At 32.7% G+C, this 72,089-nt stretch overlaps 4 protein-coding genes, 1 long non-coding RNA gene and 1 other non-coding gene across 7 annotated transcripts; 2 read left to right on the top strand and 4 right to left on the bottom strand.

The window, feature by feature from the left end:
- The first annotated feature begins 3,682 nt into the window (after window positions 1–3,682).
- Window positions 3,683–6,675, top strand: LOC105782342 (protein CLMP1). Of its 2 annotated transcripts, XM_012607038.2 has the most exons (2): window positions 3,684–3,882; window positions 4,206–6,675. In XM_012607038.2, exon 2 carries the CDS (start codon window positions 4,356–4,358, stop codon window positions 6,378–6,380), a length of 2,025 nt encoding a protein of 674 aa, XP_012462492.1. In that variant the 5' UTR covers window positions 3,684–3,882; window positions 4,206–4,355; the 3' UTR covers window positions 6,381–6,675. The 2 variants fall into 2 exon arrangements, with proteins under 2 accessions (XP_012462484.1, XP_012462492.1); XM_012607030.2 differs by having other exon boundaries at window positions 3,683–6,675.
- A 1,078-nt stretch (window positions 6,676–7,753) lies between these two features.
- Window positions 7,754–9,547, bottom strand: LOC105782357 (BTB/POZ domain-containing protein At1g55760). The gene is made up of 4 exons (XM_012607049.2): window positions 9,404–9,547; window positions 8,958–9,103; window positions 8,663–8,781; window positions 7,754–8,575 (listed from the first exon to the last, which is right to left on the bottom strand). The coding sequence occupies exons 1-4, from the start codon at window positions 9,520–9,522 to the stop codon at window positions 7,973–7,975; spliced, it is 987 nt and encodes a 328-aa protein (XP_012462503.1). The 5' UTR covers window positions 9,523–9,547; the 3' UTR covers window positions 7,754–7,972.
- LOC128041384 (uncharacterized) lies at window positions 8,467–11,009 on the top strand. Its single transcript, XR_008196392.1, has 3 exons — window positions 8,467–8,606; window positions 8,947–10,408; window positions 10,995–11,009. It is a non-coding gene; the product is annotated as an uncharacterized LOC128041384 (long non-coding RNA).
- A 22,054-nt stretch (window positions 11,010–33,063) lies between these two features.
- LOC105786782 (serine/threonine-protein phosphatase 7 long form homolog) lies at window positions 33,064–34,875 on the bottom strand. Its single transcript, XM_052627775.1, has 3 exons — window positions 34,179–34,875; window positions 34,012–34,093; window positions 33,064–33,914 (listed from the first exon to the last, which is right to left on the bottom strand). The coding sequence occupies exons 1-3, from the start codon at window positions 34,451–34,453 to the stop codon at window positions 33,669–33,671; spliced, it is 603 nt and encodes a 200-aa protein (XP_052483735.1). The 5' UTR covers window positions 34,454–34,875; the 3' UTR covers window positions 33,064–33,668.
- A 2,337-nt stretch (window positions 34,876–37,212) lies between these two features.
- Window positions 37,213–44,015, bottom strand: LOC105782322 (uridine kinase-like protein 3). The gene is made up of 14 exons (XM_012607009.2): window positions 43,119–44,015; window positions 42,621–42,712; window positions 42,028–42,097; window positions 41,509–41,627; window positions 41,048–41,144; window positions 40,492–40,571; window positions 40,029–40,223; window positions 39,815–39,898; window positions 39,639–39,699; window positions 39,254–39,314; window positions 38,490–38,583; window positions 38,331–38,403; window positions 37,931–38,013; window positions 37,213–37,824 (listed from the first exon to the last, which is right to left on the bottom strand). The coding sequence occupies exons 1-14, from the start codon at window positions 43,267–43,269 to the stop codon at window positions 37,627–37,629; spliced, it is 1,458 nt and encodes a 485-aa protein (XP_012462463.1). The 5' UTR covers window positions 43,270–44,015; the 3' UTR covers window positions 37,213–37,626.
- Window positions 44,016–65,865: 21,850 nt separating this feature from the next.
- Window positions 65,866–65,939, bottom strand: TRNAI-AAU (transfer RNA isoleucine (anticodon AAU)). The gene has a single exon. It is a non-coding gene; the product is annotated as a tRNA-Ile (tRNA).
- Between the last annotated feature and the right edge of the window lie 6,150 nt (window positions 65,940–72,089).

Raw genomic sequence — 72,089 nt, 5'->3', positions numbered from 1 at the left:
CGTTAATTAATCAACTAGGTACCAATTTTTGGGCGTTACGAGGGTGCTAACCTTTCCTCGTACTTAACCGACTCTCGAATCCATTTTTTCTGACTTTCGTAGACCAAGAAGCGTTGTTTTAATAAATTAAATCGTTTATTAAAATAACAACTTTTCGAGGTCATCAAAAAAGATTGGTGGCGACTCTCATATTCGTTTTTTTTCTTTCATTTTCAAAATCCTAGTCGACCTCGTTTTCACAAAAAAAAAAAAAGGTGTCAACACATACGTATTCCAATTCTTCCATAACAACCAAGACATTATAGGAAAAGAAACTACACCATTCAACATCTTGACTACCACAATCCCCAACATTCTGTAAATTTTATAAAATCCATTCATTCTTTGTAATTAATTTAGTAATATATTTACAAGAATATATAATAAAAATATATATTTAAGGTTTTTATGCGCAGATGTTAGTATTATTTTAGGGTTTGATGAAATTAATAACGTTGAATTTATAGTATCCAATATTTCCAATTAATGTCGTAAAATATGTACAAGATTATATAGTCGAGAGTATATATCAAGAATTGGAAAATATATCTTTTACTATTTTTAAGCAAATATTTATTAACACACTTTTAATCCCTGCATCTTATGAAATAAAAGTTAATTTAAATATATAACATTTTTTAAATATTATGCAATTATATTTATTTTATATGATAAAAAATAAATAGAGAAGAATAAGCAAGAGAAATTCATATGGAATTCTCCAATTTGAAAACTTACATCTGTTGTACTTCATTCATATTATTAATTTTTACTATTGATGTTTTCTTTTGTTTTTATTAGTGATTAGTTTAATGTAATAAACCATAAATTAACTAAATTAAAATGCTTTCTTATGATAAGATATATTGTTTGCATATTTTTATTTATATAGACTATATCTTACTTTTTCATTGATAATTTAACTATTAAAAGGAAAAAAAGAAAACATGTTTATACAATTATATACATATTTGTAAACTAATGGCATAAAAAAGAAATATTTTTGTTGATTGAGCCTTAGTTCGATTAGTATCGGTATCCTTGCCAATGTAGGAGGGAGTGGATTCGAGTGTGTTGAAACGCATTATCCTCTTATTTAAGGGTTGAGGAGGAACTATAAATAGTTCTAAATATTATATAAAAATTAAAATATTAAGAAGTAAATAAAAATATATATATACACCACATCATCTATAAAAACAGTCTTGCACATATAACCATTCAATGCATCCTCTCAACATAATCTAACTGAAATGGAAGCTTTTGTGTATTCAATATTTTTTCATCTATAATTTGTTTTGTGTAAACTATAAAAATAGTCATTTTTGTTTGTCTCATATTACATTTTAGTCACTTATGTTTGAAATGTTACGTTTTAGTCACTTATGTTATCGTTTTGTTACGAAGTGGTCATTTTGTTGTTAAGCTCTATTACCTTCCTAACGACAGCCCAAATGGGTTTTAAATGCCAACCTGGATGTTCAACTGGGACAAGAATAGGTTTTTAATTAAATAAATTTAATTAATTAAAAATTTTAAATTAATTACACATTGAACTGGAAAAGAAAAGCTATTTGCCTCCTTTTTCTTTTAGTTTTCTTTTCTATTTTGATTTAAAAAACTATTTTCATCCCTTGGACATCCAAGTTGACATTTAAAACTCATTTGGACTACCACGTTGGAATGTCGTTAGGGACTACTTCGTAACAAAACGATAACGTAAGTGACTAAAACGTAATATTTCAAACATAAGTGACTAAAATATAACTTGAGGCAAACAAAAGTGACTTGTTTTTGTAGTTTACCCATTTATTTCTATTCATGTTTAAATCTGCATATTTTTAAAATTTTCATATATCGTTTTCAATGTATTTTCAGATTATGGTTTTAATCTTTAAATTACGTTTTTAATTTGTTTTCAGAAAAAAAATTAGCAATTAACATTTTATCAAAACAAGCATACTTTACATTTAAACATAAATAAATGTGTATATTTTGAAATTTTAAGTTTAAGTATTGATGGTTAGTTACTTATTTTCTAAATTACATTTGTTTAGCATAACATTCTTGTAAATTTTGCTCTGATTCTAATTTAATATTTATTAATATTTTTAAATATTTTAATTAATGTATGTTTATATTTTTAGGGTTAAATTAATAAATTATGGTCATTATTACAAAAATAGTAAGCATGTATTAAAAAATTGTTCAAAGTGTTTTTTTTTGTTTTGTTTTTATAAAGCTATGTTCATCATTTTTATAAAGACATTATACTTTTAAAAATATAATTTTGTGAAATATAGTATTTTTTAACAAAATACAAAACATTTAAAAAAACTGATCTGAAAAAATTTAAAAGAAAAATAAAGAATGAAGCTTTTTAAAATTCTTGGATATGATTCAGTTTTTTACAAATAGATTGTTTTTCTAAAAAATATAATTATAAAATATATTAAATAATTTCATAAAAAATATAATTTATATATGGTAATCATATTGTTATGCTAAAGTATGGCCAAACTCCCTTTACTATTTTTACATTTGGAAATAAATTCATCTATTTTTAATTTTGAAGTTTAGGTTTAATTGTTAAGGTGTTAAATTTTTTTCCTTTCGTTAAATTTACTAATGTGATATTTGAAAATAGAAAAACTGCTCACTTGATAGTCATGCAACAAAAGATAACCTTATAAACCTCTGCTTTAATAGAAAAATTTTAATGAGATTAACAATTGAACTTACATTTTAAATTATTAAAATAAAAGTAAGAGGATTAAGTTTCAAAAGTACGGATATTACATGGACTTTTAGCATATATTAACTCGTTATTAAATCTTACAAATTTTGCAACAAAAATTAAAGAAATAAATATAATATATTTTAATTGATGTATGGAATTAAGCTCGTACATCGTAAGAGATAAAAATTAGTTATAAAATAGAAAATTAAATTATGGTGAATTGAAATAGAAGAATTCCTAAAAGAAAAAAGAATTAAATTTTAAATTTTAACATAATAGGAGATTAAAATTATAATTAGACTTTAATGACATGTTTGATTACAAGTAGTGTTTGGAATTACTTAGCTAATAATTTTAAATATCATTTTGTAAAGAAATAACTTAAGGTAGTGTTTAGAAAGTTACTTAATAATTGGATTTTGGTGTAATTATTTATAATATTATCTGCGATTGATATGTTTGGGTAATCATTAGAATTGATGGGTTCCACTAAATTGGATGTAATTGGAGCATCTTAATTACGCGAGTAATTACACTCAAATTCAAATTTAAAATTATTTTTACACAGGTAATATAATACATATCATGATTTAGTTTTAACTTTTGTTACTTTTTAGAAAATAAAATACTAAATATAATTACAGTTTATACTACTAAACATGATTTAAAGAATTATAATATAATTATACTCTGTCAACTTCATGTACGTAAGAACCATGGTCCAATTGGATAGACCGGAACAGATACTAGTTAATATTTAAAAAAAAATTAATCTTGAATTACTATTTATTTAATTAAAACTTTATCCGGTTAAATTATGAAATACATAATCAACTCAAATCTGAGAAGGTTGACAATAGTATATTAATCTAACGGCTGGGAAAGAAATGAACAACTGACCCTACCTTGTCTTGGATGAGTATCTTCTACCTCGACCTTTTTACCTCTAGGGTTTCATGTTCCAACATCCCAATACCCGAACCAAAAACGCTTTCATTTCTTAACCTCCATCTCTATCCTTCCATTTCCGCAAATCCCACTTCTCCAATTCAATTATCCAAACCAAGAAGCACCAAAGCTCTCTGCTTTTATAACTATTTTCTGTAAGTATATTTTTCTCTCTCTTTATGTCTCATATATAATCTCTGGGTTCTCATTGCTTGTATGCTCAAGTTATAGTTTCAAAGGTTCCTACTTTTACTTTTATTGTATAAGAATAAGAATACAATTCCTTCAATCTTTTTTTTCTGTGTGAGAGTGAGTGTGTGTGAGAGAGAGAGAGACTTATAGCGATTACATGGGGAAGTCAGGTGGGAGAAAAAAGAAGGGTGGGTCGAACCAGGTTTCCGTTGATAATCATTCCAATAATAGCGCTGCTGCACATACTAATGGTGGTGTTGATTTGGACTCTTCTATATTTTTGAAGAGAGCCCATGAGCTCAAAGAAGAAGGCAATAAGAAGTTTCAGAACAAGGATTATGTGGCTGCCCTTCAACACTATGATGATGCTCTTAGGCTTATCCCCAAAACCCACACTGATCGAGCCGTCTTTCACAGCAACCGGGCTGCTTGCTTGATGCAAATGAAACCCATTGATTATGACACCGTAATTGCTGAGTGTACTATGGGGCTTCAGGTTCAGCCTCGCTTTGTTAGAGCTCTTCTTAGGAGGGCTCGAGCTTTTGAGGCTATCAAAAAGTATGAAATGGCAATGCAGGATGTGCAGCTTTTGTTGGGGGCTGATCCTAATCACAAGGATGCTTTGGAGATTGCAAGGAGATTAAGGACTGCATTGGGTCCTCGCCAGGAGGCTCAGCAAGACCTCCAGAGCCGTCCATCCCCAGCTGCACTTGGGGCTTCTGCTGTTCGTGGTGCCCCAATTGCTGGCCTTGGGCCTTGCTTACCTGCTCGACCAGTGTCTAAGAAGACAACATCACCTCCAGGAGGATCAGTTGGATCACCCAGTAATAAGCTGGAGAAGATCCAAATGAATGTAGCAACTGAAAACGGTCCTGAGAACAGGGCCCAGATGCCAAGACTTGTGCTGAAGCCGTCAAGTGGTTCTCTGAAGACAACTGGTAATCTGAATAAGGGTGGCCCCAGAGCACAGTCAATTTCTGGTTTTGTTCAAGAGCAGGTGGCAATTGAATGGAGACCTTTGAAACTTGTTTACGATCATGACATAAGGCTTTCCCAGATGCCAGTTAATTGCAGCTTCAAAGTGTTGAGAGAGATTGTGAGCAAGCGATTTCCTTCATCCAAGTCTGTATTGATCAAATATAAGGATAATGATGGAGATTTGGTTACTATTACCTGCACGACAGAACTCAGGTTGGCAGAGTCTTCTGTAGATGCTCTAATTCCTATAGAGCCAGAAGCAGATAAAGCCAGTGGATTGGGGATGTTGAGATTGCACATTGTTGAGGTGAACCCAGAGCAGGAACCTCCATTACCAGATGAAGAGGAGGAGAAGCCTTTGGAAACTGAGGGAGCCAAGGCTGATGAGAGTGGGTCTCACTCGTCTCCTGGTGATAATGGGTCAGAAGGTGTTGACACTGAGATTGAAAAGACAGAGAAAGAAGCTTCAAAGGAAAAAGCAGGAGCTACAGAAGATCCAGAGTGCAAGGAAGTAGAGATGGATGATTGGCTGTTTGAGTTTGCTCAACTTTTCCGCACTCATGTGGGTATTGATCCTGATGCTCATATTGACTTGCACGAGCTTGGAATGGAGCTCTGTTCAGAGGCTCTTGAGGAGACAGTTACTAGTGATGAAGCTCAAATCCTCTTTGACAAAGCTGCTGCCAAGTTCCAAGAGGTGGCTGCATTGGCTTTCTTTAATTGGGGAAATGTTCATATGTGTGCTGCAAGGAAACGTATTCCTCTAGATGAGTCTGCTAGCAAGGAGGTAATGTCAGCACAACTTCAAGTGGCTTATGACTGGGTTAGGGAAAAGTATTCTTTGGCCCGGGAGAAGTATTCCGAAGCACTCTTAATCAAGCCGGACTTCTACGAAGGTCTGCTTGCACTGGGACAGCAGCAATTTGAAATGGCCAAACTTAATTGGTCTTTTGCACTTGCAAAGAAAATAGATCTCTCAAGCTGGGATCCTGCTGAGACATTTCAACTTTTTGGCAGCGCTGAGGAGAAGATGAAAGCTGCTACAGAAATGTGGGAGAAGTTGGAAGAGCAGAGAGCGAATGAGTTGAAAGATCCAAATTCGATCAAGAAGGATGATTTGTTAAAGAGGAGGAAGAAACCTGGAAGTGTTGCAGAAAGTGAGCTCCTAGGAACTGGTAATCAGGGTGAGCTTTCGCCTGAGGAAGCAGCCGAACAAGCAGCTGTGATGAGATCACAAATACATCTTTTCTGGGGCAACATGCTCTTTGAACGATCCCAAGTTGAATGCAAATTAGGAATGGATGGTTGGAAAAGAAATCTAGATACTGCTGTTGAGCGCTTCAAGCTTGCTGGAGCTTCTGAATCCGACATTTCTACAGTTTTGAAGAACCATTGCTCAAATGGAGATGCCGTGGAAGGAGACGAAAAGAAAGTTGGTGGTGAAGCAGAGAGCAGTGATGTCAATCAAACATCTGACAAGTGATATAGGGAATTGAATTTTTTTAATGTCTTTGATGCTCTTAGTGAATGAGAGTGCATTTTAGACTCTTCCCTGCAAATGGGATATTCGGGTCTGATATTGATGAGTGGTACCTGAAAGTTTTTGGGTTTTAAGGTTTCTGTTTTAACCTTAAATTAACTTCTTTTTCTTTTTGTCATAAATAGACATATTTGAATACCAATGAGTTTTTCACCATGTAACTTTGTGTGATACAATACAGTTCCCACTTAAGTTTGTCAAATTTGGCATGAATGAACTACGAAATTTTAATTGTGAACTGTACTTCAATTATTACTATGATATGGGCTTTTCAGTTTGAGTCTCAGACTGAGTCAAGGGTTGGCCTGTCTCAATTTCGTAATTATCTACAACATAAAAGACCAGAAACCAAAAAAAGATCCTAATAATATTCCCTCCATATTCCCATTCCAACCAACTTAAATTCTTATTCCCTCCACGGCTATCCTCTCACTCCATCTTCATCTTCAGAGGTTCCAAGCAATGATGGGGAGAATATTCGACTGTTGCCGCAAGTGAGTATATATACACCTCTACCGTTGAAACTCTACTTTCTGCTTTGCATGTGATGATTGTGCTTAGTTTTAAGCTCCTCCTTTTTCCCTTCATACGCATATGATGTTTCTTGATATATGGAATCCTCTCATTGACTCGTCTAAGCCGGTATGTCAGCTTTTTTACTTGGTTTGTGTTTGTTATATTGTTTCATTGTTTCATATGGGCATTTCTATCTTTTTATTGCGTCCTAATTGTTTTCAACTCTGTTAAATTTGTGGTACCTCTTGATCTTTTTCATAAATAAATCTTATATCTCGACTTGGGAACTATAACAGTTTTAGCATATAAAATCCTTCTATTCTATTAGCAATTATATATTTACATCTTTTCTGTGTTGATTATGGTTTGTTGATTTTTATCAGTTTAGGTGTAGGCCTTATTGCCTTGTATGGTAGATAAAGACGGACTGATTCTTTCATCTGTATTAATATTTATGTTGAAGGACAGGTAGAAACAATCTAATATCAGTTTGTCTCTTATCTGCCTTGGCATTGATTCAAAAGCTCAAATTATTAGTAGCAATTTTAGTCAACCTCGGTTTGATCAGCCTTTCAAGTGGTCCTTGATTAGATAGTCGAGAAAATAGAAACCAATGGTTAAATTCAAGCTCCAGTGCTCAACCAATTCAAATCAGATCGACTCTATGGCCTATATCCATGCTTATATGATTTTGAGTGTTATTTGTGTTGTGTGGCAGCATGCGATAATGTATAGCGCCGTATCATATCCCAAATTACATAGTCCTTTTAAAATCTAAATCTCAGTATAAATCTAACAACTTTAGTCAAATTATGTTGCATTTCTGAAACTCTGATAACAAGGATAGAATGTTTTTGTCAAAGGGAACCAATACATACATGTGTATGTACATGGAGAAATGAATATCATCTGAACAAAAGAATCATCTTTACAAATACGATCTTGCACGCTACAATCTTTATCGCTGCTACAAGTACCACTGACTTAAAAACACATTGGTGTTTATCATTGGTGGCATCTTAGAATCCTTTCCAGGTATTTAGAACTTCATGGAATATATCAGTTATCAGCTCCCTGTCTGCACATTGCAGGAAAGCATTAAAATCATCTCGAATATCATATATCTTGCCAAATCTCACAAGATATCGCATGCAACTGGACTTGAGTTTTGGCAATTGGTATAAAGCTGCATTTTGGAGTCTCTCAAGGACATTCTTTGTATCAATATCTTCTAGGAGACTCTCGTGGCAGGCCTCTTTCAAATCCGATATATCATACTTATCAGCTGCCCGGAGAAGTGCCAGCCGGTGAGCCAGGAATTCTTCATGTTTGATGTTTCCATAAATGTAACATAGCAAAGCCTGACAAGCTTCAATTGACATGTCAGATATGTTTATGGTTGACAGTTCTTTTTCTTGCAGGTTATGTGAAAACATGCTGTGAAAAACAGGCGATCGTGCAGAAAGAACAGCACGATGAGCTCCAATGCTTCCATTAGAAGCATTAATAATGATATCTGTGTGGATGCTTTGTGTTAACATCCGACCAAGGCATGCAAGAGCTGTGGCATTTGATTGCTTTTGTGTGAGTCCTTCAGCCCAAATGGAGCAAGGTTCCCCACCCTGTGAGTCAACACCAAACTTATTAACCTAGGTATGATATTATTAACTCCTACTCCTATTATTATCTTTTGGATGGTTGAGTCTTACGTTTGGAGATGCGGTTTTTAGATCAAGAAATTCAACGTCGATTATGAATTTCCCCGTCAAAGGAACCTCGATCGGCCAGACAAAATCTTCGTTGCTCTTCAGCTGTTTGTCTTTTATTTCTACAATCAGAGACAATAGAATTGGAAATTAGGTTCTCTAAATAGTAACAAGAAGGGACATGACTTTGCACCATCATGTGGATCATCTGAATTGTCATACAGATGAAAAACAAATATACAGGCTTAATCAAAATATTAACTAGTGATTGTTCTGTTTTGAAGCAGGCAGGATGTACCTGGATGAGTGAAAGCCTTTCGATCCCCTGCTGAGCATACAACTCGGATGATGAAGGATGCAATTGGGGGATTGTCTCTTGTTAGATTCGAAATTTCTGGGTATAATTTAACATACAATACCCTGTTCTTCTCCATTGACAAATGCCTTCAATCCACATAAAAAGCAAGGTATAAGAACAGTGTTCCAATAAACTTATATTCATCCAGATTTATCATGATAAACAACAAAAAATTCTAGCAACTCAAGAGAAACAATAACAAACCAAAGTTTAAAGCCCCATAAAGGATTTCATCCATGATGGATGGACGTTTATCCAAATTCCAAGGATAAGAAACGAAACTAATGGATGATCAAAACATGGTATATAGTCATTTAGTTTTGTTATTTATTATTAACTTTGACTCTTTGTAAGAAAAAGATGAAGAGAAATCAAAGGAGACAGACCAATTCCAGTTGCCGATCTTGAAAGGATCGGATTTGCGGTAAGTGCAAAAGGCAAGATTATCTATCCTCCATTGAGCAAGACGAGCGGTGGTTTCGACTCTGTAAGCAGACTCGGTCATCCTAAACAAAGCCAGGGACGCAGTGATCTCATGGATGCAATCAAATATACCTTCGAAAAAATGGTCTCTTGACTTTCCCAGGTTTACTGTTACTATATCCCTCTCTCCACATTAAATACTTGAATCAGCCAAAAACAAAACACAACACCCACTTTCTCCCTTCTGCCTGTAAACAAAAAACACTGCTGGTGGTGTCCGGTCTGGAAATATTAGAGACAGAGATGAGAGAAGTGGCGAAGTGTAGTTTAAATATGGCAAGGGTTGGTGTTAATTTAATATGGTGTTGAGCAGAGAGAGAGAGAGAGAGAGAGAGAGGAAGGGAAGATTTGGTGAAATGTTTGTTTCGATTTGAGCTGATATTCAGGTGGGTGCGTGGGGTTATTTATTGGAGAATTTGGAGTGGAGGGTCGTCCATAGATCGAGTCATACACACAAAAACAAAAAGCTTTTCCCTAAGGTTTTTTTTTTTTTTTTTAGCACTGCTCTTCCTATTTGTATTTCATTAAGGGGTTTGTGTTTAATGGTTGGACTAAATTTATGGAGCTTTGATTTCAAGCAAAGTATCTAATTCTAATCTCTAATACTTTGCCTTGTTTGAATTTATTGGGGTGAAGTAAAATCTCGAACTCAAGTTTGTGTATCAAAAAATAAATAAAACTCTTATTCTTATTTAAATGTTTGATTCGATTCATTTAGATCTAGTGAGAGAATTTGTAAGTCATTCTAATTAATTCCTATTCCACACTCATTGGGCCATTCATGGATTTGCTTGCACCCAAGTCAACTGCTTCTGTTGGCTTGCTTGCTTCTCTTTCAGGTTCTTTCCTTTTAATGTAAATGAAGCCATCAGGCTATGGAGAAAGAAGAAAAGAAAGGAAAAGGACAGGTAAACCAATAAAGCCTTTCTTTAGCTTCAACACACTAAAGATTCTGATGCTTTCTCTCAATATTTTTTTTCTTTTTATTAATCAAAGTTAAATCATGAATGTAAAAGAGGAAGAAAACTTCAACACCAAATTTCAAGTCATATAGCAAACAGAAAAAAGAAGGCAAGTGGGATCCTTAACCAATAAAGGTGGAAGCAGTGAGTGGCAATCAAGGATTGGAATCTTTGATTCCTTTGTTTATTTTCAATTAATTAAATGATATTTAGTGCAACACACAAACAAATATCTCCTTATTTCACTGGGGGAGATGTGGGACACGCATGACATTAGATTCTTTCAAGGCATCCCAAACTTGCAAGAAAAACATGCATCATCTACGTATGAAACAAACACGTCTCCAATGAAATGATTGCAACCATACACTTTGCCTCCACAATTACATGTATACTCCTTAATTTTTAACAATATAAATAAATAATTTTTTTAATAAAAATAACCATTTTACTCTTTAATCTCATGTATAATAATTAATTTATTAATTTTTTCGGAGGTGTGGCTATAATATAAGTTTCTTCGGTTTTATAGGGTTTGATTGCTTTTAATTCCAAGATTAATAGGAGTGGATTTGATGGAATGAAGTATGGGACCCCTGCCCACTGAAATAACACAAACGACCTTTGATGTTGGAGCAAATCACTAATGCACAATTAATGATTTGTCATCAATGACTAAAATTTGATTAATTTATTTATAATTGGAAGAGAAAAGGATGATTATTGTTGTTAATTTTTGGTTTATGGATGTCGCTCTCAGAAAAATCAATAGATATATATATATTTATATGGTTTTGTTTTTCTGCAAATACGCAACTATATATGTACATATATAAATATTTTACAACATCCTTGAATGGTTAAGATTTACCTATGTATAATGCTTTTGTCTTAAGTTGATAATTAGTCTCTGACTCTTCCATATAATATTAGCTCACTAATCTCTACCAATGTTAGAGGAATCTGTAAATATCTTCCTACTTTTCTTTCTTTTAAAAGAAAGAAAAAAAAACCACACTCTACCTGCCTTTAAATCATCACTAGACAATTAAAAAGACAAAAATATGTTACATTGCATCAGAAAAAAAGAGAGACAATTGCGTCATGGGATTTAATTATGCTTTATATATCATTTGTTGATAAAGAATAAGAGCCAATTCTTTATTGCTTTTGAAAAGTATTTTTGAAAAGTACTTTTGAGAAGTGCTTTTGTAAAATTTGAGTGCTTGGTATTGCTGTCAAAAAGTGCTTTTGAAGAATAAAATGTTCATTTTAGACATGATATTATAAAGTAACAAATATGTATTTAAATAATGTTCAAATTAGTTAATATTATGATATTTTAGCAAAAATATAAAAAAGAATTTATTATAACTTATTGTTAATATTTTAATAATAATATTAATTTTAAATATTTCTAAGTAACTAATATTAATTATTTATTAAATTTAATTAGAATATATAAACTATATTTAAATATTTAAATATAATATTAAATATTTATAATTAGATATTGATGTAATTGTATTATTATAAAAATTATTTTTATTTTTAATTAATGCTTTTAACACATTTATATTATTTTATTTTAAAATGTATTTGAATATATAACTCATATTAGATATTAACATAACATAGAAAACATAAACCTAACAAATTAAAATATTACGTATATTTGGATTAATGTTTTAAAAGGGATAATATTTATATACCAAATATAAATTCACAATAGACATGTACTAAGCATATACATAGAGCTGCTCTAATCTTGTTCTCAATTATATTATTTCTCTATAATTAATTTAACTTGTTCAAAACCATTAAGAACATATATTATATAAATATGTGGTTTCCAACTAGGAAGCTCTCAAATTTTCAACTACAATTTCATTGAGCAAATTGAATAAAAATTGCATCCAGAATGGCAAAAATGTCATCAATCTCCAAAGTCTAGTTTGCAACTAAATACTTCATATCTGTCCAGGAAATTTTTCTTATAGAAAGAAAACACTTCAAACCATCTTAAATTAGTAATATGGGGAAAAGACTATTAGATGGACAAATGTCGACACGGAAAGACTCAAATGAAGTCAATTTCATAATATAAGATTCTAGGAAGAGGGAAGAGTGTATTGCATTTCATTTAAAGGTTCACTAAAATCTTTAAATGAATCAAACTTATAGTAATAAAACTAGTACATACCATGATGTAAAAAGTACAAGAGAAGCAGAAGAGCAAATTTCATCCACTCAGATATTCAACATATTTTGAATAGACCAACAAAATCAACTATCCATTGTAACATACTTGAGAACTCTATAGGAGTTGATACACATAAAGCATGAAAATGTCAAGCTCGCATAAACCGGAGAGTCTTCCACAACCTTGACAAAAAGAAACAGAACATAAGCTATCGAAAACATTAACCAATGATAAAATCAAATTCATTGACAAAGAAAATGAAATAGAACAATGTACAAAGAGTCAAGAAGCAATCACCTGAATAGTCCTAGAAAATTGCTAGTCAAAGACCAATCCACTAGCCTAATACAGCTTCAAATGAAAAATGGCAGAGAAATCCATGAGGGATGGCTAATTCCCACAACCAGTTGAATAGCAGGTAGAAGCAAACAGGAAGCAACTTTAAGAAGGGAACCTTTCATGAAATAAACAACGCGATCATTTCAGTTGGCTAACCAGCGAAATAGCAAACTATCAAGCATACATATTATATGTTATTAATGCAGTTTGTGCATACATTGGATATTACTAAGTTGGCAAGGATACAACTCAATACTGCTTGAAACACAAAGCAGTTGTTCGCAGAGGAAACTCGTTTGTTCTGTTACCACATGAAAACCTTTGACTAGATTGACAAGAACTCTAAATTGAATATAAGTCAAAATAATGCTTTAGAAGTTCTAGTAGCTAACTTATAAGCTTTAAGTAGGCTACAGAGATCAATAATTTCACCTCCAATCCACAAGGCCCCAAAGATCACAAGAGAAATATTCCACTAGTAAAACATGTGCTACCATTGACACAAAATAAGAAGAGAATAATAAGGCTTCACTGCTGCTTTAGAAGAGAGACAATTGGGGGAAGAGTGTTGAACTTGATTTAATTCATTTAACAAAGTGAATAAAATCAGCTCTAGTTCATATCCTCTGCATGCAATGAGTTAATCCTAAAACATGCATATAGGATTGCTAAATGGATCCTGTTTTGGGTGGGGAGAGTACATAGTGCAACAATATCACTACATAAACTGGATTTTGCAAAAGCATAGCCAAAGGGACAAACTGTCAAAATATGCAGAGACTAAAGGAACAGAAGAATTAAAGAACACAAAATATATCCTCACATCATAAAACCAATCTTGAGCCACCAAGCATCTCCTACACTCTATTTATAGCCTCCAACAGCCCATATAACAAGATATGCAACTTGTGAAAGCAAAACAAGTAGGGAAAAGATGATAACAGGCCACAGTAACAAATATTTCCTCCTGAAACGAAATCAAACAATTAATTTTAAGGAGAAAGAATTTCTGTAAAATTAGTCAATTAATTTCTGTAAAATTTCTATAAAAATCAAACAATCAGAAAACAACTAAAAACTAAAGCATAATGAATAATTAAATAGAAGAAGAAGAAGAAGAAAAGAAACTCACTGGCGGAAGAGGAACAAAGTACCAGAGGAAAGAACTTTGAAAGAGAAAATGTGAAAAAAATGGGTATAGCCAAAGAACCAGAGGAAAGAACGTTTTTTGGGGAGAATACAGGTTAAAAATAGAAATTATCAGCCAAAAGCACTTTTGGCTGAAGAAAAGTTAAAATTTTCAACTTCTCCATCTGCCAAAAAGTACTTTTTTTAAGCTGAAAATTATTCTGAAATGGTGTTTGTTCTTCATTGCTTTTAAAGAAAAAAGACTTTTTCTTGCAAAAGTTCATCTCAGATGGACTGGAGAACGGAGCCTAAATAATGGAGGTTGCGGTTGATTCCCATAATTATACTAAAAATTATTAGTAGTATTTAAGAAGGTTATAGTGAGATTTGGAGGACTACGGAGAAAGTTGAAGTCTCTTTAGTAATAGAAGTTTATTAGAGGAGGAGGAGCTTGACATAGATCCCACAACATAAGTACCCTACTACATAGGTCCAGGGGTAAAGTGGTGGATGGTCTGATTTAAGGCATGTCTAAGTTAACCTGACTAACTATAGTGGGGCTCAATTTTGGGAAGTTGAAGCTAGGAAGTGATGGAATAATAGGTCTTTTTACTTTTGGAAGATTTTTTCTGGATTTTGTGGATTCAATTCTGATGATTTGTTGGCGAGGTGGTCTTATGCACGGGATTTTCGAGACAAGGTGAAGTATTTTCGAGGCAAGCTCTTTTAGGAAAATCTTCATATGTGTAATAATTGGCATCTATTTGACATTCCCATAAAGAGAGATGTTTGGGAATGCACTACCACGATAAAGAAGATGGCGACTATTTTAGCACTTTGAGAAATGAAATTGCCTACCTAGAAGTATAATTTCAGTGTAGTATTTAAGTTTCATAGGATGATCAATACTCCTAAAAATGGAAAAGGCTTTTATCTTCCTCTATATATCTTTGAAGTAGGATTTCATTTTCTATTGCACCCATGGTTTGCGATTGTGCTGATAGATTATGGAATTACTCTTAGCCAATTGAAGGAATATTCTTGGTGTCTTTTATTTATTGAAGAAAGCGGTTTAGAATACATTTTGTTTAAATAAAGAAAAATTGATTTTTCTTTTAAAATCGAGCATTTGTATTATTTATAGTAATAAATTTTATCAATTTAGTACTTGTGTTTTTTACTACGCAAGCCTAACCGTTTCTCAGCTTTCAACCAACACGATTTTCTCCACTATTCTCTAACATTTGGTTTGCTTATAGAGTGAGCTTCAATTAAACGAACCGGAAACACTAAAAATTTTTAATTTCTCATTGGAGAAAGTTGAATCTCTATAGGCAAGAAACCTCACTCAAGTTCTTAAGAGAGTAGAATTATTCAGGGACAATAAATCTCACTATTTTCTGGCAGAAAATCTACACTCAATATCTATTATGTCTAGCTTACCCCACAGTCCTTTTTACGAGAAAAATTAAAAGAGTTCTACTTAAACAAGAGGAAGCAAAATAGTAATATTTTAATAAAAGACACTAACTCCCACTAAGAGTCGTTGAAGTGCATGGTACACCCTTCAGGGATACCTAGAGGTGTCGCCCATCATATATAGATGGGTTTTATCAAGCCTTTTATATATTTGGTACAATTATGTGTTGTTTGCTCTTTAAATCAACTTATTTAATTTACTCAATCCAATAACTAGTTTTCTATTTTCAAAATATTATTTATTTAAAATAAATTTAAGTAATTCACTCAATTAAATTATTTTCTCAACCCAAATCTAATTCTATTAAAGTTATGGCGATCACTTTACCATACTAGAATATATGAGTAAATAAATTTAATTGTCTTGTTCGTAAAATTGTGATAACTAATTAATTTAATTTCCAATTTGAACTTCAATGATTTAATTAAAATCAATTAAATAAATAATAATTAAATTAACCACTAAGTCATCTTTTCAGTTAAATTGCCATGAGAAAAGCATTAATAATATCCAACTGATGCATATCCTAATGATACATCACAGCAAGAGAAATCAACAAATGAAGGGAAGCAATTTTAGTAATAGGGGAAAAAGTCTTTCCGTAATCGAGACTAGGAATTTGTGTATACCTTTGTGTAACGAAACGAGCCTTTAGTCGTTCGGTCTTGCAATCAAAACCAGTTTTCACTGTGCATACCCATCGACAACCAACCACAATTTTTCTTGGCAATAGTGCAACAAGATCCCATGTATGACTAGCATGAAGGGAATTCATCCCATCAACTATAGCTTGTTGTCATCTTGGATTTGCCTTTGCTACACTAACAGTTTTAGGAATAAATAAATTGGACAAAGATGAAGTGAAGGCATAATACGAGGGTGATAAATGGTGATAGCTTAAAAAATTATAAATAGGATAAGGGTTATGAGAAGAACGAATACCTTTTCAAAGGGTAACATGTTCATCAATTTGACACACAACCGGAGATGAAGAATATGGTAGTTTAAGAGATGAGTCAATTGGAACATATTCTTATTCTATAATTGTAAGAGGATTGTTTGAAGGGTGTAAGGTTGATCTTCTAGAGTGAACTTGTAGGGTTTTTGAAGAATGTGCTATATTTGGGATGGGAAAAGTAGGAATTGGAAGAGTTTCTTTTACCTCTTTTTGATCAAGAAATTGAAAGAGAAATAAGAAGAGGCTTCAAATAAAATGACATCAGCATAAACAAAGTATTTATTAGTAGTAGGACCATAATATTTGTATCCTTTTTAGTTTGTCGACTACATAAATCTTTGGTAGAAATACCAAATTGATTACGAATTTTAGCATAAGAAACAACTAAGTGAAATGAGAATAATCATCAACAAAAGTAACAAAGTAATAGAATCTCAACGTTAAACTAACACAATTAAGACCCAAAATATTTGAATGAATAATGCTAAAAAAAGTTCTAGAATTTATTTTCTTTGGAAAAGAAGCCAAGCTTACATGACCCAAACTCGAAAGAAGACATTTTTGAATACCAAGAATTATCTTTTGAAGCTTGGAAAAACTCAGATGACCCAGACGACTATGAAGAAGATCAACGAAAGAAGCAAAAGTAAAGGTAGTAGCAGGGCAAAAGAGGTAGTGTAATCCATTTAACTCATCATTCGCCAATCATCTTCCCCGAACTCCGATCCTACGCAAAAACAGTTTGGGAATAAAAAATGACTTGGAAGTTAAGTTGTTTAGAAAGTTTACTAATGGAAATCAAGTTATAAAGGCACTTTTAAGCATATAAAGTAACAAAGTGATAGAATCTCAACGTTAAACTAACACAACTAGGACCCAAAATATTTGAATGAATAATGCTAAAAAAAAAAGTTCTATAATTTATTTTCTTTGGAAAAGAAGCCAAGCGTACATGACCCAAACTCGAAAGAAGACATTTTTGAATACCAAGAACTATCTTTTGAAGCTTGGAAAAACTTAGATGACCCAGACAACTATGAAGAAGATCAACGAAAGAAGCAAAAGTAAAGGTAATAGCAAGACAAGAGAGGTAGTATAATCCATTTGATTCATCATTCACCAATCATCTTCCCCGAACTCCGGTCCTACACAAAAACAGTTTAGGAGTATAAAATGACTTGGAAGTTAAGTTGCTTAGAAAGTTTACTAATGGAAATCAAGTTATAAAGGCACTCTTAAGCATATAAACCTGATATTAAAGGAAAAATAGGAGATAGGATATATTTTTCCAACACATTTAATCAATGTTTGAGATCCATTAGTTAAGTAATGGTAGTGGAAGAAACAAAAGAAGAGGTAAAGGTAGAAAATATATTTTTGTTACCAGAGATATGATTGGAAGTGTAACACTTCGATATCTGACTCGATCATCGAATCTGAGATATGATATGTCAAATTCATTGTCAGAGCAACCAAAGTCATATCACAAACAAATAATGTAATTTAATTATTTAAATCAACCAATATATGCATCCCAATTGCTCAATTCTATTCATCATTTCCCTACCAATTCAAGCACTAATCATTTATTCATACCAATTCAAATTCCATTCAAACATATTTACAAGTTACTATCATTTACCTATTCAACCTTCGATAACATAACAAACATAATCAACCATACCATTTTAAAATAAACATCAACAATTCACAACATGCATCAATGCTAACTTTGCACACACTTTATAGGCCTTCCAACCATTTTTCAAATCATACCTATAGCATCAAGGTACCAACCATTATCACATATATCAAAATTTGCACAAGGTACAATTATCCTTCCCATTATCAACACTTCAATCTATAAAACATACTTACTAAATTCACACATCAAGATCATTATTACATATATATTTATACATGATTCACACCATTATCAAATCGCATTATATATAAACAAAGTCTATCACATATCAATTCATCCTTCAATTTATTAAGACATAGATAAAATACTCTCTTAGGTACATGCCCTTAACTGACAAAAAGAAATTCATCGAGATTGTTGAGTTCAGGATTCTTGATGGATGCTAAAAGTCGATGCTCAATATTTCGAATAACTCCTAAACTGCGCACGGAAAACAAAACTGTACATTGAGTAAAAACTCAGTTGTATTTCTATAACTAATATTATAATATAACATAAATTATGCAAAGACATAAATAAAAAATCAAAGGTTCATATGCAAATTAATATGCCAAATTATACGATTTCTTCATATTCATTAACTCAATCATATTCAATTTGCTATCATAAGAACATAAATCATTTCACATCGCATTTGAAGTCACACCGAATGGTTGTCACATTTTCATTTCAAATTCCTGACCTTGTAAGTCCAATAAACATAGTCAATTGTCATTTCAATTCAATGCTACCATTTCATCAATCAATCATCAATTCATAAATTTAACATCAAGATTCATCTCAATACGAATTTAATTTCACATTTATAACAATACACAATATTTCTAAATCTATTCAATTTAATCTTTATCACAAACAACCAATCAAATTGAATCAATTTCACTCAGTTTATCATTTCTAACTCACCTGATGATATTATCATGCAAATTAGTTCATAAATGCATCAATTGAAGTGATTAAAGTTATAGAAATACAAATTGTAAACTCTGAGCTACTCGTTGACGACTTTATCTATTCCCTTCTTTTTTGAAGAATCTGGGTTAACGTTAGCTACGGGTTAACATAAATACACAAAATCATCAATACATAATCAATTTCACACTCAATTTCAAATTTATACGGATTTTACATTTTATTCAATTTAGTCCCTAAAACCGAGACTAACATAACTATCAATTTAGAACACAAATTTTCAATTTGATTTCATTATAGTCTATTTAGGACCTCTTATTTCTCATTTCTATAACAAGTTTCACAATTTATGCATTTTAGTCCCTAATGTAAAAAATCATCAATTAACTTCACAATTTAGTCTTTTTTTTTCCACCTATAAGCTTAAAATATATCAATTTAATACCTAAAATTTCAAGAAATTATCAATGATAACTTTTTAAAACTTTAACAGTTTAATGAATTGAGACATGGGTTAGCTAGATTAAGATCCCACAATTTCAAAAACATAAAAATTATAAGAAAATGACTAAATTGCACTAACCAATTAAAGCTTCAAAATTCAAAACCCCATGGCCGAAAGTTCCTTCTCCCTCACTTGTATTTTTGGTGGAAAATGAAAAAGATGGAGCTTCTTTCTCTTTCTCCCCACTTTTATTTGTTTTCATTTCAATTGTTTAATTTATTTTTTGTTTTATTTTGTTTTATTAAAGTTTTAATGAGATAAGCCAACTTATCTTCCACCATACATGTTAAATGGTATAATTTTCATTTAATCCTTGATCCATGTTTCTAATTTAAAAATCTATAGTAAATGAAATTTTAGCGCTTTTAAAATTTAATCCTTGTACCTTAATTAATCACTAATTAGAAAAATTACATATCCAAAATTCAATTCGCTTATAATACAACTCCGTAAATAATATTTAATAAAAATATTTACAGTCTCAGTTTATATAAATAAGGTCCCAAAACTGTATTTTTCGACATCATTGACTTTTGAGCCGTTACAGGAAGCACCTAAGTCAAATATTTAAGGTCCATTTGAAGAAGACTAAGTTAGACCAACAAAAGAATTACTTGGTTGAGCAACAGAAGCAACGGTAGATGATGTTGACGAGAAGCCTAAAACTGTAAATACTCATCATAATTCAATCAGACAACATAGTAAATTTAACACATTGAGTATTAGTAGGTGGAAGAGTAAGAAACTCATCTCCTTAATCTTGGCTAAATGTGAGTTGGTCGATTGTTGTGAGAGGGTTTCCCATGTAGAGCCCAACAAGTGTCACGTATGTGACACTTTTCTCACAGTAAGTACAATGAGTTTTATAGACCCTTTTCCTCAACCTTTTTTATTATCACCTTACGAGTCATTTTTTGAGCCACTAATAAAGATTATTCTTCCTCTAATTTAGCCTAATTTGAAGATATGCAAAGTAGTCAAGCAGTCACTCGTCAAGAGTAGGAATGGTTGGGCTGGTAAGAATATGATCTCTCATTAGAGCTAAATTCTTTCGCGGTCCAATCAAAGAAAGCACCATAAAGAATTTCTCCATTTGTTTCTCCTAATCCGTAAAGTTCTCAGTAAGAGGCATAAAAATATTAAACTCATCCTTCCAATATTCAACCTAAACCAAATGACTGGTCATATCTTGCTGATTTTGCCATAGATGGACAAGACTGGAAACAGCTTTGTAGATGCGTGGAATATTATTAGGATATAGGTTCTTGGCCTTAGCCCAAACTTCGTAACAAGTTTTGCAAGACTGAAACAAAGTAAGTAACTTTGGCTTGAACGAATGCCACAGCATGCTGCATAATTGGGCATCAAGTTTAGCCCAATAATCTTTGCCCATTTCATCAACGACAATAACTTCTTTTTCAAAATAGTCTTTATAGCCTTGCCCTATAAACCACAATTCCACAAAAGCAATCTAAGTAACATAATTATTGCTACCTTAGGGTTTGACGGTAGTAATAGTAGAGAATGTCGCCGAAACAGGGTTACGGGACATTACTAAAATTTACAAATCAAACATAGACAGTTCATAACATTTAACATTCATATCAAAAATCTATCATATTGTCCCTTTATGAGCCATCGAGGCTGTAACAGCCCGATTTTAGCTAAATCAGAATAGTGATTACGAAACCACAAATCTAAAGTCGTAAAAATTATTTTAATATTATTTCTGGTGTTTACAGTATGTGAATTAAAATGTGTAAAAATTTCGTGTGAAAATTTTATCGTTTGTGTGCTCAATTTGATAAAAGGGTTTAATCGCATAAAATGCAAAAGTTGCATGCTATTTGTTAAAGTGCTTAAATGATGATGATTGAGTAATATGAAATCCTCATTATGCAATAAGACCTTTCTTGATGATGATGGACAATAATAACCTTATAATAAGATTTTTGCATGTTATTTCATTAATGGCATTTAGGTAATTTGGGAATTAAATTAATAAAACAAAACAAAACAAATTTTTCATCACCATTGCCGAAAAACAAAAGAAAAAGAAATGTTTGAAGCTTCATTAAGTTCGGCACTTGTATAGCTAGATTAAGGTACGTTCTTTGCTCGGTTTTTTTATAATTTTTACGTTTTTGAGATCGTTGCTTTGAATACTAGCTGGCCCATGTTTGAATTTTTGAATTTGTTGTGGATTTTGTGATTTACCATTGATGAGAGCTTGTTTTTTGATGATGAAAAATAAATTCTTGTTGATAGATTATTATGTTTAATTAAGTGATTTTTAGTAAAAATGTGTATTAATGATTAAATTGCAAATTTTGTAAATTCAAGGGTCAAAATGTAAAATAAATTAAATATATGGGCTTATATGAACCAATGGAATATTCTGCCAAGCTTAGGTGTGGTAAAATTCTGAATATTTTGTGTTTTGTGAATTAGGGACTAAATTGTAAAAAATGTGAAATGTTAGGGGCTAAAATGCAATTTTCCCATTTATGTATTTTTGAATGAATTTGAATAAATATATGATTAAATAAATTAAATTTGTATTGAATTAGATCAAGAAAAGAAGATATCGGATTTAGATCGGGGGAAATCAAAACTTGTCGAATAGTCATCCCGTTCCATTCGTCTTCGTCCGAGGTAAGTTTGTAAGTGAATAAATGATGCTAAATTGAATGTATTTATTGTATACATAGTTGAATTGAATTGTATATAGGTATAACTATATTGCCGAATTAAATTTAGCATAGATTAATTAGTTACGAGCTTAATTCGATTGATTTACGACATCCAAAAGCTGTTCGAACCACAGGAAATCAGATATGTGATATCATGTAAGACCACGTCTGGGACGTTGGCATCTATTTTAGATTTACGTGTAAGACAATGTCGGAGACATTAGCATCGTATATGATTACGTGTAAGACCCTATCTGGGACAATGGCATCGTTATTTGATTACATGTAAGACCACATCTAGGACGTTGGCATTGTACGAGCTTTTTGAACTATCCGAGTATCCTTTTTGATTTTGAATGGTACAAAGGGAAATGATACTGCAAAAACTGAATGTGAATTCAAATTAAATGGTTAATGTATGTTTGAGTTATATGAAATTGGGAAGTAAAGGTAAGTAGTGTGGTATAACATAAAAGTATGAACTAATCACTTGAATATAAATTATATATATTCTTTGAAAAAAAATTATTTGCTTATGACTTACTAAGCTATTTAGCTTACTTTGTATGTGTTTGTTCGTTCATTATTTTATAGATTTTAGAATCTAGTTACGAGCTCAAGGATTGTCAAGAAAGTCCATCACACTATCGATCTCTATTTCGGTATTTTAAAAGCTTGAAACTTTGAACATATGGCATGTATAGGCTAGTATTTGTTTAGGTTAGTCTTGAAACTTGTATATATTTAGCCATGTGAAAATGACTCAATCTTTATGCTAAAGCTCTAATGTTTAAGTAATTTTTATCATGAAACATGCATGGAAATCTTGATGTATAAATGTGTTTTGATTGTTAATGAAGTTTATGTTATGTATTTTCGGTAATGGTGTATATTATGTGGTGTGTTAGTATTTGATTTTGGTATGAAGTAATGTTATATAGATATGTGACTTATGATTAGTTCACTTTGGTATTTGTTTTTACTTGAGTTTATTATAGAAAAATGTTCCATTGTGTATATGCTTGTGTTGTTTTAAAGTATGATTCGGTAATGGATGATTACAAGCTTCGTTTATAATCGACTATGAAAGTGCTCACTTTAAATATGTGTTTAAGGTATATGAAACATAGGTCAAGTAATGGTTATGTCATTATTTTTATTGATTATTTAGATGTGAATGGTGATAGTAAATTATGGATATGTTTTATGGTGGTTTGGTTTGATCATAAGAGTTTGAATTTGTGGACCGAATATATGAAAAATGAAACGGTTGAAGATATGTTATTTGGTTGATTGTTTTGGTATGAATCTAAAAGGTAAATGATGATTATGAATTTGGTATGTTCGGGTAGATTAAATGGATAGTTAAAAGTATCAAAATAATGTTATTATTATAATAGGTATGTGCATATGTGTGCTTGTAAATTTAGTTTAGATATATGGTTTATTTTGGTAAGCCTAAGATCTTTATAACGATGTGATCAAATCAATGAACTAGTTTAAGTTATTAAGCTTATTTCGAGTATATATATGTCGTGATGTTTGTTATATGATTTGGTATGGAATAATGATAAGCATAATGTACATTTGACCAGGATGTTCTTATTTTAAAGTATGTTTGTGGCATATGATATGGGATGGAATGGTATGAAATTTTGTCTATATTTGGTGATTGAATTTATGACCATTTAGATAGATAACAATGTTAGTTAACGGTTATAAACGACTTGTTATAAGTAAAATAAATGTGCTTGCTAACGTTAAGATCATGGTTATTTGGTTATAAATTTGGCTTGTGATGGTTAGAAATAATCATGATTTCTAATGACAAGGTTAGATTAATATTGAATGGTAAAATGGTTGTGTTACTTTTAAGTTTTAATTTAATAGCCGTAATAGGTAATAAGTGAATTGGTTGTGTGAGTGCAAATTTTGACATGATAATTAGCATGCAAATGGATGTATTATGATTGTATTTTGTGTTTTTATTATGGTTTATAGTGATAGGCTAAAATGCATAATATATGTTACGTTAGAAATATGTTCGGATATATGGTAATGACATTAAGGTTACATATATGTTTGAATGCCTTTATGTATGCACAGGGAAATTATCATCTATTAATATCATTTAAAATTTGATTATTTGAATGATTAAAAGGAAATGTACTTATGATTTGTATAATTGGGTTTATATTACCTTAAACGTGAATAGTAATGAATGACTCTCTTAAGTTGTGTGTTGTTCGTAATGCCTCGTAACCCTAATCCGAATACAGATATAGATTAGGGGTGTTACAGAGGCCCAAAATACACATTAGAAATAAGTCGGGACTAAACCAGGTGCTGAGAAAATTTTTCAGAAAACATCAAAATTTTTCCAAGGTGCAGGGGACACACACTCGTGTCTCTTTCCATGTGGACGAAAATAGGTCATTTTCCAAGCCACATTTCTCACCCATTTTGATTTCAACCTAAACACATCAATTTGCACACTCATAAGCCATAATAAGACTTTCAATCCAAGCCAAAATCAACCTTAATACATAACATATCATCACATATGTTCAATAATCCAAAGTTACTAAAATAATCATACACACATATATGCATATTTTACTAATTATACTATCTCAAACCACTCATCAATATACCTATGTGATTTCCATCATTCCTCCATTTCAAATACACATCAAACATGTTAAGGCCTTATATATATACATATCAAGATGTACCAATCATAAGCCATACCAATGGCTAATTTCGACCAAACACATACATGCCATCATTGGCCAAATTTAGACTATAGATGCCATTATAACCAAAATTTAGTTTGTTATATATATATATATATCAAAATGAGCTGATGGATAGTGTGAGATATCTCCGCCAAGCTTCCAACCCAACGAGCTTCCGAATTACTATAAAACAGGGAAATAAAACAGAGTAAGCATTTAATGCTTAGTAAGTTCGTATAACATGGAATTTAACTTACCATTATTTTACAAATAAGGTAAGCATACAATACATATTCCAAGCAACTTGGCCAAAAGCCTAAACACATATCCTTAACAATCATGTTAGTCATGTATTTCATATGAATATCAGAAACATGTATGAGCTCACAATAATCAATTTTCTATATTCATACACTTTCCTTATCATGCTTCCTTGTAATAAGCACAACAATATCCATGTATTAAAATCATATTTTCGTAATAATTCGTCTCGAATCCATATTGTCTCATATCAGAATTTTGCCCGTTGAACCATTTAAAATATAGTTGGATACACGGGTAGTACACACGAAGTGTACAAATCTGTAATCTGTCAATTCATATACAGGCATGTTCATGCGAGCATATAAACGAGAAGCTCTTTCGAGCCATTAAATAGGAAGCTCATGTGATCCATGTAATGGGAAGCTCATAAGAGCCGTAATCGGAAAGCTTATGTGAGCCATTATGGAGAAACTCCAGAGAGCCATTAATCAGGAAGCTTATGCGAGCCATAAACGGAAAGTTCAAGAGAGTCAATTATCGGGAAGCTCGTGAGAGCCAAATATCGAGACTCTCATAAGAGCTGTGGTGTGTCTGCAACACATGCAAGATCACAACCAATTCAGGAACCCTATTGATATGTCATTTGTATCCTTCAAATTTTTAAGTTTCAAACGGGACTCGGTACTTGTCGAATATGTGGTCGATATTATACATGGCATTTTATACAAATCACACACAATAATATTCAATTTAAAACATATAAATATACCATTTAATTACACGAACTTACCTCGACAAGTGTTCGTGTACGCAAAAGTTATTAATCCGATACTCTCTTTTCCTCGATCTAACACCGTATCAGGTTTACCCAGATCTATACGAAAGAATTTAGCTCAATTTAATACAATTCACATTCAATTCAGTCCAATACACATTTTTGGCAAAATCATTATTTTGCCCCTATACTTTTAATTAATTATGATTTTGCCCCTAGGCTTGGTAAATGAAATTCATACAATTTAATCCTTATTCCAAGCCTAGCCAAATTTCATATATTACATAGCAGCCCATGTATTTCATGATATTCAGAAATTTTCTATGAATATTCCATTTTTACAATTTAGTCCCTAAATCACAATTTCATCATAATTCACTTTATAAAATTCTTTTAAATATCCATCAACATCTCAAATTAATCATTTAATAACTAAAATCATATAAAATTATCAATGGAAACTTCCAAAATTTTCAATAAAATCAAAAACTAAGGTAAGATATAGTTGAACCTAATTGTAACAAACTCAAAAACATAAAAATTACAAGAAATGGGTAAGAATTGAACTCACATGAAGCCAAACTATGAAGGACCAACTTAACCCTTTCTCCTATGGTTGTTCTTGGCCGAATTTTTATGAAGAAATGTCTAGAAAATCTTTTAATTCCAATTTGTTTGTTTTTAATTTCAATTTATTTACTATTTTTCCATTAATGGCTTTATTTTATTATTCTTTCTTACTTATGCCACCTCATCCATCAATTTAGGCATAGTTGTTCCTTAAGTCCTCCCTCATTTATTAATCAAGTCATTTAATCACGTAATTCTTATAATTAGTAAGTTTTGCACATTTTTCAATTTAGTTCTTTTTATCAAATTAAACATGTAATCGGTAAAATTTCTTAACGAAATTTTCATATAATATTCCTATCATACTATAGACTATAAAATAATATTAAAATATTTTTTCTTTCAAACTCGGATTTGTGGTCTCGAAACCACTGTTCTAATTTCATTTAAAACGAGCTGTTACAAATGAGAAGATGGCTTTAGTAAAAGTTGAAGGATCCATAGCAAGGGAGAAAGAAAATTAATTAAAAATAGAAATTATGGTTAAGTTTGTATGTAGGTGGCACCACCGTAGGTGAATGGACGACTGGAAGAATTGTGGAGGAGAACAGTAGTTGGAAGGGTGGCCTACATACTCTCACACATCGGCATATGAGAGTAGGACAAAGAGTAATTTTTGGTGACAATTTTTTGGTCGCAAAGTCAACGAAGGCTAGGCTTCTTAATGATAAGGGCGGTGAGACTTGGTTAGCTCTGATACCATGTAAAATCAAGACAGAGATAAAAAATAAAAAGAAGGAAATTTGTGACTGTTGTTATAGCCTTAAGAAAAAAGAAAGAAAGGAAGGGAATATAGAGAGGAGAATAAAGAATAATGTTTTGAATATATTTCAATATATGTATAAACTTTAATACATAACCTATATATACTAATAGACATACATATAAAAAGGAAAGTCAAAGATATCAAAGATATTATACACCCTTAATTTTATGCTAGTCAATCCTTAAAATCGCTACACATTAATTATAATATCATATCAATATATCTACAGTTGGTAGAAAGGAATGGCTACTTGAGATTGGTTTTGGGTATATTCTAAGATTTTTCAGTTCTAAAAGTGATGGTTTTCCTTAGGTAGAGATAAGTTTTTTTGCGTTTTTTTCCCACATGTTAGGAAAGAGCAATCGGTTTAATCAATCGATTTTTTTCCAAATTGACTTAACTAATTTTAACATGAAAAAATCGATCCAATCGACTTTAATTGAGAAAATCGATCAAATCAAACTAACATTGATTCGATTAGGTTTTTTTTAGTTAATAGATTTAAAGTAAACTTGAACCACAAAGAAAATTATTTTTCCTCAAAAGTATAGAGAAAACCTAGAAAGGACTTCCAATATCCAACCATCCCACAATTGCTTTAAATACCAATAGTAAAAAAACAAGACAAACTTGGTGATGCTTGTAAGAAAGAACAAGTTAGGGTTTTAACCCACAAGCAAAAAGAAAGAACAAATACAAATTTGGGTTTTTCTCAATTTGCAAGGCGTACCCCCAAGCAAGAAGAAGAAACTTCTCCTAGAACATTGACAATGATAACTTGGCCCTTGGTAATAGCTCAATTTTAAGTTTTACGGTTTTTCAATCGTTTTAGGGGAATTTTTGGTTAGAAATGTCGAGATCGGGGATTTTTTGGGGGAAATAGGATGAGCTAGATTGATTATTTGGGTTTTTCTAAAAGTTTGTTGTTTATTTTTTTATTTTTTAATTGGGTTGTTTAATTAGATTTTTGTGTTCATAGGTGATTGCGTTATTAGGTTGGGTTTATATGGTAATATATTTGTCATATATTATAAAAATTAATATATTTTAAATAATTAAAAAATAATATAAAATGAGTCAGTTTGGTTCCAAGATTCAAAAATTAAGAACTAATCGACAAAATTAATTAAATTGAGGTCAAAATCAATTAATTCATTGCATAGGACTAAATCAAATCCGAAATAATCAATTGTGTCAATTTTTCGGTTAAAACCGAGTATTGCTCTCCCCTACCACAGGTGGCACCAATTGTTGATATAAGATTTTGATGATAAATGTTAGTCAGTGGTTCATATGGTTGTGCAGACCACCGAGAGCACCACTAGTAGTGTTTAGGAAGGTTATGGTGAGATTTGAAAGGCTATAGAGAAAGTTTGGTAAAGATTTAGTAGAAGATTAGAGCCTCTTTAGTAATACGAAGAGCTCATTTAGAGGAGGAAGAGCTTGAAGTGGATCCTGCTATATGGGTACCCTACTACAAAAGTCTAGAGGTAGAGTGATGGATGATGAGACTTAAGAGTATGCCTGAATTAACTTAATGTGACCAGTTATAACTAGGCATGATTATGGAAAGCTAGTGCTAAAAAATGATTAATACTTTTATTCATTGTAGATTTCCTCAGGATTTTGTGGGCCCAACTCTAATGATCCTTGATAGTGACTCATTACTTGGAGGGTTTTTTACAATAATATTATAAAAAAATAAAAAATAACCAAAATATTATAATTTTTTTTATTTACCAAAATATTATAATTATTTTTATTATTTACCAAAATATATCAAAAAATAAAAAACCAAAAAAAAACCTGCAAAAAGCCTAATCAGGCCAATGGCATTGGCAGCACCAAAGGTGCCAAAACCATTGGCGGCACCAATGGTGCCAAAGGCACTGGCGGCACTACTCGTATTATAAACACAACCTCTGCCCAGCTGAAGGGAGAAAAATCAGAAGAAAAAAAAAAGAAGAAAAAGAGGTGCTATGGAAAAGAAGAGAAAAAGAGAGAAAGAGAAGAGAAAAAGAAGGTATTTTTTAAAAAATAATTGATTATATTGTTGCTATCGTTTTGTATATTTTGTAATATTTTTGTTTTAGGTTAGTTATTAAGATTAATAAAATCAAATTGATAGTATTATTATTATTATTATTATTATTATTATTATTATTATTATTATTATTATTATTATTATTATTATTATTACTACGTTGTTGTTAGTATTAAGATGTTATTAATGTATTAAGATGTAACTTAGTAGTATTATTGTTAGTAAAAACTAGTATTATTATTATTGTTAGTTATTATTTTATTTACCAATATAAACTAGTTAGTAAAAACTAGTATTATTATTATAGTTAGTTAGTTATTATTTTAGTAAAACCCTAATTAATAATTTTAGTGTGTATTATTTTGAGTATAAAATTATTAATATTATTATTGTGTTAGTTATTAGGATTAGTAATATATTTACCGTTCGAGAATTTTTATGAGATTTTTTTTTTTGACAGATTAAATATTGAAGATGGATGCTAAGTTTCTTGTATGCGTTTATTTCGATGGAGTCATCTTGACAACAAGTGTTGGATGTGTATTTGAATGTCGACAACAAATAGCAATGAGATTTAATAGAAATGTATCGTTCGATGAAATGAAGGCAAGGATTAATGCAAAAATTCTTTGACGTTGTAGAAGAAGGATATCAAAAATTTTCTACAAGTTCCCAGTTTCGACAAATCCGGTCAAATTCGTCGAAATGGAACTTGTAGATGACGAAGACGTGGAGACAATGGTCGATCTCTACTGTGGGAATGAGAGTGAGAAGAATGCACCGATTCACTTATTTACTGAGTTAGTCGGTATTAAGCAAAATGAAGATGTTAATGCATCTGATGAAGAAGACGGGGTTGAAGAACCGTGGATGGTGGCTCCAATATCATATGTTGATAGTGAATCAACTATGGGTGGGATCAGTATCGACCTGAATATTACACCCGATGTTGATATGGTTGGTGGTGAAGAAGAAGGTGCTGGCCAAGAAGCAGGTGGTGGCGATCATTGGGATGAAGTGGTCAATAGTGACGGTGATCCCGATGTAGACGATGTACTTGGTGATATTGATGATGAAGGCATTAACGCTTCTTCGGTCAGGGAGCAGATACGGCATATTTTGATACACAATAATCCTGGGCCACACAAGTCGCTCATAGACCCCGACGCAGCGTATGTAGCTGAGTTCACGGAGTACCCTAAAATAGTTCATCCTCGCGGGCTGGCCGTAACATCTGATGATGAGGAGTTATTCATAGGCCAGAGATTCAGCTGTAAAGAAGAGTGCATATATGCCATTAAACGGTACAGTATGAATATATCGATGGATTATAAAGTCTCCGTGTCTACTCCGACAATATATGTTGGGGAGTGTTGGAAGGCGCGGAAGGTCGCAATTGGCGTATCTGTTGCATTTATTAGAAGTTCTCGGATGTGGAGATACGAAAATTTGTTGGTCCTCATACATGCACATCAACACGTATGATGAAGATCATGGAAAACTTGATTGAAAACTATTTGTATGCGTGTATCATGCCAATGGTGAAGGACATGTTGACCATTAAAGTTTTGTATGCGATTGCGAAATGCAAGCACGATTCCAGTATCGAGTCTCATATCGGAAGGCATGGATAGCTAAACAGATGGCGATAGAGCAACTGTATGGGGATTACGATTCGTCGTATAACGAGCTTCAAGGTTGAATAGCTGCTATGCGGGAGTACGTACCGAGGACTATGATTGAGTTACAGACAAGGCCATATTACGGCCTGGATGACCAGTTACAGCCGACAAAGAGGATTTTACATCGGATGTTCTGGACGTTCGATCCATGTGTGCGGGCATTTCCCCACTGCAAGCCACTTGTGCAGGTGGATGGAACCTGGCTATATGGAAAATATACACAGATCCTACTTGTTGCAGTTGCTCAAGACGGTAACAGAAACATACTCCCGATAGCATTTGCTATCGTAGATAAAGAGAACATGGAGTCTTGGGAATTCTTCCTCACAAATCTGCGGAGGTATGTTATTAGGAACGATAACATTTGCATCATCTCCGATAGAGGGAAGGGTTTAATTGCAGCTATTAGGCGTTCCGGTGTGCCGTGGAGATCCGTTTACTGCATTCGTCACATTGCGTCTAACTTCCATAAAGATTATAAGAATGCAGATGGAAGAGACAAGTCGTGGCAATGGGTAAATGATAACCTTATCTTTTCAATATAAGTTGTAATGTTTGATGTTATCGACTTACTAGAACTTATTTTTACTTAATACATATGCAGCGTACGAGTTAGAGCCACATATTTTCCGGCAAAGAATGATCTGACTTGAGAGTGACATGGAGGGGCAGACAAACACATCTTTCCGAAAATGGTTGGGCACAATGGAGCCGTGGCAATGGGCTCAAAGTTTTGACGAGGGCTTTCGTTATGGCCAAATGACCACAAACTTAGTGGAGGGGATGCAATGGTCTTGTTGAAAACACGTCATCTTCCGATTGTATCGGTATTTTCTGCTACTTTCAACAGGCTGGCTACTTTGATGCCAAGAATGGGTCAGCAGCAAGTCGACCAGATTCAGACGGGACATGTGTTTGTCAAACATGTCAGGGATGCAATGGTCGTAAACCGTCGGTTGGGGAGGTCAATGAACGTGGAAATATATTCACGACGACTGGAAACATTTCGAGTTACTAAGACCATCAGTCGTCGACCTGGTATACCAACTAGGTCATACGGAGTTGATCTCTGGAATAGACGGTGCGAGTGCAAGAGGTTTGAAACACTTCATTATCCCTGTGCGCATGTTGTGGCAGCGTGTGCTAGAGTCAACCTTGATGCTAAACAATATGTCGATGATGTGTACACGCTGGAGCGCACATTGCGTGTCTGGGAGAATGAGTTCCCCGTCCTGCCTAACCTATCTACGTAGGAGGTGCCGCCGATGACTTTCAAGCTTCTCCCAGACAGAGGGCTATGGAGGAATCCAAGGGGTCGTCCGCAGTCAAGCAGACTCCGTAATGAGATGGACATTAGGGAGAAATCAGACGGAAAGCGTTGTGGAATATGCAAGTTAATTGGTCATAGTCGAAATAAATGCCCTAACCGAAACTTTCATGTTGGACAGTCGTCCGGATCGAGTCGGAATTGACCCAATGCTGTAAAATTTTTATGCATATTGTTATAAAAAGTATAATTGATTTGAAATAATTTTTATTATTCGGCTTATGCTTACGCTTAAATTGTATCCAAATTGTATTCAAATTAAGTTATAAAATACCATGTGCGCATTTGGAACGCTTAAAATTATATCGAAAATTGAGGCATTCATAATTGGATTCAGCTTTAATGCTAAGAATAAATAAAATAATTTCTATTCATACAAAAAAAACCAAAAGTAAGAAAAAATTAAATTAGAAATATTAAATTTATACAAAAAGTGCATTAAACCCCTAAAATTGATGGTTCGATGGTGTTGTCCTGGGGGTATACCTACGCGGAGGTCGACGATCACGTCCTAGGCGACGACCAACATTATCATCCGGCGCAGGTGGGGGTGTGGCGCACATAGAGGAAAAGTCCTGTGGCTCGTTCGCTACCGACGAACTTGAACCGGAATGAGTCCCATGGTGCTGCGGATACGGGTCGGACGGGCCGGGCATACCGTACTGCGGCGGGTAGGATCCAAACAGTTCATACTCGTAGGCGTTTTCACCCTCTGCGAAGCTCAGAAAATAGTGTCCGACCGCCAAATCCGGACGATAGCCATGTGAATCCACATTTGACCCTAACTGTTCGGGATCTGGCTGGGGCTCCTGCTCGGCTCTGCTAGTTGTGGAGGATAATATGCCATCAGATCCGAATCCACCGAAATCCCTGCGTCTGATCCCCCAACTTACTGCACGTGCCAGGGGATTACAGTCAATTGGCCTCCAAGTAAATATGGCTTCCCGCAACCATAATACCATTGTATATATTCTAATGATGGTTGCGGGTCGGTAACCATAACCATCTGAGGTACTCGACGTAATCTATCGTTCCACAATGCCACAAATTTTCGGTGCTAAATTCCCCAATCCAATTGAAATCTTCCTCTATTTGTCATGCCGTGAACTTCCCCCAACTGGCACGGCGGCTCCGGGATAGGTTGGATGCATCCAAATTGCCGTAGCACCCGGTCTCTGTGATACCACTCGACTACGTTGAAATTGATAATTGGTGCTTTAGTGCACCATATGTGGGAATCAACGTATGCAGACGAGGGTACAACATTTGTAATTTCCGGCCTCCGGTATGGCATCCATATAAACTGCATGATTAATAACATTGTAACGAGTTAGAGCCATAACATGTGAGTAAGATATAAAAATAGAATAGATGTCATGAATATTAGAATAGCAGATTACCTCTTCCCGGGCATGTTGTTCAATCATGAGGTGGTATATTGGGACATCATACAACTTCCCGATGCCTGGATGAGCAGTCCACCTACAAAAAATATTATAGGGTTTAGGGTTGGTAACATTAGTCAATATATTATGACTACAAATAATGACAATTTATATTTTATAACCTGAGTGGCAGTGGATACAGATACGGTTGGTGACTAACGAATGCTAAAAACTGAAGCCGATAAAGCGCCCAGGACTGCAGCAGTATGAGGCATCCGCCGATGTCGCGCACATACGGCTTTGTCGCCCGACAAAGCTCCCGGTACAACATTGCTAGGACGGCAGAACCACAGCTATACGACCTAGCAGTGGAAAAATCAACTAGCAGGGGCAAGTACATAAAATGCACACTGTCGCCGTTTGCATCAGGCATGAGTACTGCCCCTAGCATATGCATGATGTACGCTCGAGCAACGCAATCAACTCACCTTCAGTGGCAGTCGCTGATAATTGTCCAATTTTGGCTTTCAGCCATGTAAATTTTATGCCGGAAAAATATGACTCATCGTCCCCTGGCGAGTCTCCTAGGAGCTGATAACAAAGTGCAGTCGGATCCGTAAATGAAGATACTCCCGTTACGGGACTCCCGTCAATTGGGAGCCCAAGCTGCAATGCAACATCCTCCAAGGTAACCGTGCACTCCCCGCAAGGAAAATGGAAAGTGTGGGTCTCCGGGCGCCACCGCTCCACTAGCGCAGATAATAAATCAAAGCGCAAGTCGGAGGACCGGATCAATACTACTGACCCAAATCCGGCTAGCTCCAAGTACGCCATCAATCGTGCATCCGGAGCTTTCTTTAAAACACTCACACGGTCCATTAATACTCGGAACGAGTCCTGATAGTGTTAAATTACAGAAAAATATTACGATAACATAATTTATTTGTATATACTGTGTATATCCTTTTTAAATAAATAGAACTCGTGATTAACAAATAAAAAATCATACCTCGTTATTAGCTGCATCAGATATGTGTTCATCGTTTCTAATCAATCCAGCCATTGCGATGCCTGCAAGTTGAAAAAAATTTAGTAAAAAAATCTTACTTCGGTCATTTATTCATATTTTTTTCTCCGCATTTTATTCCTTTAAAAAATTTCATAATTTCTAATTTTATAATTTTACATTATTTCAGTGCATAATGTTTGAAATTAGTTTGGTGTAAGAAAATAACCCTTACCCCTGCCCTTTGCTCGTATTATTTTCTCGATTTTTATTACTTTAAATAAAAATATATTATTCTCGTATTTTATTATTTTATATTATTTCATACATTTTCTTTGAAATATTTTGTATTAATTATTTCTGAATTTTAAAAAGTTAGTAATACACTCTTACTTGACCATTTGTTTTATTTTTTCTCCGTATTTTATTATTTTAAAAATCTCATAAACTTAATCTTTTATAATTTTACATTATTTCAGTGCATAATGTTTGAAATTTATTAATTTAGTGTCTTGAAGGGGAATAAAAGAAAATAATAAATAAGGAGGGATTAAAAGGCAATTAGCCACATATTGGTGCCGTCTTTTTATTCCTCTCCATTGGTGTCGCTTTTTTATTCCCCTCCATCACCCTCTTTTTTTCCTCTATTATTTTGGTAAATAAAAAAATGTTTATAATATTTTGGTATTTTTTTATTTTTTTCTAATATTTTGGTAAAAAACCCGAAAAAAACCCTTTTCCCTGCCCTTTGCTCGTATTATTATTTTCCGATTTTTATTACTTTAAATAAAATATATTATTTTCAGTACATTTTGTTTCAATTATTTGTATTAATTATTTCTGAATTTTTTAAAAATTACTAATACACTCTTACTTGACCATTTGTTCGTATTTTTTATCCACATTTTATTATTTTAAAAATATCGTAATTTTTAATTTTATAATTTTACATTATTTCAATTTATTATGTTTGAAATTTATTACATGTACATTTTTCGCATTTTATTATTTTCGTGAATATACAATTTTCGTTTTTTCTTTTCGTATTTTATGTTTTCTTAAACATATTTCTTTATTATTTTACTTTTAATGCTATTTTCTTAAAATAACTAATTTCAACTTCCTAGGTAAATTTCATAAAAATCTCTAATCAACATACAATGTACATACCATTAATTTTTCATTCTAAATATATTTCATAAAATATATATGCTAAATAAAATAACAAAATACGTACAATGTACATAACATAAATTTTAACACCCAAATTTTACAAAAATTAAATTTATAAAAAATTACTTTTTTTTTTTTTTTTCCTTCCTTCCTTCCCTCTTCTTCATCTTTTTTTCTCTTCTCCTTTCCTTTTCTTTCTTTTTTCTTCTCCTTTCCTCTTTTTCTTCTTTCCTTTTTTTTTCTCTTCTCCTTTCCTTTTCTTTCCTTCTTTTTCTTTCTTTCCTCTCCTTCCTTCCTTTCTTTCTTTCTTTCTTTCCCTCTCCTCCCCCCCCCCACCACCGACCCCCCCTATTATGGCATTGGTGCCGCCAATGGTTTTGGCACCATTGGTGCCGCCAATGGCTTTGGCACCTTTGGTGCCGCCAATGCCATTGGCCTGATCAGCTTTTTCAGCTTTTTGCAGTTTTTTTTTTTTTTGGTTTTTTTTATATATTTTGGTAAATAATGGAAATAATTATAATATTTTGGTAAATAAAAAATTATAATATTTTGTTTTTTTTTTATGATATTATTGTAAAAAACCCTTACTTGGATGAGTTCCTCTCTATCCTTGGCAAGGTGGTTTATAGGAGGAGTTTGGCGTTTTCCAAATAAGCTGTCTTCCTAGAGTTGAAGCGAGGTGGAGTATTATCGAGCGAGAGATTTTCATGGGTTTAGCAATTATCATCATATCAACAACCTAACCTTCGAAGTTCTAAGTAAAAGATGGTATTGGACGTGGCACTCATTCAGTAATCTGATTATTGTCTAACCTTTGTTATTTCTATCTAAACAAATATTACGTAATAGAGAAGACAACTTTTGAGATAAATTTTGTTTTTGTGAAGCAGTTCTGTGGAATAATTAGGAATAATTATACATAACGAATAAAACTAGACGACTTTCATATTAGTAATTATTGTTGTTGGACGGTTGTGTACATTGTTGGTCAGCAGAAGCAATAGCTGATGTGAAAGCCTTTGGTCTTAATTAGCGGATTGAAAGAAGTCTGGATTTTCATTATATTGAACTCAACTATCGGAGTTTATAAAAGTACACATAAATATCATGTAATTATCATTCTATAAAACTACTTGTGCCTGCAACTCTACTCCCCAGTCCCCTATAATAACATCAAAGAAAAGAAATAGGCTACTACCCCCTAGTTCCCTATAACACCATTCAAGTATTATCATCTGATGATAAGGATTCTGTAAATGGCAGCCCTAGTGTGTGACTCCAAAGATTTTAGGGGAAAAAAAAAGGCAAAAAATAATAATGATAATAATAACAATTCAACTATGGGAACTCCAGGTCTGATTAAGTCAAAATTGTTTCCAAGTTCATTATGACTAAAACATACTTAGCTGAACCCTCCAGTTGAGGCAGTATATCATCTTGGTATTGAAATTTCAGCGGCTCTGATTGGACAATTGCATAGGGGCCACCGCGTGCAGGTTATCATCATCATCTGTTCCAAAATATCGGTCTCCAAACTCACCCATACCAGGGACAACTCGGAAATCTTCATTTAAACCAATTTCAATCTCAGACGTTACAATCTTTAATCTTGGGAAGCTTTTGCACACCACATGTACACCCTGAGGTGCCTGGCCAGCAAGATGATAGTAAATTTAAACAGGAATTGCTTAAGAGAAGAAAGCTATAAGCGAGATACTAATCCATTCACGACGGCTTGTACCAACAATAGCTTACAGATATGAGATTGAGAAATATGATGTTGGACTCTGGTACACCCTTTTTTATAAGCAAGGAAATAGCTTGAACAGCTGAATTGCCTGTAGAAAAGTTTGTAACATCTTAAAACCACAAGATTATGATATTGAGTTGAATAAAAATGTCCAAAACAAACTACTAGCTCTTAGACTCTGTGGCTAAAGTTATTAAGCAAGAAAAACTTAACAATGTCCCAAATGGGATTACAGTTCTAGGTTAGAACACATGGGATGACTCAGGACCATGACGACAATCCCGAGATTTTTCATCTGGTGCATAAATACCAACCCAGCTCAGCCCACAATCTGTATGTGAACCAAACGATACTTGAAAATGAAAGCAAACAGAAGATGATTATCAACCATGAATAGAAACGCACCTGTGCCTAGGATAGGATCCAGTAGCAGTACATGCCTCTCTGAGATGTCTTGCGGTAGTTTTTCATAAATAAGCTATTCAATCATCGAAGCATGAATGAAGAAGTGAGAATGGAGGCAAAAAACACAACTTTATATGGAAAGTAGTTGTGTTTACAAACCTGCTGACCATTGTCACCTTCCCTGTGAATAAGAATTTTGCCAATCTTGATACCTTTGCAGCATGCTCGCAACGCATTCTCCATACTCTCACCACTAGTATTAGTTTAGTTTCAAGAGATCGGTAGCTAATGGTTTAAAATAGTGTGCATGGATAGTGTGGTAATAGTATCAATAAGTTAACAACCATGACAAATTCAAATTTTATTGGAAAAGCAATTGCAGTCACTCAACCACCTTCCCTATTGGTCTAGAGCTATCTGAAACATCTTCCAACTCACACCTACTTAACCATGGTAAGCTAAGTCGTATTAATTTTAAGTTCACATGTCCATGGCATACCGAAAGTATCTTTGGTTTATTCTTATGACATCAGCAATAGAAATAAATATTCGACCACTTAAGTCGTCATTGATTAATTTCTGACCATCACTCCCTATGATTTAACTCTTTAGAAACGTCCCGCCTCCTTCAAATATCCCCAAGAAAGTTTTAAATCAAGGAAACCATGCAATTATTTGATGAAATCAGAGATGAATACTCTAATATATTGAGGAAAAACTCACTCAAAACTATGTATTTCTTAGAAATATGTACAGATATATATACATGAAGCATTGAATCATGTAAGGAAAGAATTTCTCTAATTAGAATCTCTAAAAATCAGCTATAATCCCTAAAGATTAGCCATTCAATGCTGTCAAATAAATCAAAGATTCTCAACATTATTGATCCAGTTCCTTAAGATTTGAGACCAGAGTTGTACCTCCTAATAACCGAAACACCACATAACCTCTTACAGAAATCCACACCTGTATATACAGACCCTGCATCCACAATAACAACAATATTAATAATTATGACTAAGTAGCACTGTATAAGCAAATGAAATTAAGAACCATGACAACTTAGAACATTAAAGAAGCAATTAGCAATCGTACATGCTAAATGCTTTTAGAAAGTAGAAAACTCAATTCCAGAGAGCATTAGAACCAGATGATGTCAGATAACAAATCTATACAACTATATCTGACAGACATAACCTTAATAAAGTGTAATAAGGATGTGATAAAAACATAATAATGATGTGATAGATAACCCCGATAATACTTCATATAATGCCCGGACTAGACGAAGTAACATCAACTAACCAGTTGGAGTGATCACTTGCTTTTCTGTAAAAGGCAGATGTCCCAGCCCATGTTCAACAACCTAGAAAAGATTATCTTAAATGACTGAGAAACCTAAGGGGGAATTTTTGTTGCATTAATTAACATGCAAAGGAAACCAAAAGATAAATATTGCATCTAATCCAAAATATACCCACCAGACGAATCAACCGATCAGAGTAAAAAACGAAGTCATGTTTTGTTGTTAGAGAATCACGAATGAGGGTATGCATGCCCCGTATCTACATAAATAAAAAGATCATGTTCGTTTAACAAATGTACATTGATCTTTTTCAAGTAGCTATTGGAGCTCAATACATGCAGAACAAATAGTTCACCCTTAGTTAATTGAAGGAAACAAAAGTGTTATACCTGAAAAGTTGATTGAATGACATATAAATTTGAGTAGATTTTACAAAGATCATGCTGTCCAAGCTTTGTCCTGATATGTTGCACAATCAAATCAATTGCTACATGATTATCTCCCCCACGGGGAATGATAATATCTGCATACTTCTTTGTTGGAAGTATAAAGTCATCAAAGGCAGGCTTCACAAACTTTGAATACTGCATTAAAAGTTAACTGCATATAAATATCAGCTGAAAGGAAGCACCTCCAAAAGAAGAGAAAGCTGAAAGGTTAGTAAATGAGACTATAAAAGATCATAAATTATTGAGCCCAATATTTCTTGCATTGAGGAAACAAATCAAATCCAAGCTTCATAATGCAGTGATGCTGCAGTTTATTTTTTCTAGTGGGAGAGAGAACACAACATGATTCAAAAACCTTAAGCCAATTTATCATGAGCATGTGAGTGGTGAAGAAAAGTTAGACCTGATCAAGGACTGCACCGATATCTCTTCCTTTGTCAACAGTATCACGCCTTATTCTTCTAGCCAGACGTACATCAGCATCTGCACTGAAAATTTTACAATGTGAAGTGACAGCCCAACTTAGTAACACCAATGAAGCAACATGAAGGATACATTCTCCAATATATGCAAGTTATTCACTTGAAGCTTTCAGCAATAAATAATAAATAAGTCATCACTGATTTCCTTTTCTTAGTAGTAACTATTATTGCATCCGTATTAAGAATAGCACGCAACCAAAACAGTTTGGTAATCTAATGATGCATATTGACAAAATGCAGTACAACCAATCTAAAATGTCCCTAGCAATAGGCAGCTACAGATCTTTAAAAGGAATAGCAATATTGGGGAGTTAGAAAACAAATTACCATAACACAATCAACATTATAATAGCACCGTTTCATCAGTTCATCATCTACAACAGAATTTAGGTAACAGTAAAGTTTCATGCCAGCTATAAGCAGCATGCAAATAAATAGGATCAGCCAAAGAACTGAAATAAACGTTTAACTTTTAACCTGTATCAACAAATATCTTCATGTTCATCAACTCTCGCACACGAGGGTCATGAAAAATGAGTATCCCTTCCAAAATTATAACATCTGAAGGATTAACCTGCAGAAACTTTATCACAATGAGTTTCTAAAAGTCAAGAAAATAACAAATATCAGTTGAAATTTATTACTACAGTTCCTTTGTGAAAAGAAAAAAAAAAGCAATCAAAAGGGTTGTAGAAAGACATGTCTACCGGTTATAAGGAATTGTAAGAAGACATTAACAGCTAGGACATTGTACATATATACAATTATAATTGAATTCTAGGTGATTAAGAAGGCGAAAGATGTTTTAATAATTGGACTCGGTGTACTGCATTGAAAATGATTTAGGGAACCCTTGAACCAAAAAGTGCCTGTATCAAAGATATAATAACATGGGTCCATGTCATATTAACATACATTTGAACATTGTGAGACCTTACCCTTCTTGCAGGAAAAGCATTACTTTTATAACTCTTGAAATCATAGTTTGGAATATCTACTGCTCGGTCATGCCTCAAGTTTTCTATAGAATCTAATAATTTCTCTGTGTCAAATGCATCTGCAGAAAGGAACAGTACTGTATCATTAAAATTCAAAGAAAACATATGGTGGAACCAAACGTCTTTCACATAAAACATTCACATCTCCTAAAGATCAATTAGTGAAAACATGCCTTTTGACATTTGCCCGTTAATAGTACTCAAATGCTCTCAGAAAATATTAAATACTTCAAAATTTACCAGATGTGCAAAATATCAAATGTCTAAAAGTTCAGAATAAGAAAAACTAAATTCAGACAGTGCCCTTGTTACCAAGACAGTTCATAGAAAACACTTGTTGAACAATTAAGTAGTGATGAAAGAGAGAGAGTATGAGTTTTTGTCAAATAATAAGCACAACGATCCAGCATGTCATGGGTTTCTTAATATTTTGGATCTCTATTATAGAAATATTCTCACCAGGATGGTCAAAGTTGTATTCATGAACCCTAGCAAGTTCCTCTTCAGTGAGATTGTGATAAAAGGAATCCTGGCACATTTTTCAGATTAAAACTCTAACCAGCAGGAGAGAGGAGACTAATTGTTTTTAGCAGTGCAGAAAAAGAAAGCTACAGAAGTGGTCAGATCAAAATGTTGAACAATTTCCTTCTGCAAATGATGTTCAAATGACAAATGCCTACCCTCTCTTCCTTTTCTTTTTATGAATAATGACCAACAAATTCATAATCGATTAATGCATAACCAATTTAAGACAGGAAAAAACAATAATGGAAGGAAGCCAATGATCCATTCTCACCCTCATAGCTAGGTTAATCAAAGAACCAATGGACTGAGTAAACATTCATAAACCCAAGTTTAAAGTGAACTTCAGTGGAAAATGAATTTCAAAACAGGAGAGAGGGGAAGACTGCATTTCAAATTTCATACATTTTCTAGAGCTTTAACTATTCAGCTTTGAAAATTCATGTTAGTTACAAGTTTACTTTTAAGATTCTTTTCTCTAAATAACCCTTAATAAAATCCAGACTTGAAACTAAGAGAAGACTGATTACCTGATTAACTAATACTACACGCTGATCATGAAGTTGCTGAATAATCATATCGCAGACTGTAGTCTTACCTGATGCTGCTCCCCCAGCAACTCCTGGCCCACAAAATAATAGCCAAAGTTGGATAAAAGTGAAAATCAGAAAGACAAAAGAATTCATAATATAGTTGAAAGAAACCAATTTAATAACAGAACTAGTACCAAATAAGTATTTAGTTCAGTGCCTGAACGTAGTTTCTTAACTATAATTCAAACAAAATTGTAGAAAAGTACATTATACAAACAACGCTTGTGTCTCAAGCACAGTGAACCGAAAAGATCCATTATGTGGTAAAATATTATATTATGGCAATTCTTCTTCAAGGAAAAAGGAAAAAGAGCCTGGATTGCCGTCAAGTCAGCATTCTTATCCAAACTTTTTCACTAACTAATTTTGATCATTATTTCATCCAAAACACGATGCAAGTAACAGGTTAACAACCCTACTCTTGTTCAAACTTACCAATAATAAAAGGTTGTTTATGCACATTTTCAGCACCCGGTGAGGTTGTAGGCTTCTCAATAATTTTTGACTCCAAACCATCCATATGGAATCCAGAAAAGTGGACCCCAGATGAGGCTTCTATCATATCCTCAACTGAGTTAGAACCCATATGCTAAGACCTATACATAAAACTTACAAGTTAAGAAAACAAATAAATGAGATCATAAAAATAAGATAGAAGTTAAATCCTGAATGGACACCCGCTTGATTGATTCATGTCTTAGTAAATTTTCTCTTCCCTTCCAAGAAGAAAGAAAACATTCATAGATGCAGCAATCCCCTTCACTTCACAGGAAAGCAAAGTTCTCTGCTTATTACCAAATCCCATAAAAGTTGTCCCTTTTTTTTCGATTTTACGATTACAATTCAACTTCAACCAACTTAAAAAGAGAAAAGATTCATGCACATTGCGATCCCATCACAGAATATTCATTAAGAAGTAGAATCATGGTGGAAACTAGTCCAGTAAAGTTCCTTTCTTTCTCCATTTTTCCACATTACCGATCACACTCAACTGAACTGATTGCTGCAAACTAACACAACAAAAGCATATGTCCAAGTACTTCCAGTCAATCACAAACATCGAGAAACAAGCACCGACTTTTTGGTAAGCCACGTGAATCAAACCTCTCATACAACAAAATAGAGTAATACTCAGCAGCATTCAAGTGAAAATTACCAAGATATGAACTGGTATTAGCTCCCAATTATAACATAATAATCCAATAATCTGAAGCTAAAATCTATCTACTCCCTTCAAAATCACCAATGAAAAAGCACACGTAAAAAATAAATCTAACACTTTTGGGAAGAATTAAAAATACCCGGAAAAAAAAACAAAAAACAATTTAATATTGAATTAAGCAAAGACTACTAATTCTCACATCAGCTAATGCAAAAAGAAAAAAAAAGCTTAAATAGTAATTTAATGAGGAACATTGAGTTAAATTACCTGATTAAGAAAAATATCGAATTTTTTTCTATATTTTTGAGGAGCGAGAGAAAGGGGTGGGTAAAACGGAGAGGATTGGTTTCGAGGTATTTATACAGTTTAAGAGTGAGGGAGACCTAAGCCTCCTGTAAAATAAGCATTTCATTTATTGGTTAAATTCTGCTATTAGTCCCTGTACTTTACAAAACTTGCGGATTTAGTTTATGTACTTTAATTTGGTATTTTTAGTCCTTATACTTTTCAATTTTTAAAATTTCAGTCCTTACCAAACGATAATTGTTAAATTCATTAAATTTAGTTTTGTTGTTTCCAAAGATGATGCGCGAACATATTATTAAAAGTGCAACGCCATATCAATTTGTTATTTTCACATATTATTTACTAAAATTCAATTAATGATTAACGACGACTTATTGCGTCAAAACTGAAATTTCAATTTTTGAAAAAATATAGAGACTTAGAATGATGCAATTAGAGAATATGAACTAAATCTACAACTGTACGCATAGGACATGTAATTGAAATTAACCAAATAGATTTAACTAGTATTGTTTGGGTCAAGATTAAAATTTCAAATTTCAAAGAGTACAAGAACTAAAATTGATCAAAATAAAGTATAAGGACTAAATCTATAAATTTTGTGAAGTAGAGGGACTAATAGCAAAATTTAACCTTGTTTATTTTATTCTTAAAATATATGCTCTTTTGACACCATGCCTAGAACTACCCATAACTCCTCCCTAACCCACATCCTCCTACATTGACAACAATGCCTATGCCACTCAAGTTAAGACTCAATTGATTGTTTTTAAAGAATTAAGAATATTAAATTGAAGGTAATGATAAAATATATTATATTTAAGAAAGAGAATTCAAATTCGAACTTTGCACAAAAGTATTGAAAATGACAATTCCTTGAATACTTTAATTTAAAAAATAATAGTTAGTTCCATTGTGGGAAAATATTTTAGTACATTGTCAATGGAATCTTTAGACTCCACAAATAAGACCAAACGTTGACAAGTGCCCTATAGAAATATAACAAAATATTAAAAATACATGATAAATTTTAAAATTATTTATGAAATAAAAAATACACTATATTTACCCTTTTATTGTATTGGATTTTATTTTTGAACTTTGTATTTCACTTCAAATGGACAATGATAGGTAAACTCACCAATTTCACATTTTTATTATACTCCTATTATTTATTTACACAATTTCTTTTCATTTTCTTTTAGCTAAAGAGATATGTGGCTATCGTCAAACAAATATATATATATATATATATAAATAAGTCCTAAAATCTTTTAGCTTATATGTATACAAAATGATTTGATAAATAATATACTATTGGTAAAATTTCAGATTTCACAAATTTAGACTTTAGAATGTATTAAATAAATAAGTAAAACAAGTATTAAAAATAGACATTTAATATTTTTTATCGGAATAAAATTTCATAGAATATCAAATATTAATACATAAAATGGTAAAAAATTATATAATATTATAAGTAGAGATGAGATAATATAGTTTGAGTCCTTGTCAAACGGATATTTCACAAGAATTTTAATCACCTCTTAAAAATTTTGAAATTATATACAATAATAAAATTATACTTTAATCCTCAAAATAATAAAATATTAATTTAATCCTTTTAAATTTTCATAATTAAAATTTAATCCTCCATAACTTTCTCAATATGATGTCCTACTACTAATAATTCAACAATTTATGTATAAAGAGGATATATGTATATATATTAAATTAAAGAAAAGATGTCCACCAACAATATGCATTATTGTTGTTGTTAGCCATATCTAAAATAGTATATATATATATATATGGCATAATTGAAAAAATATTTTCAATCAAAATATATAAAATAAATCATTATAAATTAAAATGATAAGGAAAATTGAAATTGAGTGTGCATTTTATAAAATGGGTGAATATTTAGTACACTGCAAATAGAATTTAAAAATTAAAAGCATAGTTATAAATTTGTCAAGTTCGATTGATGTAAGCAGTGTTAACGGATAAGGCTATATAATAACGATTTTAACAGCTCAATAATTTAAATGAAGACTAATAGTTTAGTGACTATTTTATAATTTTATTAAATTGTGTAATCAAAAAATAAATTTACTAATAGTTAAGTAACTTTAGGTATAATTTACCAATTAAGAAAATGTGTTTCTAAAAAGTGAGAAAGAGATCCTAGCATCCACGTGACATCTGTCTGTCAGTGTGTGTGCAGTTGGATTAGAATAGAAATTTAGATTTAGATTTCCACGTAAGTACCCAATCACCTCTGGGCTCCACTCCTGACTTCTCTACTTAAATAACTACACCTTTTTCCGTGCTTTGATTTTATTTTATCAATACCATCCACAAGTCTTCTAAAAACAGCATGTTAGTCCAAAATTTTAAACAATCAATAAAAGATAATTACTAAATTATTTTAAAATAAAATTTTAAAAAATGATAATTAAAATCAATACTTTGGTAAAGGAGTTGGCCCCAGTGGCCGAAACCAAAACCTATCAGCAGCCCCCATTTGGTTTTTTTTATGAATAAAATATTAAAGAAAATTAAATATAAAAATAGGTGAGAACAAATTAATTACGAAAATAGAATATTTGTTACAGTAACTTTAGATGCCGCCTGACACATTAGTGGTATTAATGAACTTTAGAAAAAAGTTTGACAAGAAAAAAAGTTGAAAGAAAAAATATTTTTAATTGATATTGCTAATGTATCAAGTGGCACCTCTTAAATAAATAAATAAATAAATTTGATATTTTTTTCCTGTCATCTAATTTGGTAAATAGAAATGTAGGAAAATGAGTTTTTACTAAATTATTATAAAAATAAAAATATCCAAAATATTATAATTTTTTATTTACCAAAATATATCAAAATAAAAACAAAAAAAGTCATACCGATTTGACAAGACCTTGGTGGAGGGTTTTGATTGGCGGCACCAAAGGTGCCTAATCGATTACGGCACCGATGGTGCCATCTTGATTAAGCGGCACCAATGGTGCCATCTTGATTAAGCGGGACTACTCGTGTTATAAATACGAGCTCTATCCAGCTGAAGGGAGAAAAATAAGAAGAAAAAGAAGAGGAAGAAGAGGTGTTGCGGAAAAAAAGAGAAAAAGGGAGAAAGAGAAGAGAAAAAGAAGGTATTTTTTTAAAAATAATTGATTATCTTGTTGTTATTGTTTTGTATAATTTGTATTATTTTTATTTTAGTTTAGTTATTAAGATTAATAAAACTCAAATTGATAGTTTTAGTTCGTATTATTATTATTATTATTATTATTATTATTATTATTATTATTATTATTATTATTATTATTATTATTAAGATGTTACTTAGTATTATTGTTAGTAAAAACTAGTATTATTATTATGGTTAGTTATTATTTTATTTACCAAAATAAACTAGTTAGTAAAAACTAGTTTTATTATTATGGTTAGTTATTATTTTATTTACCAAAATAAACTAGTTAGTAAAAACTAGTATTATTATAGTTAGTTAGTTATTATTTTAGTAAAACCTAATTAATAATTTTAGTTAGTATTATTTTGAGTATAAAATTATTAATATTATTATTGTGTTAGTTATTAGGATTAGTGGTTAAACGTTTTTCATGTACAAAATTGCATATTGAAACATTAATTTTTTAAGTAATTTATTTACCGTTTGAGATTTTTTATGAGATTTTATTTATTTTTTGACAGATTAAATATTGAAGATGGATGCTAAGTTTTTTGTATGCGTTTATTTTGATGGAGTCATCTTGACAACAAGTGTTGGATGTGTATTTGAATGTCGGCAACAAATAGCAATGAGATTTAATAGAAATGTCTCGTTCGATGAAATGAAGGCAAGGATTAATGCAAAAATTCTTAGACGTTGTGGGAGAAGGATATCAAAAATTTTCTACAAGTTTTCAGTTTCGACAAATCCGGTCAAATTCGTCAAAATGGAACTTGTAGACGACGAAGACGTGGAGACAATGGTCGATCTCTACTGTGGGAATGGGAGTGACAAGAATGCACCGATTCACTTATTTGCTGAGTTAGCCGGTATGGAGCAAAATGAAGATGTCAATGCATCTGATGAAGAACACGGAGCTCAAGAACCGTGGATGGTGGCTCCAATATCATATGTTGATAGTGAATCAACTATGGGTGGGATCGGTATCGACCTGAATATTACACCCGATGTTGATATGATTGGTGGTGAAGAAGAAGCTGGTGGCAAAGAAGAAGGTGGTGGCAATCATTGGGATAAAGAGGTCGATAGTGACGGTGATCCCGATGTGGGATCGGTATCGACCTGAATATTACACTCGTAGGCGTATTTGCCCTCTGAGAAGCTCGAAAAATAGTCACCGCCCGTCAAATCCGGATGATAGCCATCTGAATCCAAATGTGACTGTGATTATTCAGGATTTGGCTCTGGTGGTTGCGGAGAATAATATACCACAGGATCCGAATCCATCGGGCTCGCTGCGTCCGATCCCCCAGGTTGCTGTACGTGCGGGGGGACTATAGTCGACTGGCCTCCAAGTATATATGACTTCCCGCAACTATAGTACCATTGTATATACTCTAATGATGGTTGCGGGTCGGTAGCCATAACCATCTGAGGTCTTCGACGCAATCGATCGTTCCACAGCGCCACAAATTTCCGGTGCTTAATTCCCCAATCCAACATCGGTTTTCCTCTCTTATTCATGCCGTGAACTTCCCCCACCTCGGACGGCGGATCCGGGATAGGTTGGATGCAGCCAAACTGTCGTAGCACCCGATCTCCGTGATACCACTCGACCATGTTGAAATAAATAATTGGTGCGTTAGTGCACCATATGTGGGAATCAACGTATGAGGACGAGGGTACCACATTTGTAATTTTCAGCCTACGGTATGGCATCCATATGAACTGCATGATTAATAACATTGTAACGAGTTAGAGCCATAACGTGTGAGTAAGATATAGAAAGTAAGATGTCATGAATATTAGAATAGCAGCTTACCCCTTCCCGGGCATACTTTTTGATCATGAGGCGGTATATCGAGAATGTGTACGACCTCCCGATACCTGGACGAACACTCCACCTACAAAAAACAAATATAGGGTTTACGGTTGGTAACATTAGTCAATATATTATGACTACAAATAATGACAATTTATATTTTATCACCTGTTCAGCAGTGGATAGACATACGGTTGGTAACTAACGGATGCCAAAAATGGCATCAGATAGAGCGCCCAAGACTGCAGTAGTGTGAGGCATCCACCCATGTCTACAACATCCGGGTTTGTCACCAGACAAAGCTCCCGGTACAACACTGCTATAACGGCGGAGCCCCAGCCATACGAGTTAACAGTGGACAAATTAGCTAATAGGGGTAAGTACATCAAATGCGCCTTGTCGTTGTTTGCATCAAGCATGAGTACTCCCCCTACGATATGCATGATGTACGCTCGAGCAACGCACATCAACTCACCTTCAGTGGCAGTCGCTGATAATTATCCAAATTTGGCTTTCAGCCATGTAAATTGTAAGCCTGTAAAATTTGACTCACCGTCCCCTGGCGAGTCCCCCAGGAGCTCATAACAATTGGGAGCCCAAGCTGCATTGCAACATCCTCCAAGGTCACCGTGCACTCCTTGCACGGAAAATGAAAAGTGTGGGTCTCCGAGCGCCACCGCTCCACTAGCGCAGATAATAAATTATAGCGCAAGTCGGAGGACCGGATCAATGTTGCTGACCCAAATCCGACTTGCTCCAAGTACGACATCAATCGTGCATCCGAAGCTTTCTTTAAACCTCTCACACAGCCCCTTAATACTCGGTACGAGTCCTGATAGTGTTAAATTACAGAAAAAATATTACAATAACATGATTTATTTGTATAAACTACGTATATCCTTTTTAAATAAATAGAACACGTGATTAAAAAATAATAAATCATACTGCGTTATTAGCCGCATCAGATATGTGTCTATCGGTTCGAATCAATGGAGCCATTGCGATGCCTGCAAGTTGAAAAAAAAGTTAGTAAAAAACTCTTACTTCGGCCATTTGTTCTTATTTTTTTCTCCGTATTTTATTACTTTAAAAAATATCTTAATTTCTAATTTTATAATTTTACATTATTTCAGTGCATAATGTTTGAAATTTATTAATTTAGTGTGTGTTTTAAATTAATTTGGTGTAAGAAAAAAACCCTTATCCCTGCCCTTTGCTCGTATTATTTTCCGATTTTATTACTTTCAATAAAAATATATTATTTTCGTATTTTATTATTTTATATTATTTCATTGCATTTTGTTTGAAATATTTGTATTAATTATTTCTGAATTTTTAAAAAGTTAGTAATACACTCTTACTTGACCATTTGTTCGTATTTTTCTCCGCATTTCATTACTTTAAAAATATCTTAATTTCTAATTTTATACTTTTACATTATTTCAGTGCATAATGTTTGAAATTTATTAATTTAGTTTGTTTTTAAATTAATTTGGTGTAAGAAAAAACTCTTATCCCCCCTTTGCTCGTATTATTTTCCGATTTTATTACTTTCAATAAAAATATATTATTTTCGTATTTTATTATTTTATATTATTTCAGTGTATTTTGTTTGAAATATTTGTATTAATTATTTCTGAATTTTTAAAAAGTTAGTAATACACTCTTACTTGACCATTTGTTCGTATTTTTATCCGCATTATATTATTTTAAAAATATCGTAATTTCTAATTTTATCATTTTACATTATTTCAGTGCATAATGTTTGAAATTTATTAATTTAGTGTGTTTTTAAATTAATTTGGTGTAGGAAAAAACCCTTATCCATGCCCTTTGCTCGTATTATTTCCGATTTTATTACTTTCAATGCCAATATTTTATTTTCGTATTTTATTATTTTATATTATTTCAGTGTATTTTATTTGAAATATTTGCATTAATTATTTCTGAATTTTAAAAAGTTAGTAATACACTCTTACTTGACCATTTGTTCGTATTTTTTATCGGCATTATATTACTTTAAAAATACCGTAATTTTAATTTTATCATTTTACATTATTTCAGTGCATTATGTTTAAAATTTATTAAATATACAATTTTTTCTCATTTTATTACTTTCGTGAATGTACAATTTCCGTTTCTTCTTTTAGTATTTTATGCTTTCTTAAATATATTTTTTATCATTTTACTTTTAATGCTATTTTCCTAAAAAATTAATTTCAATATCCTAAGTAAATTTCATAAAAATTCTAATCAACATACAATGTACATACCATGAATTTTTCATGCTAAATATATTTCATAAAATATATATGCTAAATAAAATAATAAAACACGATAATGTACATAACATAAATTTTAACACACAAATATTACAAAAATTTAATTTAATAATAAAATTACCTTTTATTTCTTTTTTTCTTTCCTTCCCTCTTCTTCTTCTTCTTTTTTTTCTCTTCTCTTCTCCTTTCCTTTTCTTTCCTTCTTTTTCTTTCTTTTTTCTTCTTCTCCTTTCCTTTTCTTTCCTTCTTTTTCTTTCTTTCCTCTCCTTTCCTTTTCTTTCCTTTTCTTTCTTTCTTTCTTTCTTCTTCTTTCCCTCTCCTTCTCTCCCCCCCCACCGATCGGCCCCATTATAAGGTTGATGCCGCTAACCAGTATGGCACCATCGGTGTCGCCAATCAGTTAGGCACCTTTGGTGCCGCCAATCAAAAACCCTCCACCAGGGTCCTGTCAAATCGGCGCAGCTTTTTTTTTCTGTTTTTTGGTTTTTTGGTATATTTTGGTAAATAAAAAAATTATAATATTTTGAATATTTTTTATTTTTTTATAATGATTTAGTAAAAAAAACCCAGGGAAAATATATTAAAAGTCTGAAAGTGAGGATTAGTTACTAAAAAAGTAAAGCATTAATTGTCTAGTGTTGGAACAATAACTTTCAACCTTTTTTTCTTATCAAACTTTTTTAAAAAATTGGGTAGTTTTGGATTTTTAACACATTTTATAAAAATATAAAATATTCTTTTTATTTATTAAAATTTTCATAAATTTTAATTTAGTGATACTCATGAACCTTAAACATGAACCGTAAAATAAAAATTAAAATATTAAAATATATATTAATTGAAGCAACTAATATCTTTATTTACAAAATCAGCCTGAAACTTTATAACTAAAATATAATAATATTACCTAATTTAAATATTATTTAAATGCATATTTATTACTTGATAATAACATGTCTAAAATGGACATTTTATTTCTCCAAAAAACTTTTTGATAGGAATGCTAAACACTCAAATTTTAAACTAAATTTTGTAAAAGCACTTCTCAAAAACACTTTTCCACACCACTTTTCCAAAGTATTGCCAAACTAGCTCTTAGTCTTGTTGGTGGGCTAAGAATACATAGCAATAGGGAGGATTCAGATGATCGAGAGAGTTGAAGAAGATAGTGGTTGTCTGCCTTGATTGTACTTCAAAGTGAGTATTTCAAGGGAACATTCATAAGTTACATGTCTTCTATTGATTGGTGGATTATTATTAAAGTCTTGTAATCTAAATCTCTCTTGCTAGGTCAGTGATATGATTGAATGGGATATGGACTGTGAATTTAAGTGATAAGTGGCAGTATTCTTGTGGGGCGAAATTAGTGAACTTGGTGAGCTTAGGAAAGACTATTTACTCGGTGTGCTTTTGATATTTGATAAGGCATGTTTTGACAAAGTATGGCTATCGAAGCATATCCAAATATTACTTTCTTAGTCAAAATAGAGGTTATACAAGTGACTTTTTTGAAATCAAGGGATATTGGTGATGTATTCCAATTTGTGGCATGGTATGAAGTAAAAAAGTTAATTTCATCCTAGTGTAACTCGTTTTGGTAGTAAACTAGACAACAAAATTTAATTTCTATTCCATGTAAATTTCAATCTATATTAGCCATATTGATTTACACAATATTTTAATATATATGTATAGCCCAATTTTGCCCACAACCCAAAATTTCAGACCCAACTACCAGCCCAAACATAAAACCCAATTACAACCCAAACCCAAGACCCAACAAATTAAACCAAGCCCAAATACCCAACAGGCCCAAAACTAATTTGTCAAACTAAGGTTTTAGCTTCTCTGAAACCCCAGTACTGCCGCCGCACCTAGCATCTGCCGAAGTCGGCCACTTGCTCTGCCACTGCCGTAGGTCCCATCGCTATGCCCACTTGCTCCATCAACGTCAACCACCTGCTCCACCTGCAAAAGAAAAGACACAATAGCAGTAGGAAATAGGGTTGTAAAAAATGGCTATAAAAGGCCATTCAAAACCATTGTAACGGGGTTCGGCCACCCCCTCTCTTTTTTTCACTATTTCAAGAAATACAAAAGGCAAAGAAAAGCAGATTCAAAAACTTTTTTGGTACAAGTTCTATTTTCCTTTTATTTTATTTTCTCTTTATTTTTCTTTCTTTCAAACTGTTTGTATTCTTTATTTTTATTTTATTTTTCTTTTATATTTAAAACTATATATAACGTAAAAAAAAGAAGAAAAAAATATACCTTTTGATTTTTAAAAGCAATCAGATACGGTGACCGTGTGACAATGACTCTCCTCATGATTCGGTGGGACATCGAGAAAAGGGAGGCTTGAGAGCTTTTTAAGGTTTTTTTTGAGAAAAAAAGAAAAAATGAGGAATTTTGAAAAAATTTTGGCTTTTATAGCCTTTACCAAACGGCGCCGTTTTGCCCTTAGGGGTCAGGTGCCAAAGCGACGCCGTTTTGGCCCTGACCCGCGCGGTGACCCGACCCTTGGGGGAGGATCTGCGTGTTTTTAACTTTTGGGCTATTTGCGCGCGCAATCCCTCCTATTTTGTGGCGTGTTGCAATTTGGCCCATTTTCATTATTTTAATTTTATTTTTAATTTACCCCCATAATTTTATTTTTGCTTCACTTTGGTCCATAACAACGTTGCGTTTTGGTGCTGTGGTTTATTTTCGGTTTTGGTTCCCCCTCTTTCAGCGCATCACAATTTCGTCCCTCTTATCTTTTTTATTTCGATTTCGCCCCATATATTCTGCTTTTACTTCGATTTAACCCCTTTTTTAGCATTTTTAATATTTTCCTCATTATTTTTAATATATTATTATTTTTCATTATTGTTATTATTATTAATATTATTATTTATATTATTGTTTCTTATCGTATTATTATTATATAATAGCTTAAATATACATACATGTATATTTTTTTCTAACTCATTTAATATATATAAATGTACCTTTTTTATATATGTATATCTATATACTTTTCTTTCTTTTCTCACGAATATGTGTATACGTATTCATATATATATATATATATATATATATATATATTATATTGAAATATAGTTTCTTTTATATCTATATCTATATATATACACATATATATATACATATATTTTATCTATATCTCACATGTACATATTTATTTACATATATATTTTTATATTTTTATATGTATTTAGCATCTTATTTATATGTTACGGTTTATTATTTCACATTTTATTGATCTGTTCTTTCTATTTATTTTATTTTAGTTATTATCGCCGTATTATTTTATTCTTTCAGATTCGTTATGATATTGCCATGCATATCAACAATGTAATTAGTTTTCACATTCTTTGCAACAAATTCGTGTTTTATTTTACTCAATATAACAAAACTTGTTTTTTTTTAAAAATGGCATTTCGTGTTTAGATTCGAGAAGATCGTACCCTAATTTACTGGGTTTCGATTCTCACGATAAATCTAAATGCACGAATCTTTTTAAACTCAAATTTTAAATGATCTCGGGATTAAAAAAAATCGCGTCCTAACTTACTGGTCGTGATCTCGTTTTTAAATCCGAGAGGGCTAAATTTTTTTTAAATAAACATTTTTCATTCGTGTATCGGGAATTCGAGACATTATGTCCTAACTTACTGGATATGATTCTCTTTCTCGAATAACGTGAAATATGCTTCTTTTCCAATTTTTTTTTTATTTTAACACAAGGATTGTATTTTTAATTTTTCCAAGTTTTCAATTTTCGACATCAAGACATTAGTTAATCAACTAGGTACCAATTTCTGGGCGTTACGAAGGTGCTAATCCTTCCTCGTACGTAACCGACTCCCGAACCCGTTTTCTAAATTTCGTGGACCAAAACCGTTATTTTAATAAAATCAAATCATTTATTGAAAACAACACTTTTTCAAGGTGACCCAATCACACCTCATAAAAAAGGATTGGTGGCGACTCCCGTTTTTGTTTTCATTTTTCAAAACCCAAGTCGACCCCTTTTTTCATCCAAAAAAATGGTGTCAACAGCTTGGCGACTCCACTGGGGACCAAAATAAGAAAGTCAAACCACGAGTTGATTATTTCTTGTTTTTTTGTCGAAAGTTGAAAATCTGATTTAAATTTACGATCCTCTCATTGCATTTCATTTGTTTTGAGTTATGGTTTTCATCATGTTTTGTATTCTAAATTTTTATATCTTTGCCATTGCATTGCATGACCGTTGGTCACACCTTTTAAGTGGGAGTGAGAAGTTACGCCTTCGTGAGGTTTTCACCTTCGCGTGGGATAGTGAATCGCTTCCGGGATACATCCGTACCGATGTCGTCGTGAGATTTTCATCTCCGCATGGCCATAGGGAAATGTATCCTCCTGAACTGAACTCGGTCTATATGAGCCTATAATGGGTGAGGATCGAGGAATCTGCTAGTTCGGGTACCTTTACTTTAGAATCAAACCTCATGTAGTGAACCTTAGGAGCCCACCCTAGGTAGAACCACTCCAAATCCCTAGTGGTTACCCGACTAGGTTCTTTTGTTTTCCTTGTTTACTTCTGTTTTGTGCTAACCCATCTCGTTGTGTTTTGACTATGATTGCATTGCATTTGCATCTTAGGAAAGAGATATTGATTCAAATCCGATTGCTAAATTAGAAAGCTTGTCATGGAATACGAATTCCTTGATAAAGTGGAAAATAATACGACTTCCCGAACATATTCTGAGAAACACAAGAATGGCGATGGAAGAGTTCGTGACCCTGCTTCGCGGCCTGAGGATTCAAGGCGATTGTCTAAGAGCCTTCGACGTCCCAACTCCCTTAAAGAAGCTGACGACCTTATGGACAGATAGTGGATCACGACCAAGATCAAGAAAAGGAGCTAGTAATGGCATACATTGGAATTGGCGAGATTATCTCAAACATGCGCATGGAGAAGAAGATAGATGTTGTTCCTTGGAATATGAGGGTGAGGCTGTACATGTATCCGTTTTATGTAAAGGAATTTGCTTTCTAGAAAAGTTTCCTAAATGTAATTGAATCAAAATCAATGTCTCTTTAGGCATACATTTCATGCATTCGCATTACATGTATTAAAGTCCATTGAAAGGGTCTAATTGAGAAAAATTATTTCAGCTAATCTGGAAATCGAAAAAGCTCACCCATTAAGCATCAATACGGTACTCGTCGAAGACTAAGGAAATGGACAAAAGATTAGAGAAACTGGAGTAAATGTAAAAGGATATGTAAGAACAGTTGTAAGTAAAAATACAAGAGCGACTAGATAAAATTCAAGAAGACATAACGGAAAATTTGATCAAGGCTCAAAAAGATGCGATGGCTGAATTGACCCACCTATTGACTAAAGGTGTAAATAAGGGGAAGGGTCTTATGGTTAATGATGAGGGAGAAGACAAGGATAGACCTATCTATCCTCTAGGCTTTACGCCTCTGCATGCGTAGATTCAGACCGAGGTACCTTCGCGCAGATCTTCTATTTCAATTGAGCCCTAACCGTTTCAAACTGATGTTTCAATGCCGATGAACTTTCAGGCTGGATCAGGTTCTAATCCTAGAGATAACCCAGTGAATCTTGTTATTCCTGATTTCGATAAAATGGCTGAAAAAGAGAAGGCAAACGTCGAACTGTCAAAACAATGGGAGAACAGGTGTAAATGGTTGGAGGAAATATTCAAAACCCTGGAAAGCGCCGATAGTCACCATGGAATCGATGCGAAAGATCTGAGCTTGGTTCCAGACTTAGCACTCCCTCACAAGTTTAAGATGCCTGAATTTGAGAAATATAGTGGACCAGTTGCCCAGAAGCCCATATCACCATGTTCTGTAGGAGAATGATTGGGTATATTAACAATGATCAGCTATTGATACATTGTTTTCAGGATAGCCTCATTGGAGCTGCGTCGAAATGGTACAATCAGTTGAGCCGTACCGAGATTGGTTCATGGAGGGACCTAGCACAGGCATTCATGAAACAATACGGTCATGTAATGGATGTGGTTCCCGATAGAATCACCTTGCAAAACATGAAAAAAAATCGAGCGGAAGTTTTAGGCAGTATGCACAGAGGTGGAGGGAAGTTGCAGTCCATGTTCAGCCACCCTTCTTGGAGAAAGAGACGACAATGCTCTTCATCAATACACTGAAAGCCCCGTTCATTACGCATATGTTAGGAAGTGCAACAAAAAGCTTTTCTGACATAATCATGAGCGGCAAAATGATTGAAAGTGCTATAAGAGCCAGAAAAATTGAGGCGGAAGAGAGTGATAAGAGGTCAACCCCAAGGAGAAGAGAAAATGAGGTGAACAACACAGGTTACTCAAGGACAGTAAGTCATCCAAGTAAAGGGGTCGCTAGTCAAGAAGGTTCATCAAGACAAGAATCTTATGTGAAACAAGGCACTGAGAACCTCCATTTCACGCCAATTCCGATGTCGTATAAGGAGCTGTATCAAAGCTTATTCAACGCGCGCATGTTGCCCCTCTCTACATGAAACCTCCATAGCCTCCGTACCCCAAATGGCACGATGCAAATGCACAATGCGAATATCATGCGAGAAATACGGGGCATTCCATAGAAAATTGCATTGCCTTTAAAAAACTGATTGAAAGGCTTATCAGTATGGACGTCGTTAAATTTGATGATTCCTCTAGTGCGACGAATCTATTACCCAATCATAATTGATAAATAGAGTGAATGCAAGGTACAAGCAACTGAAGATGGGATCTTGTTAAATATCTGCCCTTATAAATCTGAAGTGTTCTAAACAATTCAACTGCGGAAGAAATCCCTATAGTTTTTAGAGCTTTTCTAGAGTAATGTTCAGAATATTTTTGTTGTTTTTAGCCTAGAAATGATAGAAATTCCTTTGTGAAATAGGCTTATGTCTGAACGTTGTTATTTTAATGAAATACATTTTTACAATTATGTCTGAGACAATATTTTCATTCTTTGCGAATAATTCTATATTCTTTCATTCTTTTGGATTTTCTTCCAAACCATCATTCATTCATTCATAATTATATGATACGAATAATTATTCATGAATTTATACATTCTTTTGTATATTCTTTGGTACTTGCTATGAGTCCTCAGATATCAATGACATGAATGACACTGCTACAGATCTAGATTTTCCTTTTGAGCAAGGCATGTGTTCAGAAGGATCTCAGGACTTTGAAAATGACAAAGATTGTAGCTTACCTCCGGACTTATTGAGGATGGTTGAGCAGGAGGATAGACAGATCCTACCTCACAAGGAATCATTAGGAATTCTGAGTTTGGTAAAGATTAGAATTGACTTGTCCTCAAAGATGAAGTAAGACCTTGTTCAAAGATGTCTTTGTAGGATCATACCAGGATATGCCGGGTTAAGCAATGATAACGAAATCTGCACAACAGTACGATGTCAAAACTTGTATGAATGATACAATTCTTTGCCGGGGCAATGCCGTTCTCGTCGATTTAGCATAGCTTTGCCCATTTGAAGTCGAGGTTCTATCCCTTTAAGATGTTCTTGGATTTTATCCGACGGAAGAGGCAGATCAAAAGTTTTCAGTTGTAGTTTCGCCCCAAAAGGCTCCATAAAGGAAATCCAATATCAGAGAAGATTCTTTGAAAGGGATAACAAGGACTTGTCTAATCCCAAGAGTTCAGATCCGATTCAAAAAAAAAGGAAAAGAAAAGAGAGAAAAAAATTAAAATCAAAATCAAAGTGAAAAGCAAAAAAGAAAATCAATTAAAATCAAAATCAAAGTCAAAATAAAATATGAAATGAGAAAAAGAAAAGAAAATGAGAGGCCAAGGCGAAAACCCAAAAAGGGTGCTTTATGACCAAATGTGGTTTTGAGTTGAAAACCCGAAAAGGGCGACTCAAATTTCGAGCAAAATGGGGCATGGACATCACCATTATCGAAGACTTCTAATGGGCATTGCTTCACTATTGAGATCATTAATTACTTTATCAAATGGATAGAGGCTACTGCATGCGTCAATGTCATCATATGCCGATGTGAATTCCAGGGAGAATGGTATTGGAAATTGCATTGAATTTGAATGACAGCACGATAGCCGAGGGTTGTAATCAGTTCAAAATTAGACACCACAGTTTGTCACTGTACTGTAAGACAATGGATTTAAAAAAAAGAGAAGAAAAAGAAGAAGATGAAAAAATAAAAAATGAAAGAGTAAAATGGAAAGGCTAAGGGGAAAACCCGCAAATGGCACCTTAGGCCAAAGGGGATTTGAGTTTAAAACCTGAAAAGGGCAGCTTAAATATTGATCAGAATGGGGCATGAAGTAATCAGAGCAACTCGTATCTAGATCAGATTGGGGCATGTGGTGATTTTGCTATACCTGAATCAACATGAAAGGATAGGCGACATCTTAGGGCATCGACAGAGCACTGTAGATCTCCTAAACACATGTCCAACTCAAAATGGTCTTCAGAAAGTTTGTACAGAGAAGTTCAAGCTGCGATATCTGGGGCATCCAATTCTCATATTATTTGTTGTTCTTGGAATACTTTTTTCCTTTCCAAGATATACATTCCCAATTAATTTCTTTGTCATCCTTCTTTACTATTTTCGATAATTTGTTCTTTCAAGCTATGCTCAGAACCAACTTTATTCTTATCCATTGTTATGCCTTTTTTGCAAACATGTTGCATTGGAATAATGATTAATGGACTAATAAAACTTTCACAAAGGAAGTTTTGCATATTACTCTGAAAAGTTTCTAAATAATATAGGAGCTTGAAACATGACTATTGTTTAGAACGCACCGAGTTTAAAGGTTGGAAATTTGAGAAGGAAGAGTTGAAATTTGGACTTTCCCTTTGGATTTCGTTGTCAAATGCATTGATTGACAAGATGCCATGTTAGTGACAAAACTTAAGTAAACAAGAAAGCAATGATCATCAGGCAATAGGAAGAGGTTACCTCAGGGAAGAGAACCCTCATTTGCGCATGAGTCTTCGATACGACACCCTGGGAATGGTGTAAGGGACCAGAAAGATTAAGATCCCATATCCTTGAATTGTGATAAAAGAGGATTGAGGAAAAGACATATTTTTACCCTTGGATTACAGTGGGAGAATGATGGTACAAATTTTTGCGCCCTAATGGATTAAACTTTGAGGTTTACAGTGGGGACAACCTGACTAAATGTTTCTTCAGAAAACGCTAGTCGAGAAGGAATGTGTTATAACACTTTGGTGATAAAGCCTTCATAAACTTCAAGTAATGACAACCTAAGCGGGATCGTTCTCAAAAAAATAAAATTCTGCATTCATGCAAACACCATTCACACATGTCTAGTTAGGACCATTTGGTTCATTTTAATCATGCCGTCATAATCATTAGGCATAATTTGGTTCATTATACAGGTTATGTTCCCCAGAGAACATATTAGTGAAGATAGCAGATCTTGCTTTCCTGCGTTAACAGTGAAGCAGATCGAAAGCAAAGCCTTGCCTCCATCGATTACAATGGAGCTGGTTGAAGACAACAGATCTTGCTTTCCTGCATTGACAGCGAAGTAGATCGAAAACGAAGCCTTGCCTCCATCGGTTGCAGTGGAGCTGGTTAAAGATAGTAGATCTTGCATTCCTACATTAACATCGAAGCAGATCGAAAACAAAACCTTGCCTCCATCGGTTGCAGTGGAGCTGGTTGAAGATAACAGATTTTGTCTTCCTGCATTAACAGCGAAGCAGATCGAAAACAAAGCCTTGCCTCCATCGGTTGCAGTGGAGCTGGTTAAAGATAGCAGATATTGCCTTCCCGCGTTAACAGCGAAGCAGATCGAAAACGAAGCCTTGCCTCCATCGGTTGCAGTGGAGCTGGTTAAAGATAACAGATCTTGCCTTCCTGCATTAACAGCGAAGCAGATCGAAAACAAAGCCTTGCCTCCATCGGTTGCAATGGAGCTGGTTGAAGATAGCAGATTTTGCCTTCCTGCATTAACAGCGAAGTAGATCAAAAACAAAGCCTTGCCTCCATCGGTTGTAGTGGAGTTGGTTAAAGATAGCAGATCTTGTCTTTCTACGTTAACAGCGAAGCAGATCGAAAATGAAGCCTTGCCTCCATCGGTTGCAGTGTAGCTGGTTAAAGATAGCAGATCTTGCCTTCCTGCATTAACAGCGAAGCAGATCGAAAATAAAGCCCTGCCTCCATCGGTTATAGTGGAGCTGGTTGAAGATAGCAGATTTTACCTTCCTACATTAACAGCGAAGCAGATAAAACACAAAACCTTGCCTCCATCGGTTGCAGTGGAGCTGGTTAAAGATAGCAGATCTTGCCTTCCTGCCTTGACAGCGAAGCAGATCGAAGACACAAACCTTGCCTCTCTCGGTTGTAGTGGAGCTGGTTGAAGACAACAGATCCTGCCTTCCTGCCTTGACAGCGAAGCAGATCGAAGACGCAAACCTTACCTTTCTCGGTTGTAGTAGAGCTGGTTGAAGACAACAGATCTTGCCTTCCTGCCTTGACAGCGAAGCAGATCGAAGACACAAACCTTGCCTCTCTCGGTTGTAGCGAAGCTGGTTGAAGATAACAGATCTTGCCTTCCTGCATTAATAGCGAATCAGGTCGAAGACACAAACCTTGCCTCTCTCAGTTGTAGCAGAGCTGGTTGAAGACAACAGATCTTGTCTTCCTGCATTAACAGTGGAGCAGACTAAAGATAGCAGATCTTGCCTTCCTGTACTGACGGCAAAGCAGATCAAAGACACCAGCAGACTGAAGGTAGCAGATCTTGCCTTCTTGTACTGACAGTGAAGTAGATCGAAGACACCATAGTTTGCAACAAAGCAGATTAAAGATTTCAGATCTTATCTCCCAAAAAGGAGAAGATCAAAGATGGCAGATTCTACCTCCCTGTGACTACAGTGGAGTATATTGAAACCTATAATTCTATCTCTCTGGTTAGCAGTGGAATAGATTGAAGATCAAAGATGGCAGATTTTACCTCCTTGTGATTACAGTGGAGTACATTGAAGCCGATAATTCTATCTCCCTGGTTGGCAGTGGAATAGATTGAAGATCAAAGATGGTAGATTTTACCTCTCTGTGACTACAGTGGAGTACATTGAAGTCGATAATTCTATCTCTCTGGTTGGCAGTGGAATAAATTGAAGATCGAAGATGGTGAATCTTACCTTCCCAAGACAGTGGAGAAGCAGATTTAATCCATTAGTCCTATCCTCCTAAGCAATAGTGGAATAGGTCGAAGATTGCAGATTCTGTCACCCTAAGCAGTAGTGGAGCAGATCGAAGATGGTGAATTTTATCTTCTCAAGACAGTGGAGAAGCAGATTTAAACCGTTAGCCCTATCACCCTAAGCAGTAGTGGAATAGGTCGAAGATTGTAGATTCTGTCCCCCTAGGCAGTAGTGGAGCAGATCAACAATGATGAATCTTACCACGAATCTCATCCCCCTGAAGTTGCAGCAGAGTGGATTGAAGCCACCAGTCATATCACTTCTCGAAGTTGTAGCGAAGTGGATCGACGCAATAAGACACAATGGACTGAAATGAAGCTACTTGAAGAAGAAAGGCACAAAGAAGTCGAGACCTGGTGAGGCTGGGCAAAATTGGTCTTTCTTAGTCTTTGCTCTGTTATCGTTACACGACAACAAGCAAAGAGGGGTAGCTGTATAGCCCAAATTTGCCTACAACCCAAAATTTCAGACCCAACTACCAGCCCAAACATAAAACCCAATTACAACCCAAACCCAAGACCCAACAAATTAAACCAAGCCCAAATACCCAACAGGCCCAAAACTAATTTGTCAAACTAAGGTTTCAGCTTTTCTGAAACCCCAGTACTGCCGCCGCACCTAGCATCTACCGAAGTCGGCCACTTGTTCTGCCACCGCCGCACGTCCCATCGCTATGCCCACTTGCTCCATCAACGTCAACCACCTGCTCCACCTGCAAAAGAAAAGACACAATAGCAGTAGGAAATAGGGTTGTAAAAAATGGCTATAAAAGGCCATTCAAAACCATTGTAACGGGGTTCGGCCACCCCCTCTCTTTTTTTCACTATTTCAAGAAATACAAAAGGCAAAGAAAACAGATTCAAAAAACTTTTTTTGGTACAAGTTCTATTTTCCTTTTTATTTTTATTTTTCTCTTTATTTTTTCTTTCTTTCGAAACTGTTTGTATTCTTTATTTTTATTTTTATTTTTCTTTTATATTTAAAAACTATATATAACGTAAAAAAAAGAAGAAAAAATATACCTTTTTTATTTTTTTGGCCACCGTATACGGTGACCATGCATGCTGCTCTCTCTCTCCATTTCAGTAGGACATCGAGAAAGGGGAGGCTTAGAGCTTTTTAAGGTTTTTTTTGAGAAAAAAAGAAAAAATGAGGAATTTTGAAAAAATTTTGGCTTTTATAGCCTTTACCAAACGACGCCGTTTTGCCCTTATGGGTCAGGTGCCAAAGCGACGCTGTTTGGCCTCGACCATGCATGACCCGACCCTTGGGGAGGATCTGCGTGTTTTAACTTTCGGCTATTTATGCATGATCCCTCCTATTTTATGCGTGTTGCAATTTGGCCCATTTTCATTATTTTCTTTTATTTTTAATGTACCCCCCATAATTTTATTTTTGCTTCACTTTGGTCCATATCAACGTTGCGTTTTGGTGCTGTGGTTTATTTTCGGTTTTGGTCCCCCCTCTTTCAGCGCATCACAATTTCGTCCCTCTTATCTTTTTTATTTCGATTTCGCCCCGTATATTCTGCTTTTACTTCGATTTAACCCCTTTTTTAGCATTTTTATTATTTTCCTCATTATTTTTAATATATTATTATCTTTCATTATTGTTATTATTATTAATATTATTATTTATATTATTGTTACTTATCGTATTATTATTATTATTATATAATAGCTTAAATATACATACATGTATATTTTTTCTAACTCATTTAATATATAAATGTACCTTTTTTTTATATATGTATATCTATATACTTTTTCTTTCTTTTCTCACGAATATGTGTATACGTATTCATATATATATATATATATTATATTGAAATATAGTTTCTTTTATATCTATATATATATACATATATATATATACATATATTTTATCTTATTTTATTTTTTTATATATATCTCACATGTACATATTTATTTACATATATATTTTTTATATTTTTATACGTATTTAGCATCTTATTTATATGTTACGGTTTATTATTTCACATTTTATCGATATGTTCTTTCTATTTATTTTATTTTAGTTATTATCGCCCGTATTATTTTATACTTTCGTATTCGTTATGATATTGCCATGCATATCAACAATGTAATTAGTTTTCACATTCTTTGCAACAACTTCGTGTTTTATTTTACTCAATATAACAAAACTTGTTTTAAAAAAAATGGCATTTCGTGTTTAGATTCGAGAAGATCGTGCCCTAACTTACTGGGTTTCGGTTCTCACGATAAATCTAAATGCGCGAATCTTTTTAAACTCAAATTTTAAATGATCTCGGGATTAAAAAAAATCGCGTCCTAACTTACTGGTCGTGATCTCGTTTTTAAATCCGAGAGGGCTAATTTTTTTTTTAAAAATAAACATTTTTCATTCGTGTATTAGGAATTCGAGACATTGTGTCTTAACTTATTGGATATGATTCTCTTTCTCGAATAACGTGAAATATGCTTCTTTTCCAATTTTTTTTTATTTTAACACAAGGATTGTATTTTTAATTTTTCCATGTTTTTAATTTCCGACATCAAGACATTAGTTAATCAACTAGGTACCAATTTCTGGGCGTTACGAGGGTGCTAATCATTCCTTGTACGTAACCGACTCCCGAACCCGTTTTCTAAATTTCGTGGACCAAAACCGTTGTTTTAATAAAATCAAATCATTTATTAAAAACAACCCTTTTTCAAGGTGACCCAATCACACCTCATAAAAAAAGATTGGTGGCGACTCCCGTTTTTGTTTTCATTTTTCAAAACCCAAGTCGACCCCGTTTTTCATCTAAAAAATGGTGTCAACAATATACTTTTTTTATAATTATATATAAACATTTAGTTAAGTTATTGGACATAATTAAGAATTTTAAAATTAATATGTTAGTATATATACACAAACATCTATTTAAGTTATAGAAGATTAATTTATGTTGCTGAACCATGAGTGGAATTTGAAGTGAAGTGAGGCCGAAGGCAGAGGTGAAGATTGAGAATTAGCCCATAATTCTGAACCATTTTCATCACCAAGTGGTGAAGTTAAATTTTTAATGCCGAGAGATTGGGCCAAGGCCAGTAACTAAGGACATCAAGTCCAAAACTAGCACACACGCTCACAAAATCTCAAGAAATCTTAAAAACAATGGCCCATGCAGGTTTCGAACCTGCGACCTTCGCGTTATTAGCACGACGCTCTAACCAGCTGAGCTAATAGGCCAGTTGACCTTGTGCTTCATTAATTTACTACTTCAATAATCAAATATGGACGTCAGTCATTCAAATTAGGCAATGGTTTATAAGAGACGTAGCCGGTCAGTTTATTTTCTATTAATACAAAAAAAAAAAAAAAGGTTCACCATTATACATAGAGCAGTAGCCTATATGTTGCGCTAAACTCGGTTAATTACATGGTTGACACTAAAACAGCATTAATCATCCCTAGTAGTTGCTAAGACTTTCCCTCTTTATTTTCTATTAGTAATGGTTTATTTATCTCGTACGATACACGGGTTAATTATGTATATTTATTTGTTAACTTTTATACAAGTAAAACTATGGTTAAAAGTTTATAAAAAAACAATTATTGAGAATATTTCAAAATTTCAGTTTTTAAGTGATTTTTCTTATGTAAAATTACATGAAAGCTTGTATTATGAGTTGTATAAAGTATAAACTAAGACCAAACAAATGATATTTATACTTATGTTATTAATTAAAAATATCAATATCATTATTTTTTTCAAAATTTTAATTAGAATTGTATATAAGTTTTTAAAAATTTAAATTTAAATCAATTGATAAAAATGTTAATAAAAAATTTAGGCTAAGTATGAGCCAAAATCTTCGTCAGACCTCGTTAGTGTTGGATTGCTATTAACTACTAAACTAGGCTAGATAAGATTGGTCTATTGGAGACCCATGCGGCTTAAGAGTCTGAGTAAAAATATCTTTTCTTTTCTCTTATTATGAACATCCCTTTTAATATTTTTTATAAACTTTCGATGAAAAAATTAAACCCTTATTTAGGGTCTGTTTGATTGACGAAATTGATTTTTCGGAAAATCATTTCTAACTTTTTCAGCATTTGATTGGCGGAAAACATTTTCTATTTGGAAAATGAACTCCAAAATAAGGGAAAATGGGTTACATTTTAGGGAAAATGTCTTACCCTTTCAATTTCCGTAAGACATTTTCCGTGCTCTCCTCTCTATCGCCTCCTTCATTCCTTCCTTCATTTTCGATAGAAAACTGCTTCTGTTTATCGATTTTCCAGTAACTTATTATTTTAATTATTCAATACTTGTTTTTTAACACAATTACAAATAATTTATTTGATATTAGTTTTTTTTCAATTTATAACGATTAATATTGTAGCTTAATAATTGAGTATTATTATAAATAAATCATTGCAATATATGTAAAAATAATTTAAAATATAAAATTTATTAATATATATTAATATATGTAAAACAACTTTTCGAAAAATATTTTCAAAAATCATAAGCAAAAGAGAAAATATTTTACATGATTCAATCAAACACCAAAAATATTTTCCAAGAAATCATTTTACAAAAAGTAAAACATTTTCCAGAAATCATTTTACGGAAAATATTTTATTGACAATCAAACAGACCCTTAAAGTTTTTTTTTCTTTCTTTTTACAGTTCTTCTCCTTCAACTTGAAGGAGTCGTAATTCTTATTTCGGTTAGCACCTTTGATAATAGATACTACCAGTAAATTCCTTTCCTTTTTCCTTTTTCCCTTTCGATTTCTTGATCTAATATTTGATAATAAGTCTTGAAACACTCAAAATAAAGCCCCCAAGTTCAAACTTTCTTTGGTCAAATCTTCACCGCTAATAGTTCAATAGTCGCACAGCTCTAACCATGGTCTCTAATCGTTCCACATAACTCTTAACCGTTCAAATATAAAGAAGACCCCTCCAAACTTTGAACATAAAAAAAAAAAAACCTATTTTGGTTCTAGAACTTTCCATTTCGTGTTTTGAAAAATCAAAAAGCATTTTTTTCATGTAATGTGAACAAAATATGTAAAAAAATTCTGCCAGGATAAAAAAATTATGAATGGGAGTATGCATATTTATAATTTAAACCAATATTTATCTCCTTAAATATTATTTTAAATCTTTGAACTTAACAAATTTATTTTATCTCATTAATTATTATTTAAATCTCTAAACTTACCAATTTTTTCCTATTTCTAAAAATAATATTTTCATTTTTGATATTTTATTTTTAAATAAGTAAAAGGAAATTTTGAAATTTGAAATGAAATTGTTAGGTATCTTTTAAGTTTTATGATAATTTTTAATCTTAAATTTGAAATATAATTTCTTAATATAAAATTGTACAAATTTTATGATTAATATTATATAAATTATGTATTTTCTAATTTAATATTTTATTTGATAAATATAATGACTTAAATAATTATTATTATATATGATGCATAATTTCTTAGAGTAAAGATATAGTAGAAATGCAAAATAATTTTAAAATGAAATTTGAAATGGAATTGGTTAGGTATATATTAATAAAAATAAAGTCATATTATTTTTATTTAAAAATTGATGGTATTTCTATAGTATGTTTTTATTAAAAATAAATTTAATGGATAATTAAATTTAAAAAAACAAATAGAAAAACATAATTGTGACACTTGTTACAATTTTAGTCTATGTACCTTGTTATATTAAATATATATGATATATAGTTTTTCGTTTATTTAAATTTAAAATTTAAATTAAATATTATTTTTTGGTTTTATTAATTATAAAAATTAAATTTGTGATAGTGGTTCAGGATTAGTACACATTTTAAATTAATTTCTAAGTAGGGATGGCAAGGGGGCAAATTTTTGCCCACCCCACCCTTGACCCAAAATTTAATCAAATTACCTCAAATTTAAAATTTAATAGACTGATCCAACACAAATTTAATTTAATTGTTTTATTTTTCATTTTGAAGTAAATAAAGTTACATTTTTAATTATTTTACTTTTAATTTTGAAGTAAATAAGATTTTTTTTAATTTTAGAATTAATATATTTATTTATTAAAAGAAAAACTTAATATATACATACATTAGAGGTATTTTTGTAAATATCTTGATTTAGACGGATTTATCTTAAACTCGACATCAACTTGATCTGATCATTTTTAGTTTCACCATCTGTGAACCCAATTTTCTAAAAAAAAAAGGATTGGATCAAAATTTATTGATTCAAGTTTTTTTCCCGTTTTATTCCTAAGTCTATATGTATCATTTAAACATAAAAACAGTTTTTTTCTCAAGTGAATGTTCAAATCTTTTCTAGTTTTATACTTGTATTATGTTACTTAAAAATAAACAAAGCAAAATTTTGCAAATAAATATGATAAATAATATGAATTTTTGTTGCATTTTATTATCTTAAATAAACAATTATTGAATCATTGTGATAAACTAATATATAAAATAAATTGAAATATGAATATATATATTTTTGGTGAATTATAATAATAAAATAAAATTAGCATAATTTAAATAAACTTATACTTGGGCGGTGAACACCCTTGACCATCAAACCATCTCATGGGGTTTAAAATATGAACCTTTTAAAATAATTAAAATGACAAAAGATATATATAACACAATATAAATATATGTATATATCAAAATATGTACACTTAAAAGTTATATAAATTGAACTCCCCACTAGTAGCAATATAAGACGAAAAAAAAAGTAAAATAAACTTGAATCGTTAATTTGCTTATATAGGTCCTCAAAATTATTGTTTTAGATTTTTAAAACTTTTCTATATTTTCTTTTAAAAATTAGATTTTTATTTTAAATTTATATATATACTTAAAATATATAAATTTTGGAAATTTTATAAATATTTGGATTTTTAAAATTATTTTGATTTTTTAGAAATTTTAATTTTTTTGTTGAAAGAGGCTAATTTGCTCATTTTCAAAATTGAGCAGGGACCAAAGAGGTATTTACATAAATTTGTTATTTGAGTTATTTAAATTGTAAAGTTCAACTTGACTTGAACTTGAAACTCAAACTACTCATTCGAGTTTACTCGAAAACTCAATTAGAGTAACTCAAACTTCAAAAAAGTTGAGTTTAAATCAAGTTTTGCTCATCCCTTACCTCTAAACTAAGCATATTTAATGTGTTTGGCGTGTATCTTACTTTTATATGTTCTATAAATATGGTAACGTTTTTTTAAGGTAAAGCGTAATTCATTAATGGTAGGAAAATAAATAGTAAAACTAGAATTTCTTAAGGGAGGACAAACTATACCCAAACCATAGGGTTATCTCGTACATCCCGTCCTAAGTCACTCGCCTTCATTATTCAAACAGAAAATAAGATTTGAAACTACAATAAAACAAATGTTAGCGGGAAGAGCTTTCCACCCAATGTAGTTTGCATATAATAAGGTTACCATAACAAGGGTGAGAGTCACCATTAGAGGTGCTCATGGGCCGGGCGCCCGGCCCGGCCCGACGGCCCGCCCGAAATATGGGAGGGTTTGGGTAAAAATATAGGCCCGAAATATGGGCTTGGGCAAAAAAATGAGGCCCGATTAAAAAACGGGCCGGGCCTCGGGCACAACTTTTTTGGCCCGGGCCCAGCCCGGCCCGACCCGAATATAATAAATATTTTTATTATTTTTTATTTTTTTAATTTTAAAATACTTTTAAAATACTTTTATTAAATTTTTTAAATTTTAAAATTTTTTTAAAATACTTTTTAATTTTTTAATTTTAAAATATTTTAAAATACTTTTTTAATTTTATTTTAATTTTAAAATAATTTTTGGTATTTATTTAAAAACGGGCCGGGCCGGACCGGGGCTTATGAATTTTTTCCTGGGCCGGGCCTGGGCAAAATTCTAGGCCCATATTTTGGGCCGGGCCCGGGCTTAAGACCCGAGTCGAAATTTTTTCTGGGCCCGGCCCGGCCCATGAGCACCTCTAGTCACCATAGTAGCACACTACGCGTCCATTGGAAGGACAAAGATCTTAAAGAAGATTGTAACATCAAACAATCATGGAGGATTGAACTAGATATACATATTGAGTTTATGTAAAATGTCAACAACTTTTCTGTTTATCCAATCTTGACTTAATTAGGTTAATACCCATATAAGAAGTTATTGTCTAATGCTTAACTTGGCTTGCTAATTTTTATATATCAAGAACAAAATAAATTGATTAACCTATTAAAACTAACCCAAAACAAATAGGCTTTGTATCAAAACTGAATAAACCAAATTGAAAATTTTCGGTTTGGTTCGATCGAGTTTTCAAATTTTCTTTTACTTTTAAAGTATTGATTAATTTAATTGTAATTTATACTTTGTAATTAAAATTCTGAATTGGGTTATTTGAATAATTGGATTTATATTTGAATTTAATTCGGTTCAATTCGATTAACAGAATTTTTGTACACCTCTAAGTTTGCTCATATTCTTTTTTCTAAGGCTTAGGCCAAATTAAAGGTGAGTTTTTATTTATTTATTGTTCAGGATCAATCTTTTTATCAAAATCCTTTCCAGATCTAGACTTGAATGGATAGTGTTGTTGTTGGATAGATACCCACGTATATGAATATATATAGTATTAGTATTAGTAATAGTAATAAAGTGAGGGTTGCAAGAGTGCATGCGTGAATGATGGATTGGGGTAGGGGTCCAAATAATGATGGTAGTATGGTGCCAAAATGCAATCTTTAATTAAGTCAAAAAGGAAAAAGACAAAAGAAAAAGAAAAAGCTGATATGTGTATCACACTCAAAGCAAATTAACCAAATAGTTGCTACCTACTGTTGTGTCTATATTTTGTTCTCTCTCTGTTTACCATATTCTGCTTATCTCTGCTCTACCTATTAATTAAAAGCAAATTAAGACATATATATATTGATCATAATTTCTTGGTGGTAATGCAATGCATGCTTCATTCTGTTGCTAAGCTATCAGAATTCCTCTCAGAATGGGGAATGTCACTCTCTCTCTTCCACATTACATGCCGCAGAATTCTGAGAATAATTTCTCTCTCTCTCTCTCTTTTTAACGACAGAATGTCAAAAGTAGTGATGAATAATGAAATGATAATCTTATCTTTTTTTAGTGATTTTTTTTCCTTCTGGTTGTAAACAAGGTAACGATTTAGTTGGGACTTGGGACAAATATCTGTCTCAAATAATGGCAGATCTAGAAAAAAAATTTAGGATTCGAATTAAATTGTATATTTTTATTATATTTAATCATTTTAATAGTCTATAATTTTATAATTTTAAAGGATTAAATCAAATTTTGTCATTACTAATTTAATATTTCATTTTAGGGGA

The sequence above is a fragment of the Gossypium raimondii genome, chromosome 1 (genome assembly GCF_025698545.1).
Source record: "Gossypium raimondii isolate GPD5lz chromosome 1, ASM2569854v1, whole genome shotgun sequence".
NCBI lineage: Eukaryota > Viridiplantae > Streptophyta > Magnoliopsida > Malvales > Malvaceae > Gossypium > Gossypium raimondii.
Note: the sequence above shows the minus strand (reverse complement) of the source record. Positions and strands in the feature narration are given on the sequence as shown.

Bases quoted from the DNA above. Each gene is read 5' to 3' on its own strand.
- LOC105782322 (XM_012607009.2), bottom strand. From the start codon at position 43,269: ATGGGTTCTAACTCAGTTGAGGATATGATAGAAGCCTCATCTGGGGTC. The intron at 39,899-40,028 runs GTATAACACTTT...TTATTTATGTAG, and splicing joins TCATTCAATCAACTTTTCAG to ATACGGGGCATGCATACCCT. The intron at 39,315-39,638 runs GTTAGTTGATGT...TTGTGGATGCAG, and splicing joins GCAAGTGATCACTCCAACTG to GGTCTGTATATACAGGTGTG.
- LOC105782357 (XM_012607049.2), bottom strand. From the start codon at position 9,522: ATGACCGAGTCTGCTTACAGAGTCGAAACCACCGCTCGTCTTGCTCAA. The intron at 8,782-8,957 runs GTACATCCTGCC...CTCTGATTGTAG, and splicing joins AAAGGCTTTCACTCATCCAG to AAATAAAAGACAAACAGCTG. The intron at 8,576-8,662 runs GTAAGACTCAAC...GTTGACTCACAG, and splicing joins TAAAAACCGCATCTCCAAAC to GGTGGGGAACCTTGCTCCAT.
- LOC105786782 (XM_052627775.1), bottom strand. From the start codon at position 34,453: ATGCATATGCTAGGGGCAGTACTCATGCCTGATGCAAACGGCGACAGT. The intron at 34,094-34,178 runs GTTATAAAATAT...TATTTTTTGTAG, and splicing joins CTGTATCCACTGCCACTCAG to GTGGACTGCTCATCCAGGCA. The intron at 33,915-34,011 runs GTAATCTGCTAT...TTAATCATGCAG, and splicing joins AACAACATGCCCGGGAAGAG to TTTATATGGATGCCATACCG.
- LOC105782342 (XM_012607030.2), top strand. From the start codon at position 4,077: ATGGGGAAGTCAGGTGGGAGAAAAAAGAAGGGTGGGTCGAACCAGGTT.